The sequence below is a fragment of the Amblyomma americanum genome, chromosome 9 (genome assembly GCF_052857255.1).
Source record: "Amblyomma americanum isolate KBUSLIRL-KWMA chromosome 9, ASM5285725v1, whole genome shotgun sequence".
In the NCBI taxonomy this organism is placed as follows: domain Eukaryota; kingdom Metazoa; phylum Arthropoda; class Arachnida; order Ixodida; family Ixodidae; genus Amblyomma; species Amblyomma americanum.
Window position 1 is genome coordinate 96342400 of NC_135505.1, and position 72089 is coordinate 96414488.

The 72089-nt window shown below is 45.9% G+C and overlaps 1 protein-coding gene across 1 annotated transcript; it reads right to left on the reverse strand.

The window, feature by feature from the left end:
- Nucleotides 1-11090: 11090 nt before the first annotated feature.
- On the reverse strand, nt 11091-33967 carry LOC144105276 (uncharacterized). The gene is made up of 3 exons (XM_077638419.1): nt 33412-33967; nt 17158-17326; nt 11091-11599 (listed from the first exon to the last, which is right to left on the reverse strand). Exons 1-3 carry the CDS (start codon nt 33926-33928, stop codon nt 11356-11358), a joined length of 930 nt encoding a protein of 309 aa, XP_077494545.1. The 5' UTR covers nt 33929-33967; the 3' UTR covers nt 11091-11355.
- Nucleotides 33968-72089: the final 38122 nt, after the last annotated feature.

Consider the following 72089-nt stretch of genomic DNA (forward strand, 5'->3'; position numbering starts at 1 on the left):
CATCGAATCCAGGCAATGCCCTGTAGGCGATGCGCCACCTTGTCGAAAGCTTTCAGCGCCTTGAGAATGCACTTCACTACCTTGCTAGGTTGAATGCTTCGCAGCCGTGGCAGCCACTCCAAATTCTCGTCGTCGAGCAGCTGCAGGTCTTCCGGCTCGAATGTTTGCAGCAGCACGCGCAGTCCCTTAAATTCGTCGGCGGCCATCATTAGGCGTGTACGGCGTCTCTAAAGCCCTACCTGAAGTAAGGAGACAACCGATGTTGCTGCGCAGTTGGCCACGAATCATTGTTATCTGCAAAGTCATCGGCTGAGCCCAAGCCCGCGTCATGATAACACATTTACAGCGAATTAGAGTTGGTCCTTTGCCATCCGAGTTGGTTAGGCTGACCAACGAATGCAAAGCGCGTCCTCAACCTAATCGCGTGTTAAGTGCACGTTCCTTCTTTTTTCTTAATATCTGAGACCACATTCGTTCTGGTATGCGTTAAAAGCGCGCCTCGTGTATCTTTATTTTGTGACTTTGATAACATCGTACATAATTAGGCGATGTAAAGGTTTTTTCAAATTTATTTGCCTGCAAAGCCTAGGACTGATTTGGGTAAGAAAGCTAGAAACTCCAAATAAAAACAAGACGTCTTTCAATGCCGTTTTATATTGCCATTCAAGGCGTATGTAAGAATAAAAAGCACCGCAAGAATTGCGTACAGTACTAGGTGATGGCTACTAAAAAGGTGCGACCAGCGCTCGAGTATTTTACACGCATATGATATCTCTGGCTTTTGAAGCGTAGTGTCAATCGCTGAATTGTATTCAGTGATCTTTCGTGTTATATCTTCACGCGGGGACAATGTTCCTCTCCGCATTTACCATCGCCCCCACCCCATAACATGTGTTCTAACAAAAATATATACTCATTCAAGTCTCACACTCTCGTCTGTATCGAAATTATGTTTCCGCACATCTCCTTAAAAGGCGCACTTCCTGTGATGTCATGCCTGTTACTTTCTGCGATCATACCGTGGCCATTGCATGGAGTGAAGACTGTGGCCCTGAGAACTTTCGGCCGTATTCGGCAAAATGGAAGCATAAATCTTCGTTGCTAAACGAACAATACTTCATGCAGGGAGTCAGCATAGCTCTGGAATCTGGCTTGACTTTGAGAGTCCCATTATTTCAAGCTTCGTGCATTATCTACCGATACCGGCGCCAAAAGTTCTTATTTTAAGCACTGTGACGATTAACAGTTGCTTCAGAGCCTTTATATGTTGCACGAATCTGAATGTGAGACTTCACCTTGTACACTGAGGAAATTTCAGCTGTTAAATGTCATCTTGAAAAGTTTGATGCGGAACTCTTTTGGGTAGCCCGTATACGATCCCACGGGAATCGTTCTTTGCCCTCTGAAGCCGCGTTCAGAGAATGCGTGGTACGCACGGATTATTGGTAGGGTTCGTAAGCGTAAACGCAAAAGACGCCCAAATTTCGCGCGCAAACCGAGGAGTGACTCCATCCGACGCTCCGACACACGCCGGTGCTGCTGCATTGTCTCGGCTCGCCGCTGTTGTGTCTTTGTTTGTCTCCTTGATCTTCCTATTCTTCCAGCATGGTCTGGCCGCAGTTTGATCTTGTTGACTGCGGACGATCCTTCACTATGTACGAATGAGCTGGTCATCGAAGAAAAGCGGCCTGGCATGAAAAATCAAGTCAACTATAAACTGTTTTTCGTTTTTTAATGTGCGGACAAACTCGCAACAGTAAAATGCTTCCCTTCGTCTAGAAACATGCAATTATGACTCCGGGCGAGCGTTGACAATATTGACGGTGATGCCCTGCCCGTTTCGTTCTTGTGCATTCTTGCTGCCAGTCAGCCAATCCTGCGCACCATCAAGTGACGTGTCTACAATGGTGGTTTTATGCGATAGGATAAGGAGCACGTCGAAGCGTTTTCTCGGTGTTGTTTCACTGTCACACTCAGTGAAGCAGCAAGAACTATCGCAACCTCATCAGCCACAATAGATGCGCCCCTGAAAGTGCAGTTCGCTTTTATGCTCTTGTCTGCATTGGCCAGAAGCGCCGTCATAACCTTCCGATGCCACATACACCACACCCGCCCGTCCCTCCGTTCTTTTGTCCAAGGTTTCTGCTCGATCCCTTGTCCTCTTTTCATGGACGGCTGGATTCATGTTCCTGGCATGTGGCGGAATCTTTATCGTGTCCCGTATATAACTGGAAACATCGGGAAATGTGGTGGATCACCCAATTTTTCTGGTCGGCACACCCGCACATCAAGCGCTACAAAGGAATGAACGAGAACACGTCCTTACCTGAGAGGTCTCTCCTCCAGACGAACTGATAGCAACAGAAAAGCATACAATGCTCGACTATCGTGACTTTGTGCAGTACTACAGAATAAGTAGGAAGGTATATCTGCAAGTGGATAACAATGTTAGCCAACAGGAAGAGATAGCTTGGAGGGAACTCCAGGGCTGGATAGTTCCAAACCCTTGGATTTATAGCCAAATAAACCTAGGGCGATTCAAGGCTACGCGTCAACATTGTGACGGATTTACGACCATATTACACATGGTCCTGACATGCCCACGTTACAAAGACAACACATGAAGACCACACTCATGGGAGACTTTGATGCACAATGCAGGCCCAGATGTCCAAAGAAACAACGTATATCAAGCTCTGGACGCCGCATTGTCCCAGGGTTCACGACAGACACCTACTTCGAGGGGAAGAGGACCAAGTCCGGCGACCCTCCAATTGATTGATTCAGAAATGTTATGCATCCATCAGTGAAGCTGCGACTTCTATGCGAATATTATAGACCCGTATTTAGCGCACAAGTGCGTGATTCATTGCGTTGAAATCTGAGTGCGTTCTAGCGCATAATTTGTTAGTTACAACTTGCGCCAGCCCTCCGCTGGGTTTTTGGTGTCCTTTGTTTTTGATGCCACCCTCCCGAACTCGATCTGGTAGAGTGAAATACGTGTTCATAGCTCTTTTCTACGGCAGTGCGCACAAATTTTCATAAACCTAATTTTGGGTTACAAGAATGAGATCAGCATAACTTGGCACCAGTAAACTTTCTTCAGACGAATGCATTTTTCAACATGTGCTATGTAGTGTTTGCAATATGGAAACAAATTCTTTTTTTTTCTTTGCTCAATGCCGTGGTAGAGTTGCAGCATCGGTAGAGCTACACCTCTAAATAAAGTTTATTCGCCTCAGTAAAGTGTACGCAAAGGACTGCAGTTCCGCAGCAGACATTGAGAAGTCATGAACCTTAATACTAAATCTAGCGTTCTTGATCGGCACAATAATACGTTGAATGTTAAACCCAATTACTAGCTTCTTTGCTACTCAGTAGCTGTGGCATTTTGCTGTTAAGTAAGGTTGGTATTTTTGCTACCAGCTGTAGCGGCCGTATTTCGATGAAGAAAAAAAAATCAAGCTCTATTACATTATCGCGGACAATAAGTGGCCCCCTGTTGTGGTTTAGCACTGGTTAAACCTGGAGTGACGCGATAGCTACAAGTGGCCGAGTGGAACTCGCTCTGTCGGTGGGCAAAGATAGCTTTTTCGTTTCATCTCCGTCCCTGGAGGTGGATTCACTATCGGCGCCTAGGCGCACTGCGCCACCGGCCCCCGGACCGCACCACGTGACCAACCACGTGATCAACCACGTAACCAGCCACGGCGCCGGCACGAAGATCGATGGGTGCCACCCTGAAGGCTCGAAATGCTAGCGAGTGTCACTGTCACTAGAAAAAAGTCTGTATCCCACAGTGCGACTTCCGTTCTACTCTAAATTTCCGCATTAGGACTTTAGAGGGGATCTGTTTTAATTTTATCTTTGATATGTATGAAGTAGCTGATATCTTCAATTCCTGAAGCAGGAACAATCAGTGTGACACAACTGACAGCACGCCGCGCATAAAGAGAACTACCACAATACACCTCAATTTTTTTAGGGAATCTGTAATGTATTCGGACAACGATTTTCGCCCCATCATCCCAGTTATAGTATGTTTGAAATATTTTACTCTCCTGTACTCTGCATTCGAACTTTAATTCAAGCAAAAACAGGTGCCCTGTCGTACTTCTTGAGGTGTACTTTCGTACTGTGCAGGCCGAACACAAAGGCCTGCATAATGTGTCAGTTTTTGGCATTGGAGGAGAGTGCATATGTTCAATGGGGCCGATGCATGATTTTCTCGTCAAATGGCTTGTTGGGCGCAACCATGACGTGGCGAAAAAAAGAGGCGCTCCTGCTCGTGCTTGTCAACTAGCCTTCTCTTACTCGTGCGCATCTCGCCAGAAAATGATGATTGCAAGAATAAGCTACCGCACATGGGCGTCATTCACACGTTCAAGTTGTCCTGGCGCTGGCGCTACAAAACAGCGCATGTTGATAGCAACTGATGGCGGTGTTACGCTTAGGATATTCTGAATAGACTCTGTGGAAATGATTAAGGCCGACTACATAGGACTGACCGTAGAGTATGTCGGGACTACTTTTCGTAATGCACTGTTTATGGGCCAAGAAGCCACCGAACGCGCTAATGAGCATCCGCATAATTACACACGTTGATTTTTAACAACGCACTGTTAATGCACAAATGGCCGGACATGGTATCTCTTGAGGTGACTTCAATAGGTGCAGATTATGACGCAGGCCCAAAACAGAGATGCACTGAAGAAGCCAGTGTAAGGAAAGTAAGAACAGACCTCGACTACCATGAATCTGATGATAAGGAAGCTGACGTCCTCTAGTTGCTATAAACGCTTTAACCGCGATTACTTAAATCATGTATTTAATGCAACTTGCTGCTTAGCCTTTGCAACACACATAGGCATGACCCTTCAAGAGTGCTTGGAAGGTGGCGATGAACGGTTTCCTTTGAAAATTCTGACGTGCATAATGTATTTTTCTTAGAAACAAACGCTAATTTTTTCGGACCTCTTATTTCTTGCTGTGAAATAAAAATCCGCTTACTTCAAAATTGGACACCACAAAGCCAGTACACTCGACCATCAGGTGCGTTATAATTGGGCTCAATTGTATGTAGAAGCCCTATTCTCCAGACCACCGTGCTAGCGACTAAGTTCTTGTGAACCAGCGCGACGGCTCGAAGCCAAACACAAAAAGACAAAACACAGCGCTCAACTAAAAACTGAATAGATTTATTCAGGGAACCATGCAGTGGTTAAATACACGCTGGTGTCATAGAATAACGGAAAAACAGAGAAAGACAAGACAAAATAAGAATGTTTTTCCGTTATTCTGTGATACCAGCGTGTATTTAACCACTGCATGGTGCCCTGAATAAATCTATTCTGTTGTTAGTTCAGCGCTGTGTTTTTTCCTTTTCTGTTTGGCTTCGAGCCGTTGCGCTGGTTTACAAGAACTATGTCGGACCAACTCGCCCACCAAGTGTTCTTTCACGCATGGGCAGTCGTCCTAAGGAATACTGCTATTTTTCTACGCTGATAGGTTTGGGGTTGATAACCGCTTTCCACGCATTTCCCTACCTTCTCTAAAGGTTTAGTTGTGCAACATTTTTATTATTCACATTAGGGTTAAGCCGCCGCAGTTGCTCAAGGGTTATGGTGCTCGGCTGTTGACTCTATTGACGCGGATTCGATCCAGGCCGCTGGGGTCGAATTGCGATGGAGGCGAAATTCTAGATGACAATGAGCTGTGTGATGTCAGTGCACGTTAAAGAACCACGAGTGGTGGGAATTTCCTAGCACTTTCACTACGCCGTCCCTCATAGCTTGAGGCGCGTTGGGACGTTTAACACCCAAAAAACATAAACGATCACATTACCGTTAGGCGTCTTTCATTAAATTGTTCCGGGTGTTAACACACCATCAATTCATTTTTTTGTGGAAAAGATCCTCCAGCATGTTTTTTTTTCAGCGTTTGATAGTCCACGAAATATGAAAGAGTTTATGTAATTGCGCTCTTGTGCCACCATATAGTAGTACTACCAAGCGGGTTGTGAACGAATGAATTCTGCACTCTCACCATCTGAAATTGAGTAGTCAGCGCCGCTGTGAACATTGCATTGAAAATACGTCATCGCATGCTTCCGGAGCATAGAATGTGCGCACCATGACCTGCAATAAGTGATAAGCTTGCCCACGAGTGCCATTTCGAAACGAACTTTTAACGAGCCTTCGCATGCAGAAAACAAAAGAAAAAGGAAATCAGAGAGGTGGCATGGTTTTTTGGTAGCCTCTGATTTCTTTATATCTGCAGCTCTTAGAACAGACCGGCGGCCACTCAATTGGGAACGGTCAGAGAGCAGGTCTCTTTGGTTCTAAACACGGTTGGGAGTGCAAAAATACCGTCGCGCATTAGTGTGGTGATGTTTTGCTTTAAAGTTTCATGGGCTTTCTTTAAACGCCGCAAAAGGATCACGCAAGAGGTACGTCCACATAAATAAACTGGATCGGTTGCCTCTGGTTCCCAACTACCATTTAATGAAATGCAATTGGTCATTAAGTCAACATTAAAAGTTCATAATTCATCTAACCCAATTAACTAAGTGATCAGATAATAAAAAACACTCTCAGGAGTATCTCATGACACTAAACTGTACGTCACGGGGTGCACCTATCTGGGGTTCGTGCTTCTTTACTACTTGACTCAATTTACGTGGAATACACTGTATACCACTTCCTAGTAGCTTAACTATCATTATAACCTGTTATCCATTGGTTTTCGAGTTTAAGGTGCTTAACAGAAGTAGTAGTGCTGCCACGCCCGTGCATTGAAGTTGGATGAGTCAAGAGCTAGGATCTATATGTCAGGAATGACAACTTTATGCAGTTGTATCTATGCCAGCAACATCATGATGAAAATGAACACATCCGAAATTTTTAATTTCCAAATGTTTGCGCCGTACATCACACGTACTGAGCAAGGTGCTAACGAAATTTGCTTTCCAGAAGCAGTTTTACTGTAAAACGATTTTTTGCCCTGCGAGCTGATTCTATGGGTGTCGTCACTTAAGTAGACAGAATGGCGGACCCATTTGAAATGTCATGCATGCTTGTAGGCGCACGCTTGATTAGGCTCCGAGTACATGGAGCTAGAAAATAAGACTGACAAGCACTGACACGACACACACAACTGTTCTCGAGGGATGATTTCAAAGCTTCTCGACCTTATGGCAGCGACACAGCAGTGGCGACCAATCAGCAAAGCAGTCTGTCGCTCTGAAAGAGAGGCTATGCCTTTCATTGGGAATGTACGTGTTTGGTTAAAGCCAGGTTTTAGCATCGCTTCCCGCAAAATCGATCATTTTCTATCATTTAGGTGGTCCGTCGAGTAAGGAATTATATACTACATCGGTTTGTATTGAGAAACCGCTCAACACGAAGCGAAGAGGTTCTTTAGTTTCATGATAAATCAGACCAAGTAGTAAACGTTTATCAAGTAGTCAATGCTTCCTAGAGAGGGAATAGTACAACAAACTATATCTTAATACCTTCAAAGTGCACACCTAACGCATCTGAACAACGTGCCAGTTTAAAGGCCGTGTTAGCCTCAGGTTACCTTAGGAAAACTGCCTGCTTAAGAAGGAAAAGAAGATATCGAGTCTCGAGAAGAGAGTATCGAGATATCGAAAATATCGACATCGAGTCTTTTTTGCGCTGCGTGAGGAAAACCCTTACCATAAGTCAGCACTGCCTTGAGTGGCTAAAAGAATGCAAAAATCAGTCACGTGTGCTTGTATCTTCTACAATTCTGCACAAAAGAATAGATTTCCCAACGAGATTTACCTACTTAAATGAGATTCTTCTACGAGCAATCTCAACAAATAGCTGTAGAGGACAATCTGCTACTTTACGCAACCCGTGTGGTTGTCCCACTCACGTGGAGGAAAGAAATTTTTTGCGCCTTTTGCACGAATGGTACTTCAGAATCACGAAGACCCAGGCCTGCGCTATGGGCTCTGTTTGGTGGCCTACAGGGACCAAAGACAACGCAACCACCTCAAAATATTGTCCAGGATGTGTCAAAACGTGCAGGAACTGAAATATTTCCCTTGAAAGCACTGAGTTTCCTTCAAGACTACGGGAGAGTGTTGCAATGGACCTGTTCTTCTTCAATAGTCACTGGCGGTTAACCGTGATTGATTATTGCTCCACATATCCGGAACTGACTCGTCTAGAGAAGCGATCATCTAGTACATTCATCAATCGCTGCAAATAAATTTTCGCCCGGCACAACATTCCAGAGGTGGTAGTCTCCAATAACTGTCCGCAGTTCTCGTCCTCTCACTTCGCTAAGTTTGCTCAAGAATACGGGTTCAAACAGGTCACATGAAGCCCAAAATATCCTCATAGCATACCCTCATAGGCTGCTGTGAAATTCATCAAAACCTCAATAAAGAATCCAAAACCCCCCTATCTTACCCACTTGTCCTACAGGCGAACTCCATTGAAAAATGGCTACAGCCCCTCTGAACAATTTTTAAGGGGGGGGGGGGGGGGGTGCGGTTGCGGACCTTGACTTCTCCGACTCCCGGAAGGCTTGTTCTCCGTTTTTAAGACGCCACTAAACTTGGGAATTTTGAAACGCAATACTGCGAACAGCAGCGATGAAACTACGATAGACGAAATGGCGTACGGCAACCTCCGGCACTTCTGGAAGGAGATGAGGTCTGGATTACAGTCTTAAAACAAAAAGGAAACGGAGTTCGCCCGCAAGCAAGCCTAGATCATATATAGTTGACACTCGGAACGGCACAATAGGGCGCAACCGAACCAATCTTATCCCTTTTCTCACAACCAACAAGTCGTATACGTGGAATCTCTGTGTGGCAATATGCATGAAGACGACAAAGGTCAAACACTTCCTGGGAATTCAATTTCTCTACAAGATTCACATACAACCGGCGCTGATGCCTCCCACCGGCCCACCATGTGTGGACGTTGCGTCATTCCTTCCAAGAGTTTGCTTTGTTGTCACGGGAGATGTTCTAGGCAGTAGCCACGTGCAATGGTTAGGCCGGTTTGCTTTGCAGCGCTGCTGCGCGCTCGCGTGAAGCTCGCGGCGGCTGGCACGTCTCTCGTGCATGCCAACTAGCCCAACTCTCTACGCTTAGAAGTACTCAAAAGCTGATTCGTGTACATTCACAGATAGCTTGAAACAGCAATACCAACGCACATGCATCGCACGCAATAATGGTTGCTAGCATTTCTTTCATTCAATGTTAAAGCGTCATTTTTACTTTTTAATATTCAACATATGCCAAGCTTGAAGCACGGTAAAATATTGCAAGCGGAAGCGGCGTTTTCAGTGAACATGTTCTATTCATTTGGATGCACTTATGGATGGAACATAAAAGAATGTTATGGTGGATACTCCTATGTAACATACTCTTATCAGTGAATTATGCAGTCGTAGGTAGTTGCGCAAAGTTCGGTATTTTTGTAGGGTAATACTATCATAAGTAATTATCGTCCACACATTCAGAAAACATGGCCATCCGCGTCAGCAGACCTTGCTCTTTTTATTAATGGCCCTTCCTTATTACACGATGACACCGTGCTATCAGTCCACCACATTATTCTGTATTATCTTCACATCATGTTCTTGAAGGTATTGAATTGCAGAATGCATTTCCTTTTTATCATTCCCATACTGTTGGCCAACCGCAGCTGCTGGGTTTCAGCTGGAAACCATTCCCCAGTTAATAAATTATACACTGATTATGTAAAAATCACGCCATCTTTCTCAGACAATTCACATTTTAACACTACATTAACATCAAAAGCCTGATTATCTCTGCACGTCTTCAACAATAGAGAAAGAATTTCTGTTGCAGCAACAACGTCTTGCTGGGCAAGTTAGTACCTGTTCATCTTTAGTTACAGGCGCGATAAAAGACAATATACGCCGTCTTGTGGGCAAGGAATACTATCATCTTCAAAGTTGATATGATGGCGAACGGGTAAAGAAATTGTTCTCAGCCTTTTAGAATGGTTTGGCCGTGTAGCGGACGCACACGCTTTCTTTCTTTGCAATAAAAAAAGCTTCTATTAATTCTCTAGCTTATCTATCTTTGCTTTTTCAGAGAAATTGCGCACCGGAAAAACATGGCTCACAATAACGGGACGGGCAGAACCTTATATCTAAGGCATATTTGGGCCTTCTTTACGAGCGAATCAGGGAATAAGAGAGAAACGTTGAGCAAGCTTTCGTCTTTTTCGGGCAGTTAACCAAAGATGTTCTGTAGCAGAACAGATTTTTTTTTTTGCAGCAGTATAATTTGTTTGCCTGCCTGATTACAAAACTTGCGTTTGTTCCTGTTATTGCTAAAAAATCTCGCAATGGATGTAACTGAAACCAAGGCGCTTATTTTGCTGCTTATATTTCTTTATTTTGTAATCATCTGTCAATGCTTCCTGTACAGTCCTAAGTTGGGGAGCCCTGGCTGTATACTTTGCCAACAACAATTCTAGAATTACGATTGCTTTGCGTACAACTGGTTTAATAAGGACGAAAACCCACTGGCCATGACATCAGCTTTTTTATTGCTGCTATCACATAATATCAGCTTAAAAGAGATTATCATAGGGAGAAAATCAAGAGCGCATACGCCGATTGCGAATCCACTTTCGGTCTTATGCTACAGCACTAAATTTTGGTAAGTTTATTGTTGCTCATTAGGAGAGCATTAAACCAAACCACAAACTCAAAACATAATGTTATCTTGCGGCCAGCCGACGAATGACGCGAGATTACTAATGACAATGAGAGGATTGTAATGGCCGGCGGCCTAACGCGAGCGCTCCTTCAATCGCCACTGCCAGCTTCGTCTTAATCGTGAGTGTATATGCATAGTGTAGTAGCCATGAGGTTCAAGCGTTATCCATTCTCAAATGTTCTAAAAGTTTTTCCTCGTTTTCACCGGCATCCAAGAACTTACTCCTTAGCATCCATTGGCAAATATGCAACTGAGGAGATCCGCACTAATCATATGCCGATCATGAAGAAATTCCTCCATCTACTGGGCCACTGCTTTGGCCGAGTGTTGCGTAGATAATAGCCTAGTATAGAAATTGTATTATGTCTCTATTTCTTCGCAATCTCAAACCAGTAGTGGTCTTACAATCAGCGTGAAGCATTTGTATGCAGCGCGCTATTTTCTTTCTAAAAGATGTACGGGCTCGTTTTGCATGCGGCGCATATGTCAGAAGTAAAGAACTATAAAATCCAGTAGCATTGTACGTTAAAACAATCTGTCGGTTGTAAATATTGTCAACATAAAATAAAATCAAGCTATGTAGCGTGCAACAGAACATGAATCTCAAGAGAGGACTAGTCAGGGACGAATAAACCGCAGTATGGACAGGAAAGATGCCGTATAGCAGAACACTGTTCATGGTGCCGACGCAGAAGCGAACCATTGGGGAAACATTCACCACATGACCGGCATGTGTGTAAAGGCCTGAATGCAGATTCTTCCCTCGGAGCTGTCTCTTTCGCAGGCTGAGTGGAGGAGATCTTGCTGGAGGAACTGACTTCTGCTCTGTGAGATTGTAGGTGCGTCTCTAGTTGTGAACTGCAAAAGCACATTGAAAAAGTGAAAAAATTGCGAGTGCCGGTTTTCCAACAGAGGTATTCTTTACGTTCTCATGACTGCTAAATTAGTATGGCGCACACAAGAGAGAACTATTCTTATCGAAAAAAATTCGTTTGTATTGGTTGTTGAAGAAGAAAACTAATGTCCTTCAATGCCCTTTAAGTAGTTGGCACTGACATTCTGTTGCAGGGGGATTACACAGTACTTCCATTATGCTGCATACATGCTCTGGAACACTTACACCTCACTATGATGTTTTAAGAATAAGATTCAATGCACAATGGTAACTAGCGCTAAAGACAAGGACAGAAGAGAGACGGGCACAACTAGCGTTCGTGGTGTCCGTCTCTCTTCTGTCCATGTATTCAGCGCTAGTTACTATGTGCATAGAATCTAAAGATCACAAACAATCCCAGCTGTCCGCTTTAAAGAACAAGAGAGCGAAGCTACGCGCTAAGAGTGTCGGGTTGAAAAGTGGGAAACCAGTGTGAATTCTTTATATAAAAATCACAGCATAACTATGGACATATGATTAGTTGTTACCATACTCCTTCACTGCTTATATATCAGTTTTAATTGCTGTAATCTTTCTTTAATGACCGTTTTTAGAATTAAGGTAGGCGCATTAGTCGGTTGAGTGGAACGAAGCGGAAAACTGTCCCTAAAATTAGGAAGGAAAAGGTATTCAAGAAACAAATGGCCGAGTAAATGCTTCTTTCTGAATGAACACACTGAAGCTGTAAGGAATGGTATTTAACTTAAAGCTCCGGAGATATATGAGGGCAGTTAAAAATAGGTCATCGTACAGTGGACGCAGCGGTTCCTTTCAACCCCCAGGAGATATTTCACTTGGAGTTTTTCAGAGTATAGGCAGGCTTCTTAAAATCTTGTGGTAAACAGTTGATGCGTGCAAAACTTCCGTGAGATCTTTCATGCGGAGTCCCAGTACGCACCACCACGAATTCTTAATGCCAGCTTTTGGCATTATGCTATCCAGTGCTCATAAAATAGTCATAGGCGTCCAGTTGTTTCGCCTAGGTTATCTAATGCTTGCTTGTTGAAGGTAGTGACGGAAAGGTAATGAAGGCAAAATAAAAGATCATCGGAAAGTGCCTTTTGTGGCACACAAAATATTTTCAAAGGACTTCCTTAACAGATTACGAAACCTATTGCGGAGCCAATGTCGAAAGGTCAGTATGGGGAAAGAATCAGTGCCTACAGGAAAGCTAGCCGCCTCAGCAACTTATTGCACCGGCTTGTGAAAGTGATCGGACGAGAACCGGCGTATTCAGCATGGTATGGCCGATGGCTAAAACGCTAAGGCACCCGTGTGCTGTGCGATGTCAGTGCACGTTAAAGATCCCCAGGTGGTCGAAATTATTCCAGAGCCCTTCATTACGGCACCTCCTTTTTCCTTTCTTCTTTCACTCCCTCCATTATTCCTTCCCTTATGGCGCGGTTCAGGTGTCCAACGATATATGAGACAGATACTGCGCCATTTCCTTTCCCCCCCAAAAAACCAACCAATTATTATTGTGAAAGTGAGCGCCACGCCACCTGAGCTGTGCTGCGTCAAGCACCGCTGGACGCAAGTGATAGGCAGTATCATATACTCTGAGGGCAATATATATATACAACAAAAAGAAAACGAAAACCCGTTCCTTCACAGTGCTCGGGTGTGATGCCTTGCGGCCATCCGCTTGCTCTTCTACAGGCCGATTTGCTTGGCAACTGGCGTTGCGCGCTCATCTTTGTGCCGACCGTCAGCAGCAGAGGAACCGAACTCTACGCTAGCAATTTATAATGCCTGGCAGCCACTCGTTACAATAGCAAAGCTCCTCGCCACACAGTGCACTCCGTTACCTTCTGAGCGGCGCGACATAAAAGCGCTGTGACGCGGCCCGCAGGCGCTACCCTGCCCGGCACTGTTGTCGATTTATTTTTGCGGCCGACAGCTCCACGACAGGTTACAAACAGGTCTTCGCGCTGTTGCAAGACAAAATAGAGAAATAAAAAACGAGTTTTGGAATGCCACGTGTTGTATATAGCGGTGACAGCAAAGCAGCGAACACTACGCACTTCAATACAATATAAGAATCTTATTGAAAAACCGGTATATTCTGGACTACGCTTTGAGCCTTTCTGAATGACCTTGAACTTATTGCGATCATCTTCATGTTTCAGTCCAGCGCCCAACTGAGTGTACTATGTCTATCGATATTTATCACTTATGAGCCCCATGGACCCTATTAACTCGCATTCGGAATCACGACCAAATGAATACACAGCAACAGCTAATATTTAAGGAAAATAGAAAAGGGAATAATATTAATAGATCTAGCTGGCAACGTACATGAGATCTATAGTATTCAGTAAAGGGTGGCAGCTACTGTAATTAGGCTCAATTGGAGGGAACAGCAGAAGGTGGTGCAGGCGTCCACGCCTACATCCAGTGATTACTAGGCAGTTCAGAGCTTCTATGAAGACGTGCAATCGCCAATGAGCAAAGTAAAGAGACAGTAAATTGTACTGATGGGCGACTTCAGTGCGAAGATGAGCAAGAAGCAGCCTGGCGACCAGGTGGCAGACGACTACGGGATAGGTTCTAGGAATAGCAGGGCGAGTTATTAGTGGAGTGCGCAGATGGAAATGATTTACGGATTATGAATACCTTATTCTGCAAACGACAGAACAAGAAGTGGACCTAGAGGAGCCGCTATGGTGAGACAAATTCAAACCGAATTCGTACTATACATTGAAATCTGGCATCGTTCAGGATGTGGACGTCCGCGGAAAGGTGCGTTGTAGTGACCACAGAAGGGCAATGTCACGAATTAGCTTAGACTTGCAGATGCAACGGAAGAAGCTAGTGAAGGGGAAGATTGTTATCGAGTTAGAGGTAAAACCGAAATTAGAGGAATTTAGGATATCGCTGAAGAACAGATATTCAACTTTAGCTTGGGAAGACTGTCCAAATGTTCATGCAATAAACGATAATCTGACAGCTATCATTACAGAGTGCGCAGCAGAGGTAGCCAGTGGGACGATTAGACAGCATACCGGCAAGCTCTCTCAGGAGACGAAAGATCTGATTAAGAAACGCCAAAGCATGAAGGCGCCTAAACATACAGACCGAACAGAACTAGCAGAGCATTTGAAAGCAATAAAGAAGCTCAAGGTAGCCGACGTAATTAATTTTAATATGGAGGGAATCCAGCAGCCTCTGTAGACCGGAGGTAGTCTAAAAACGGTGAAGAGGAAACGATGCATACGTAAAAACGAGATCTATGCGTTAAGCGACAAGGAGGGCAATGGCATTAGCAAGATAGATAACATAGTTAGTATTGCCGAGGAATTCTACACAAATATATATAGTAGCCAAAGTAATCCAAATGTTATTGAGAGAGACAGTAGCACAGAGCAATGGGTCATCCCGTCAGTAACGAAAGAAGAAGTATAGAAAGCCTCAGTTGCAATACAAACAGAAAATCTGCTGATGAGGGTCAGATAACAGCAGATCTGTTGAAGGACGGAGGGGAGATTGTGCTAAAAAATTTAGCCACCCTGTGTACTCAATGCCTTATAACCTCGACCGTACAAGAAGCTTGCAATAACACAAACATTCCCTTAATTCATAAGAGAGACGCTAAGGACTTGAAAACTTACAGACCGACCATCATACTGTCCGTTGCCTACAAGATATTTTCTAAGGCAATCGCTAGTAGAGCCGGGGAAACTTTAGACTTTAATCAACAAATATTCAGGCAGGCTTTCGTAAAGAATATAAGACGACAGATCATATTCACTCTATCACTGCTGAGATAGAGAAATGAGGATAATGTAATCAGCCTATATATGTTTCATTCATTCATTAGGTGTATGTATTCGTCTCAGTGGAAACCTTAGCACTCAACGTACGGTGTAGAAGAGCCTTATGTCAAAATACTGGAAGATATACATAGCAATTGAACAACTATCATAGTCCTACATGAAGTCAGCAATAAAACTCCTATATGGAAATGTTCCAGGCAAGGAGACACAATCTTGGCAATGCTATTCACCACCTGAGTACATAATGTTTTCCGTTGCCTGAATTCAAAAGAGTTGCGGATAAGAGTTAATAAAGAAGGCTTAAATATTCTGCAATTCACCGGTGACATTGATTTGCTGAGTCACTCAGGAGGTAAGCTGCAAATCAAGATCAATGAGTTAGGCAGAGCAGAACAGATGGTCTGAAAGTTAACATGCCGCAAACCAAAGTAATGTTAAACTCTCTTGCAAGGGAGCAGCAGTTCACAACTGGCAGCGAGCTGCAGGATGGGGTAACGGAATGCGCCTACTTGTGGCAGGTAGCCACAGCTCATACGAATCCTTCGAGGAAAATAAGTAGAAGTATAAGAATAGGGTACAGCGCAAATGACAGGTTGTCCCAGATTATGAAGGGCCATTTAGCAATATCCCTCAAGAGAAATTGTACAACCGCTGTATCTCACTGGTACTAACCTATGGGGCAAACGTGGGGGCTAACGAAAAGGGTTTAGGTTACGCTACATGACAACGCAGCAAGCCATGGAAAAATAAATGATAAGTGTAATGTTAAGAGACCGGAAGCAGGCAGAGTGGATGACGGAAGAAACATGGGTTAAGGACATCCTAGTCGAAATCAAGAGGGAGAAATCGGCTTGGGCAGGCAAGGTAATATGAAGGCAAGATAACCGCTGCTCCTAAGGGTAACAGTGTGGTTTCCAAAAGACGGCAAGCGTAGCAGGTAGCGGCAGAAGGCTTGATGGGCGTAGGAGATTGGGAAATGGTCAGGCGTAAAGCGGGCGCAGCTGGCAAAGGACAGTGTTAATTGGAGAGACATGGGAGAGGCATTTGGCATCCAGTGGGCATTGTCAGGCTGATGAGGATAATGATGAAGAATAAATATATAGGTCGCCGCGGTGGCTCAGTGGTTATGGCGCTTGGCTGCTGACCAGAATGATGCGGACTAGATCCTGGCCGCGGCGGTCGAATTTCGAGGCGAAACACTAGTGGCTCATGTCCTGTGCGACTCCAGTGCACGGTAAACAACCTCAGGTGGCCTACATTTCCTGAACACTTCCTTACGATGTCCCGCATATCCTGAGTCTCGGACTATAAATCCCCACAAACCATGAAGGGGAACAGCAAGGAACTGGCTGACAAAATTTTGTTATGGCAGTAGGTTACTTCAACGCAAGTGATGTTAGAGAGCCATACTACAACAAATGAAATTCTCAATAATGATCAAAAAAATTGCACTTTGGGCTTCACATTCATAAGAACAAAAAAGTATCGAAAGTAAATCATGATCATTAGAAAGTTTTAGATGTCTACAGGCAGTGCACTCGCGAAGAAAATTCTATTTCGCGTCTTACACAGCGGCTCACTCTGGCATTGATGACGTTCTCTGATAAAGTGGTAAAATATCTGCTTCGTAAAAAAAACGTTTTTTTATATTACTACTCAAGAGAATTATTTATAGTCGAACGTGTAAATGACTAAACACGGCTGACCTGGAGGAGCTCCAGTAAGGGCAATGGAGGCGAAGGTGCTGCTGCTTCATCTCTGCCTGATGCCCGTGCGAGTAGTGCTGTTCTAGCTCCGGTTGTGATTGGAAGTCCTCCCAGCACTCAGGGAAAGGGAAGTTTCCTCGGTCTTCGGAGGCGTTTTGTTCTGCATCAGCTATAACAAGAAGATGAGGACAAAATGTTATTGTCAAGGGCCACGCCAGAAAACAACCACAGTTTGTATGTAAGCGTTGCAGGTACATTTTTTTCGAGTGGCATATTTGTACAGGGGATCACTTCTCAAAATAGAGTGCGTCACGTTTTGAGATCGCAAAAAAACAAAAGCAAACGCTTGACCTTTGACGTCTTCACAGCAAATTCCTCACAGACGATGCGTCAGTAAGAATGTGAATAATAGGATTGCTGGCCGCAGTTTTGCCCCTATAGGGCATATTTTATGTAGGATGTTAGGATGCTCGCAATGTCGCCAAGAGTTCTCTACGCACTGCTGTAAAAGATTATCTGCAAGGATCTGCTGAGTGCCTAAATACATATCTTAAAACACTGATCACTGGTGTTGGAACGGACCCAAGCAATGAATAACTGGGCATCAGAGGGCTGCCCTGTAAGGCCCAGTGATTCCTATTGGAATGACTAAATTTAGAGGCCGCCAGCGTTCAAAACAGCAAGAAAGTCCCACTCTTTTGGCAGTACTTCCGAGAAATTTCATTCGATTATCAAATATTAGCAGCCTTTCACCTGGTCGACATATTCTAGAAGATAGGAAAGGGATATAGAAACTGTGTGAGGTTTGCTGTCGCCGTCGGCTTGCGCAAATTCCTCTCTTGCACTCTTTAGGGAAAAAAACATTCTTGTTTTTCTTTCATTGCATGCAAGGGTGCAAATAATATGGTTGTTGGTGGTGTTTTGTGCTGGGTTTAGTCGCGTATAAGGATGTATGGCTAACCCTCACAATAAGCCTCACGTCTCCGTTGGAAATAAACTCCACCATCGAAAGATTTACCAGCGCTTAAAGATTTCGTAAAAAATAATGATTTTGAATAACGTCTCTGAAGCCTGGAGGCCTATTGAAGGCTATGCAGCGCGGTCTTATTTGAGTCACTTGTCACTGCCTTACTCTTAAAACTATCGATCCTTGCCTTATGAATACACAACAATAAATGTAAAAAAAAACGTCTAAATTCAGCTCAATCATTCTTTATGTGCAAAGGAGGAAGTTTCAAGTTCGTCGCACTACACGAGATAACCATAGATCTTGTCCTTTTCCTCAACACGTGCCGATTCTGCTATCAACTAGGAACGTTAGATCAGTTCTCCCTGACATGTCGCCTTTCCGCCGTAAACCACCAAACGTTTTCGCGAAATTGCATTTAAATATTTAATTGGCACTATAAGAGTTCCAAATTTACTTTAGTTTGGCGCTACTCAACTAGGCTCCAGCAACGGGACAGTTCACCTATGGTAGATTCAGCGATTCCGCTCCCTCCCCGTCCTTTCCTCATCGATTCAAACTAATATTTCAGGTTTTATTCAGTAACGTTCCCTAATATTTATAATATATTCTTTTTATTTTTGCTCAACGTCCCTCTATTTATCGTCTAGTTTTGACGCTCGCAAGCCATTCCTCTCTCGGTAGTCTGAAATTATCTCGGTAGGATGAAATCATGTCGGTAGATTGATTAGTTTTAAAATTAGAGACAAAATGTCTAAAACCTTTGAAATAATGCGGGTGTCAATAGAGTGAGTGGACGAGAAAACAACCGTGGACGCAAAATAGTAGCAAAATAGACAAAGGACTTGAATTAAAGTTTGAAATGAATTGATTGGTGTTTCATGAGAGATATAAGTGAACAAATATATAAATAATTTAGAATGAATACTTAATTCATTAAAGGCAAATTGCGCTCAACGGGTAAATAGGATGGGCGGCAATATTGTAGGCGAATTGGAAAGCAGCACTGGTGCCATGCTTGAAAAAGAATATGCGACCAAGTAATGTTCAACAGTCTAGCAAGGGAACAGCAGTTTACAACTGGCAGCGAGGTGCTTGAAGTGGTAAAGGAATACGCCTCCTTAGGACAGGTAGTGAGAGCTGATCCGGATATTGAGGAGGGAAATAGCGAGAAGTATAAGAATGGGGTTCATGAATGGCAGCTTACCCATATCCCTAAGAGAAAAGTGCACAACTGCTGTATCTTACTGGTACTCACCTACGGGGCAGAAACGTGGAGGCTCACGAAAAGGGTTCAGCATAGGTTAAAGACAACGCATCGAGCCATGGAAATAAAAATGATAGATGTAAATTCAAAAGACCGAAAGTGGACAGAGTTGGTAAGTTAACAACCGTTGGTTAATGACATGCTAGTCGAGAGAGTGAAAATATTTCTCGAGAAAGAAGCCTTGCTATCTCCTCAACAACACAGCTTTAGACCAAACAGATCAACTGGTACGGCCGTCATATCGCTAACAGACACGATCAACACTTTCCTAAATGATAATAAAATAGCCTTAGGAATTTTCTTGGACATCAAGAAAGCATTTGACACTGTTGATCACGAAATTTTACTGAAAAAGCTGGTGCATTGCGGGTTTAGCGGTATCAGTTTAGAATTCTTCAGAAGTTATCTCAATAATCGGCGGCAAATGATCCAACTTAGCGGTGTAAATTCTGACTTTGAAACAGTTACGGCTGGTGTGCCTCAGGGTTCAGTCCTTGGTCCGATTTTTTTTTCCTTGTATATTAATGACCTGCCGCATTTCACACAACACTTCTGTTTTTATGTATGCTGACGACACTGCTCTTCTATGTGCTCATGAATCTACAACAGAACTTATTAGCACCGCAAACCGAGAATTGGAAACTTTGTGCAGCTGGTTTATTTCAAATAAACTTGTTGTAAAAGTTAATAAGACAAAATGCATAATATTTGGGAGCTCCAGAAAAATCATACATGAAAACCTGCCTTCCGTGCAATGGCTGGGAACACCTATTGCACTTGTCAATAGCATCACTTACCTTGGAATAATTCTAGATGAGAACCTACACTGGAAGCCATACATTCAGGCGCTTTGTAAAAAGTTAGCTGCAGCATGCTTTGCACTGTACAAATGCCGAGATTATTTTGGTAATGACATACTCAGAATTATTTATTTCTCAATTTTTCAAAGCCAGTTATCATATTGCATTGAATCATGGGGCCACACCTACCGACCTTATTTGGAACCACTTAGGGTATTGCAAAAAAGGGCAATTCGATTCATTTCACATTCAGGATACAACGCCCACACTGCTCCTCTTTTTATACAGATGGATATACTGCCACTACAATCATTACTTGAATACAGGACTGTCTTGACAATACACACATGCCTTAAAGACAATTACCCGTTACACTCATCGCTATTCTGTATCCCACCACTATGCACTCGCAACGCCACTCAGAAATTTCCTTCTTCCGAAAACGAAAAATGTCTATGGAGAAAGAAGGATGGCCCATGTTGGTATTAAGCTGTGGAACAAGCTTCCAAGTGAACTCAAACGTAGTAAAACTCTTCCTGAGTCATTGAAGAAATATTATAAACAATGAGTGAAGCCAGCGTTTTTTCTTTTCATGTATTTTTGTGTGTTTGTATGCGTATGCAAAAGAGGCTTGGTGCTCTGAATATTGTTGCTCTATGTACCCATTTATGTATTTCTAATTTCATGAGCTTTTATATGTATGTAATTAATTTTAGTTATGCCTGCAATTCTTTTTGAAACTGAATTGCATGGATCCCAACTAGCTTTTAGCTAGGGATCCAGATGTCTTCACAAGCATGCCTTGTATGTATGTTGAGAAATAAAATTGAATCAATCAATCAATCAAATCAATCAAGAGGAAGGAATTTGCTTGGGCAGGGCAGGTAACTTGAAGGCAAGATAACTGTTGGTCCTTAGAGGTAACGGAGTGGATTTCAAGAGAAAGCGTAGCAGGGGGCGGCAGAAGGCTATGTGCGCGGAAGAGATTAATAAGTTTGCAAGCACAACATGGATGCAGCTAGCAAAGGGCAGGGCATATTTTAGAGACCTGGGAGATGCCTTTGCCTTGCAGTGGTCGTAGTCAGGCCGATGAGGATGATCATGATGATGTGACAGAGACAGGAGATGTTGCCAACGCGGCTGCCATGGTAACGCATGGCGTCATGACGCCTGGCTGAAATGCGGTCACCCTGACGTTAGAAATGAGGGCGTCGCCTGGGTGGGGTGAGCGTTTGCGCGGTGGAAAGAACCTTCTACAGCGTGCGAGTGCATCGCCTCCACTTCAGCACTACCGTCTTGCGTCCGTGGCCTCGCCGGCGTCAAGTGCGCGGGTTGCTTTCGTGTGCCTCAAATGGTGCGGTATCTCGTTGTGTTAATGTGTTCACGTTGACGCGTTTGCTTTCGCACTCTGCCAGTGCGGGTCGCAGCAGTGATCTCTAAAATTTTATTCTGCCTACAGCTATAGAGAATACATAACATACGGCAGCAAACATGAATGCACAGTTAGAAACCCACATTGTCTTACCATTTGTTGTAAGCTACCTTGTACAACCACGTTTCCGACATATCCTGGTGTTTTTGAGTCATCAGTGTAAAGCTCTGTAATACCATAGTTTTTCTTTCTAGTGCCCAGTATTACTTTAATATGTGCTGCTGTGATGGTTGTTTTTTTTCGGAAGTGTGCAAACCTGAATTCACACACTCGGAAGGCTGTGCCATGAGGGCAGTGGTTCGTGCCTAGAGGTGACACCATGAAGCGTATCTAACATTCCAAAGGTTTGGAAACTATCCTCGAGACGGAAAAGCAGAGGTCTGATCGACAGGGATTTGTTGGTGAACAGTATTGTGGAGGTCCATTTTGTAAGTGTGGGATAAAACAGGTCTTTCGGCAGGGAACGGGTTTTCAAGAAATATGTTCCTGTGAGCCTGGTTCTGCCTTTAAGTGATGGTTAATTTCTTTCGACCTAGAGGCATTATATGGGGGATGCTCTGTATGAGACAGTTGAGAGACGTAAGGCATTTAAATCGGAAAGCTGGGCTAGTTTGTGATCTTAGTTGCACAAACTACTTAGAATGACTGAAAGCATGTTCTAGTCAAACGAATCTTGGATGCATATAAGTCATGTGCATGTGTTCTTAATTTCACCCACAAACTTTCTAAAGGTGGCAGCTTACAGTTCCTGTACGTTGCAGTTTTTCTGATTGACGCACGCGTTTGCTATATGTACCAGCCCTAAGGACTAAGAAAGAAATTTTAAATTTTAATTCGACTCATTCTAAGTTAGTAAAAGAACAAATCGCCAAGACATGCCTTCGTATGCCATAGACAAGCCCTGCTCACGCAAGTTGATTGAAAGTGAGTGCCTGCAGGCATAGTGCATGACGAAGGCAGGTTTCATTGGGAAGCTCGTGACATCCGTTGCTGAAGGCCTGTTAAACACAGCAAACGCTGAGAAACAGGCAACGATATATGAGCTACAAGATAATGAACGGGCTAGATGAGTGGCACTGCCCTGTATTCGCCAGCTGACAAACCGCTTAAAGAAGGTGGCTCAGAGAGCTGCACGACCGCAGCGGCGAATGCGAGCTCTGACTTGTGTCCATCGCCTAATTGGAGGCGCTGGAGTTCCGCAGGGAGCCCGCGGGAAGAGGTGGTGCGGCCTTCTTCCGGACGAGGGAAGCTTTGCGGGCTGCCAATTTTTTGTCCAGCAGGCCCATTTTCGAGGGTGGCAAAGCAGCTCTCGTTGCATCTGCCAGAGATGCGTGTGGCCCTGTATCGTCCTCACTGGTTGCGAGCTGGGAAGGTGTCGAACCCCGCTGTCAGCGCGCCCATTCACCACATAGAGGAAGTTTGCATGTGGCATGAAAGAAAAAGTGCCCTGTAAACTTGCATAGCGCCTTCTTGCTACTTAAGTGACGTATCTTCTTTGTCTAGATAGCAATAATTTTTTTTCTTGTTCTAAGTGGGACAAGGCCTTGTATAAGCTGCGTGATTACCTTCGAAGTTTGTTCACCATGGCACAGAATCGCAGTCATCCGACTGGTGATGACTTGTGACACATTTGACACATCTATCACGAATGCGGAAGCTTTGGTAGCCATGGCCAGACCTTTGGCGTTTGAAGCAGCGTCTAGAGTTAGGAATATATGGTCGGACGGAGATTTTGGCGTACCCTATTACGACTGTCTTGGACAGGGTGCTGAAAGCTAAGGTCAGGACCAAGTGTTTCCTAGAAATTTACTTCGTTTGCTTATTTTTATTCTGCGTATATTAAAGACAAATTGATGTGATAGCACAGCCACCATCTATTCGTCTGTAAAGTAGAGAAATTCATTGTCCAGGGTTGCACCATGTATTATATTTAACGATCTTTGTGGTGTTGCAGACTGGGATGTCAACATCAATGCTTCGATGATTGCAATCTTTAATATATGAGTGACCTCTAGGAATTCTAGCGAGGAGTCTCCACTAGCTAACTCCGTCACGTTCTATTTCTGGCCCAAGGAATCTGTGAGAACTTTAGATGCTATGAAGGGGGATATTAGCCTTGCTGGCTTTTGTTCACTATGCACGACATGGTAGTTCCGCAACTATTTTTGTTTGAAAAAATTCAAGTCACGTCGATGCGCCGTCTTTTCATTGGACGATCATTTCAAAGAAAGGAGGTAGTCATAAGAATATGGGTTCTTCTCTCATGGTGCCAGCCACCCTCCATGAAGACCAACCAAGGGACGGGACAGGCGCATAAAAACAAGTCCTACCCACGCCAGCAGTGCACCTCTGCTATAACAATATATGGGGCAACACAGGGTAGTTACACCATACGAAGTTAGCCATAGACTCCAGGAAAGAAAGAAAATACAAAGAAGAACAACAGGTGGACGCAGGAAATTTCTCAGCATCGGAATGGGAACTGCTGTACTTAAAAGGCTCCCCTGAGGTTGACTGTTCTCTTCAGTGAAGTTTTTTGAAAAGTTGGCACAAGGGCGTATTTTACCGGTTGGACAAAAGGTTTCTTAAGCATTTCAGCATCATCCAGCGAAGGTGGCGTAGATTCAGAAACCTCCATCTTGTAGAAGAGGAAATTTGCAACGCAAAAAACGCACGGACGACAGAAAAAAAGACAAAGACAAGCGCTGACACTATCAAATGAAAACGGTTTTATTTGCGGATGCAAAAAATACCGTACAAGAAAGTAAAGATAGAACATCGAGTGATTTAGTAGGACGTTAAACAAAAAAGGAAATCAAGCACGGACAGACACTAATCTGGAAAAGCGAACTCAAGATTTCAGATATGACATTTCCTTCTTGAGGCGAGCGATGGATGGTGTGCTGACATAGGTCTCTCCCATTTTGTCGACGACGAATGCCTCAAAGATTTCTCTCGCTTCTTTCTTTTTGTACCTACGCAGAACGAGAGTTCCTTGCAGCTTTGATTTACAGCTTTTTCATTTCTTGCAGTGCAATGGCAAATTGCTACCTGCTACAGTCCCCAATGAATTTGCGTGTTCATGCAGCCGGTCGTTGAGGCAATGGCCTGTGTGACCGACGTACGTGTAGCAAGCAAGCATGCCGGAGCGAGGAATGAATCTTTATTGCGAAGTGCGCCGGTATTTATACCGGTAACTGTTGGGATGTGTAGGGTTCGGCGTGCTGTCGCATTTTTTTGTACATGTGTTGCGAATATTCCGTGAGAGGGCAGTGACCTAGGCTGCGCGTCCGGTTTTGTTTTATTTTCTTTTGCTTTGATGCACGCCGTTAGAAGCGGACTCATGGCTTTTTGGTTAGTCTCCCCATTCGTCCTTGCGGTTTCCTTTGCCGCTCCGGACGGCGGGGCTATCTGCCGGCCTCGACCTTGGACCCCTTTCCCCTTGGTGAAGGATTGCGAGACCACTTAGGGAGGAACTAGGGGGTAAGGGAAAACGCTGACATCAGTTCTGAGCTTTCCTATTTGTCAAAACGTATGACCCGCAATTAGCAGTTTATTTTTACGTGTGGAAAGAGGGGCGGGCATCTTAGGGGTGTACCCGCGAAGGGAGCCGCGCCCGTGTGTGTTTTTTTTGTCTAGCTACTCCTAGATGGCAAGCGCTCGGTCTGATCGAGTGCGGAAGGAGTGACCGTTGAGAGCTGGTGCAAGGCGCGCCAGTTTGGCTGTTGGGACGCGGTGTCCCTCGCCTCTGTGCAGGCGGTCGGCTAGGCCGGCCGCAGATAGTTGTGGCCGTATACTGACGTTTGTTTGTACTCATCTGTAAATAGCCTGTATAAAAGTTCGTTTCTCACTAAATAGTTTCGCCTGCAAGTCATATCATCGAGAAGCCTTCAAGCGGTGCATCCAGTTTCTGGAAATCACCGGACCAACACCACCGGCAAACCTTTACTGGTGCAGTCGACAGTGCTGGTGCTGTGCAGCGGCCCCGAGGAACGGACGAAGACATCCACGGAGAGAACGACGAAGTTCGGTATCCAAGGCGAGATACCGAAAGGACGACAGGCTACGGGGGTACGAAGGTGCGAACCGCATCGGGCGTGAAACGCTGAAGACAAGGCCTTCAACAGACACTGAGTGGTATCATTGAGCAACGGCGGCAGTTGGAAGATTCAAGCGGACACGGCCTTCAGCGGACAGAAAACGGCATCCCCGAGTAACGGCAGCAGCTAGCGGCTTCAGTCGGCACCTGGTCCGAGGTCGCCGCCATTCCTACCCGAAAAGAGGACCCTGAGCGCAGCTCCGAGTGAGTTCCATGGTTCCTGCGTTTTCTTAGCGGTCATTGTTTGACTAAGGCTTGCGTAGTTGATGATAACCCGATTTGGTCATCTTAACCCCGACAAGGCATCTACGATGGACAGCGGTAGTGACAGGCGTGACAGGGGGGACGGTGGAGACAGGGGCAGCAACGAGGCGTCGGGGTCACAACATGGCCAAAACATTGAGAAAGAGTTGGAATTGTATGAAAAAAAGAACCTTAGAGCTCGAGATGCAAGTCATGCGTGCTCGAAGCCAGAATGCGGCGCCTCCCGAGGACGAGCGGTGGAGCCAGTAGGCTAAGCTACTCGCCGGCGCGTTCCCCAAATTGCCGGCAAACGGTGAAGTACCCGTCTGGTTTGAGTCAGTGGAATGCTCGCTCGTGGCTTACAACGTGCCGAAGGAACATTGGGAGCAGCTTGTGTTCCCGGTGATGGCTGGGCCGGTAACCGACTTATCGACACGGTTCACCGTAGAGCAGCACAGGGACTATGATAATTTGAAGGCGGTGGTCATAGACGAGTTGAAACGTTCAGCCGCAGAGTATCAAACGCGGTTTTCTGGGGCCACCAAGCGCCGCGAAGAAACCTAGAAGGCTTTTGTCACACGCGTTCAGAGTTGCTTAAATTTTTATTTAAAGTCACGATGCGTGTCGTCTTTTGACGGATTATTGAAGCTACTGTTTGCAAACCAACTCAAGGCGGGGCTATCAGAAGAAGCACACAAATATGTCAAGCTGCGCGAGGGTGAGAAATGGCTGAATGCGTATGAGATAGCCGCACTGCTACAGACATACGAGGAAGCCGCCGGGAAGGGAAGCGCTCAGAGGAAAGCCGACAGCTTTAAATGATTTGACACGACCCCAAGACCGAGAACTGAAGCCCCACCTACGCAGAAGCATGGAGCATAGCGAGGAGACAGAATAGCCGCAGTCAGGCCAGGAGGAGAAAAGAAAACGGTATCGCGGTCGGGTGGCTGTTTCCGATGCGGAAGCTGGAGACATGTCGCGAACTGCCTATTTGATCGTGAGAACCCAGCTGACAGACGAGAGAATCCACCGCGCGATGATAGGCTAACGGCACGCGTGTCCACCCATTCCTTGCAATCCACGCGTCCAGCGCTCAGGGACATTAAAATCTGCTGTAGGGAAGCGGTTATTGGCACTTTTGTGGACACCGGTGCAGATTTCACCGTAGTGCGCGAAAGCCTTGTACATGAGGAGTTCGTATCCCCACATGGGACGATCGATCTCGTCTCCGCTTTCGGAGAGAAGGCAGGCGCAAAACTGGCAGTAGTTCCGTTGGCGCTGTGTCATGGCGCTCCCCTGATCGAAAATGTCGACGATGCGACACTGGTGTTGTGTGCGCTCACCGACAAGCTCATACAAGCCGACTGTCTAATTTCCGCAGACGCATGGGAACAGCTGCACGACTCGGGCAAAACGGACAGTGAGGGTCTCGTGCAGGCGGTGGGAACTCTGTCGCCGCCGGCTGAAGACAGACCAGATAGATCAGGGCCAGACGTGGGAACCGAGCCCGTCCTGGCGTTCGCAGACGAAACCCTGCCCCAGCAGACAGTTGACAGTAATGAGGTCGAGCCATAACAGGCGAGCGGCACGGCTGAGCTTAGCGGGGCACAGAAGTTTCGCGTGGAGCAGCATGAGAATGAGACTCTGCGTCAGGCCTGGCAAAACGCCAAGCAAGGAACGGCGGGCATGCCTATCGTAGACGGAGTTTTGTATCATAAATACCAGGTGCTAGGCCGAGAGGTACAGCAGTTAGTACTGCCAAGATTACGGCACGAGGCCCACTCAGCCTAGCACACGAGTCATATTGGGGAGACACGTGGGCGTTCGGCAGACTAAAGCTCGCCTAAAGTACAGTTTCTAGTGGCCGGGAATGGAGTCGGATATTCGCAAACACTGTGACAGCTGCCATAGCTGTCAAGTGCGTTCAGACCACCGGCGAACCGATAGGGTACCGATAACGCCTCTCAATCGGCCGAAGTTTCCCTTTGAGAAAGTGAACGTGGATATCATAGGTCCGATTGAGCCATCGTCTGTCCGAGGACATTGGTACGCGCTTTGCACAATAGATCTGTGCACGCGTTGGCCAGAAGTAGTCTGCCTAAGGTCTTCGTACGCCAGGGAAACCTGCGACGCGCTGCTTCCGGTGTTTAGCCGGACTGGGGTTCCCGAGGTGGTGTGCTCAGACTGCGGCACCAATGTCACAGCCGCACTTACGAAGGAGTTCCTCGAGAGACTCGGCTGTACCCCGCGCTTTTCTGCTCCCAATCATCCGGAGAGCAATGGGGCGGTGGAGAGGTGGAACAGAGTTTTTAAGACCATGCTCTCAATCGTAATCGAAAAGAAACCGAAAAACTGGGACAAGTTCATTCCCTTTATTCTTCGGGCCTATCGGGAGGTGCCACACGACACCACGGGCGTGTAACCCTTCCGAATGCTTTACGGCCGAGACCCAGTAGGACCACTCGGTATACCGAAGCAAAGCTGGGCAGGAGACATTGAGGTACCCGGGGAGCTAGCGAGTGCTCCCGCTGAGTATTTGAAAAATCTGAAAGCACAGCTCGAGATCGCGGCCGACATTGCGGAGGTAACGACAAGAAACCAGCAAGAGGCGTACTCGTCGCACTACAACAAGCACGCAATGGTAAAAACCTTTAGCGAAGGTGAGGCGGTCCTCGTCTTTGATGACAAGAGCCCAGAGAAAATGTACCCGAAGTGGTTAGGGCCGGCGGTGGTGACAAAAAGGTACCACAAGCACTCGTACTCTGTGCAGATGAGTGACGGTCGCCGCATGCTAGTACATGCAAATAAGCTACGCCCTTACGTCGGGAAGGTAAGTTCGGTGAGCGTCATATTTGATGACGACTGCGGTTTTGGAGAAATCAAATTTACCCCGCACGCAAGAAACGTCCCGAAGGACCGGGTAATGCCTACGCCGGATAAAACAAGCCACTTAGACAGGGATGCAGCGGGGCTGGTGCACGCCACGTTCGAGCAGAACCAGGCATTATTTGCAAACGAACCGTCGATCGCGCGCGTGGGCGAGCACAGCATAAAGCTCGCGGAGGGGGCAACTCCAAGGCGAGGCCACCCTTATGGGATCCCAGATGCTTTAAAAGACGAAGTAACGAGGCAAATTGATGAGCTCCTTGCACAAGGCCTCATCTACCCCGTAAAAGCCCTTTTGCACACCCGATCGTGTGCGTTCCCAAAAAAGGCGGGCCGGTACACGGTGACCACGGTGAACGCTGAACACGGTGACCGAGACGGACGCATTTCTTATGGTTTGTCCCCAGGAGCTGATTGTGCGAGTCGGAGCCGCGAGGTTCATAACACTTCTGGATCTCAAGCGCGGCTATTGGCATGTGCCACTCGCTCAGGATTCTCAGCTTCCGACAGCGTTCATTTCGCACCTAGGTGAATTTGCCTGGCGGGTGATGCCCTTCTGTCTTAAGAACGCAGCGGCAACCTTCCAAAGGAACATGAACAAGTTGCTAGCCTGGCAGGAAGAATCGGCTTGCGCCTATCTAGACGATATCGCCGTATTCAGCCAATCTCTAGAAGCGCATATCCATCATTTAAAGCGGGTGTTTTGCACTCTGGAGGAGGTGGGCCTGCACGCTAGCTGGGAGAAGTGCCAGGTAGCGATGCCTTCAATCCCCTGCCGGAAGCACGTTGTCGGCTCAGGCCGGCATGGCCCAGCCAAAGAGAAAATTAAAGCCATCGAAGGAATTCAAGCCCTTAAGACAAAGAAAGAATTGAGGAGCACCCTTGGGCTGTGCGGCTACTACCGTAGCTATGTTCCCAATTTTGCAGAAATCGCTCTACCACTAACACGCCCGACAGGCAAAGGCGTGCCGAACAAAATACCGTGGCCAAATGACACGGACAACGCCTTGAAAGCCCTGAAGAAATCTATAAGCGAGGCGGTTTCACTGACCACTCCTGACCCGCGAAAGCCGTATCTTCTTTTTACAGACGCGTCGGCAGTAGCAGCCGGTGCCTGTTTAGCGCAGCTTTCTGACAACGGCACTGAGGCGCTGATAGCCTTCGCCAGTCAGAAGTTCACACCATCGCAGATGCGGTGGGCGGATATCGAGAGGGAGGCATTTGGGGTAATCTGGGCATTAAAAAAGTTTGAGACGTGGGTGGTCGCCGCCCCCCCCCCCCCCCTCCCACCGTGACTGTCATCACTGACCACAATCCGCTCTCCTTTCTTACGAGCAGTGTGCCTGAAAGTGCAAAGCTTACGCACTGGGCTCTTGCGCTCCAACGCTAGAATGTTACTATTGAACATCGCAGAGGAGCCGACCACGCTAACGCAGGTGCCTTGTCTACAATACCCAACGCTTGTTGGGATAGTGCACTGTCGGACGTCCCGCAGTGACAGCTGGGGATAGTGGACCAGGGGACTATGTAAATGGACAACAAACTGTACTCGTTGTACTCAAGTAAGGCACACGTCGATTGAACGAAAGCGGGGGATTTCTGTGCGTGTTTTTTTTTGTCAATATTCTGTGGACCTTAGTAGCATGTATCTGTGTGTGTGACGAAGGGTCGCAGAATGCGGGCTCGCAGGCTTCGGTTGCTTGCTCGTGCAGAGGTACTCAACCGCCACTTGCCGAACCCTTTTTGTTTTTTGCCTCGGCTTATCTTTGAATAGATTAGCCGAGTCTTGGGGGGAAGGTGTAGGGTTTGGCGCGCTCTCGCATCTTTTTGTACATGTGTTGCGAATATTGCGCGAGAAGGCAGTGACCTAGGCTGCGCATTCGGTTTTGTTTTATTTTGTTTTGCTTTGGTGCACGCCGTCAGAAGTGGACTCATGCCTTTTTGGTTAGTCTCTCCATTCGTCCTTGCGGTTTCCTTCGCCGCTCCGGACGGCGGGGCTATCTGCCGGCCTCGACCTTGGACCCCTGTCCCCTTGGTAAAGGATTGCGAGACCACTTAGGGAGGAACTCGGGGGTAAGGGAAAACGCTGACATCAGTTCTGAGCTTTCCTATTCGTCAAAACTGATGAGCCGCAGTTAGCAGTTTAATTTTACGTGTGGAAAGAGGGGCGGCCATCTTCGGGGTGTAACCGCGAAGGGAGCCGCGCCCGTCTGATTTTTTTTTCTCTAGCTACTCCTATCAGGCAGGCGCTCGGTCTGGCCGAGTTCGGAGGGAGTGACCGTTGAGAGCTGGTGGAAGGCGCGCCAGTTTGACTGCTTAGACGCGGTGTCCCTCGTTTCTGTGCAGGCGGTCGGCTAGGCAGGCCGCGGATAGTTATGGCCGTATACTGACGTTTGTTTGTACCCATCTGTAAATAGCCTGTATGAAAGTTCGTTTCTAACTAAATCGCTTCGCCTGCAAGTCATATCACCGAGAAGCCTTCAAGTGGTGCACTCAGTGTCTGGAAATCGCCAGACCAACACCACCGACAAACCTTTACTGGATGAGACATGCGCAGTGATCGTGTTGTGCGCGCGTGTAGCTGACGGTGCAAACGGCTATAGCACGAGCGGCCACAGGTTAGCGGAATCTCATAAAAGACTGATAATGCATTCAGCAAAGCGGGTTTCATGTTTTTTGGCACAAGAAATCTTTTGATTTTCTTTCTCGTTCACTTCTCGCAAAGGCCGCCCAACTTGTTTGGTGCTGAAAACATAACTCGGGTGCCAGCGCGGTTTCTAGCCTTCTTTCCCAGAGTTTTTTGCGCTGCATATTTCCTCTTCTGTGATGGCCCAAGAGGCCCAAATTTTCACGCTTCATCAGTTCGATCTATTTAGTGTAACATACTATCTAAATCAAAACAAACCACATGACAGTCTTGTCTCGACATTAATGCTTCTCGAGCTGCATTAATGCATTAAGACATATGCAAATAATGCCTTCACTCTATCGATTCTACTCTAAGTGCCTTTGCGCAAACACTTGAGTAAAGGCCTAAAGGCGTGCGCCAAGTTGACCGCCTGCCAGGCGTACACTCTTAGCAGTTTGCCCACAACGTGGTGGGCAGACCGCCACAAAGCCGGCTGCAAAGACGTACGTACACATCTGCGCAAAAGTGGAGAGACGCCGCGAGATGAGAGAATTGCATGCCCATCTTTTCTGACGGTGCAGCAGCTGTTGTCAAGACATGCATAAAGTTCCTGGTAAAATACGTTAAACTTTGTCCACACACTGCTGTTACATACGCCTTTATACCGGAAAAAATCGCCACCACCGCCTTTCCCGTGGTCTCTGGCCGTTTACGGAGGACTGTGCGCACATACGTGCGAAGCATGTAGCCCTAATTGAGATAGTGCGCCTAATACTGCAACTGCTCTAAAATATATTTTCTTCGCAAGGTACGCGGAATTCAATTACGCACGTCCAGATTAACAAGTGACCACCAATGCATGAGCGCAAAACCGTGTTACTTCTTGGCAATTAAAGGTTAATCTTGTGCATACGTTTTTCTATCCGCTGTATGCAAATCAGTAGGTGTGTGATGGAGAGCGAATAAATCTTTAATTAACCAGGAACAGAGCTCGCAATAAGATAATACATTCGCATACATAGCGCAGAAGCGGTCTCAAGTGAGTGCCCTCTGTAATTTATTTGGTCGGTAACTAGCACGTACAGTGCGCGTTACCATAGACCCTCATATTCTATAATGAAAACATTCCGCCAAGCGGCTCGATATCTTGTTAGGCTATAGCACTCGATATGCATGACGAGACGCTGCGTGTTCTCGGCATTGGTTGTCAGCGATTACCGTGCGTTGTTGAAAGCACGTGTGCTAGACGAACTGATGGCGCAAGCTGGGAGTAGATCCGTAATTCTGCCTACCGCATGTTCTTCAACCCCGCACGTGATGTCATTCCCGCTTTGAGTCTGTTATGCCTTGACGTCTGAACAGGCAGCACCCCGTTCTGCTAGTAAATTTCTGGATTTCACTTGAGGTGCCAATATACTATGCCGGAGACCAGAAGTAAAGTTTATAGTCACCCAAAATGCCGTTGGTTCGTTAATTGAAGAAGCTGGGCACCGCAGTTCTCTAGCCAAGTGGCTCGAAAGTTTCAAGTTGAAGCTGAGTGCACTGAACGCCTCCCAATGAGCACCTGGCATTCAGAAAAACTGCTGTTCACCTAACACGACTGCAATTTGGTTGCTACAAACCAGAAATGCGAAGCACACTTGCAAACGAAAGATTAGCGCCTTGAAGGTTATTTGCTTGAATCGAATAGTTTACTTGATTAAAAAAAACAAAAGGACGTCCCGCGTAACCCGCAATAATCTTACATTCTGCTATCTTGTGCGAACTATATTACAATGCAGTTTACACAGCTGAATAATATTTCATTCGCATTTCTCACACAACTAGGTGTGTGTCCAGCAGAACACTTCCAGTCATTGGCCGCGATGGTACAAGTATTGTGAAGAAAAATTATTTCAAGCGCAATAAGGTTAAGTTAATATACCACTTACCTGTGGCGCCCGGTACTGAAGTCAGTTGTTCTCCGTGGAAACCCACGGCCAGACTTTCCCGCGGCTGCTGATCAGTGATGGGATACCGCTGTCCTTGAGGTTCGGCTGAAAACTTGCTCTGGGTGCTCAGGGTGCTAAGTCCTCTCTTCAAGGCTACTTCGGGGCTGCCACGAATTTTCCCGAATAAGAAGGTGACGCGGCCGAATGCAAACTGAAAAACCTCCTGAATGAGCAGAGGAATTCTACACGAACATGTGACACCGAATAGGGGCTGCGTGGTCCACATGGAGACGTAAACAGCATATCGCCCCACGGAATAGTGCTCAATCAATTCCACCAGCAGGCAGGCGTAAACAGCACTGCCACGCACAACCCAAGCATGAGGTACTTCGCTGGCGTCGTCGTTGAGCCGGTTCAAGGCAGAAGTCATGCGGGTAAGCGCCTCATTGAAGCCATGAAAGGTCGGTCTTTCCTTCACACGGTAGAACACCCAGTTCCGCTGGTCATCGAAGGGCATCAGCCAGCATCGAATCCATGCAGTGCTTTGAAGGTGATCCGCCTCTGTCTTGGAAGCTCTCACAGCCGAGACAATGGATTCCGCTACCATGCTCTGATGAATGCTTCGCAGCCGTGGCAGCCACGCCACTTTCTCGTCGTCGAGCAGCTCGAGTTCCTCCGTCGTGAATCTGCGCAGCAGGGCGCGCAGTTCAACCAATACGTCGCGGACCATCCCTCAGCCTGTTGTGACGTCTCTGAATTCCTGCCCGAAGTTAAGAGACAACCAATGTAGCTGCGCAGTTAGCCACGAATCACTGTTATCTGCAAAGTCATCGCCAGGGCCCAAGCCCGCGTCCTAACAACACATTTACAGCGAATTAGAGTTGATCCTTTGGCATCCGATTTGGTTAGGCTGACCACTGAATTCAAAGCGCGCTCTGAACCTAATCGCGTGTGAAATGTACTGATGTTCCTTCTTTTTTTTGTAATCTGTGAGCGCATATTCGTTCTGATATGCCCTAAAAGCGTGCCTCGTGTATATTTATTTAGTGACATTGAAAACATCGTACATGGTTTGACATTGTAAAACTTTTTTTAATGTATTTGCATGCAAACCCTAGGACTGATTTGGGTAAGAAAGCTAGAAACTCCAAATAAAATCAAGACTGGTTTATATGCAGGTTATATTGGCTTTGAAGGCGTATGGGGCAATACAACGTACCGCAAGAATTGCGCACAGTACTATGTGATGGCTACTAAAAAAGGTGGTAGCAACACTCGAGTATTTTACACACACATAGTAAAGGTTTGCCGGTGGTGTTGGTTGATTTCCAGAAACTGGATGCACCGCTTGAAGCCTTCTCGAAGATATGACTTGCAGGCGAAGTGATTTAGTGAGAAACGAACTTTTATACAGGCTATTTACAGATGGGTACAAACAAGTCAGTATACGGCCACAACTATCCGCGGCCGGCCTAGCTGACCGCCTGCACAGAGGCGAGGGACGCCGCGTCCCAACAGTCAAACTGGCGCGCCTTGCACCAGCTCTCAACGGACACTTTCTCCGCACTCGGCCAGACCCAGCGCCCACCAGCTAGGAGTAGCTAGAGAGAAAAGCACACGGGCGCCGCTCCTATCGCGGGTACACCCCGAAGATGCCCGCGCCCCTTTCCACACGTAAAAATAATCTACTAACTGCTCGGAAGTGATGTCAGCGTTTTCCCTTACCCCCGAGTTTCTCCCTAGGTGGTCTTGCAATCCTTCACCAAGGGGACAGAGGTCCAAGGTCGAGGCCGGCAGATTGCCCTGCCGTCCGGAGCGGCGAAGGAAACCGCATGGACGAATGGGGAGACTAACCAAAAAGGCATGTGTCCCCTTCTAGCGGCGTGTACCGCAGCCTAGGTCACTGCCCTCTCGCGGAATATTCGCAACACATGTACAAAAAGATGCGACACCGCGCCGAACCCTACACACATAATAACTCTGGCTTCTGAAGCGTAGTGTTCATCGCTGAATTGTATTCAGTGAACTTCCGCTTTTACCACCGCCCCCACCCCCTAACACGTGTTCTAACAAAAATATATACTCATTCAAGTCTCACATTCACGTCTGTATCGAAATTATGTGTCCGCACATCTCCATAAAAGGCGCACTTCCTGTGATGTCATGCCTGTTTCTTTCTCCGATCATGCCATGGCCATTGCACGGAGTGAAGACTGTGGGCCTGAGAAGTTTCGGCCGCATTCGGCAACATGGAATCTTAATTCTTCGTTGCTAAACCACAATACTTCATGCAGGGAGTCAGCATACTTTGGAATCTGGCTTGACTTTGAGAGTCCTATTATTTTCAGCTTAGGAGATTTTTAAGCAATAAGTTCGTGCATTATCTACCGATACCGGCATCATAAGCTCTTATTTTAAGCACTGTGACGAGAAGCAGTTGCTTCAGAGCCTTTGTATGTTACACGAACTTGAATGTGAGGCTTCACCTTGTACACTTAGGAAATTTCAGCTCTTAAATGCCACCTTGAAAAGTTTGATGCGGAAATATTTTGGGTAGCCCGTATACGATCCCACGGGAATCGTTCTTTGCCCTCAGAAGCCGCGTTCTGAGAATGCGTGGTACGCACGGATCATTGGTAAGGATCGTAAGCGTAAACGCAAAAGACGCCCAAATTTCGCGCCCAAACCGAGGAGTGACTCCATCTGACGCTCCGACACACGCCGGCGCTGCTGCATTGTCTCGGCTATCCGCTGTTGTGTCTTTGTTTGTCTCCGTGATCTGCCCATTTTCCAGCATGGTCTGGCCGCAGTTTGATCTTGTTGACTGCGGACGATCCTTCACTATGTATGAATGAGCTGCTCATCGAAGGAAAGCGGCAGAGGCTTCTTTGCGACCAGCGGCTGAAGACATACAAAAAAAAATACAGAAACTAACAACTCCGAAACGACGCCTGGCATGAAAAGTCAAGTGAACTATAAACTGTTTTTCGTTTTTTATTGTGCGGACAAACTCACAACCGTAAAATGCATCCCTTCGTTTAGAAACATGCGATTATGGCTCCTGGCGAGCGTTGACAATATTGACGGTGGTGCCCTGCCCGTTTCGTTCTTGTGCATTCTGCTGCCAGTCAGCCAATCCTGCGCACCATCAATTGACGCGTCTACTATGGTGCTTTTATGCGATAGGATAAGGAGCACGTCGAAGCGTTTTCCCTGTGTTGTTTCGCTGTCACACTCAGTGATGCGGCAAAAACTATCGCAACCTCCGCAGCCACAATAGAGGCGCACCCTGAAGGTGCAGTTCGCTTTTATGCTCTTGTCTTCATTGGCCAGAAGCGCCGTCATAACCTTCCGATGGCACATACAGTACAACCGCCCGTCCCCCATTCTTTTGTTGCAAAGTTTCGGCTTGATCCCTTGTTCTCTTTTCATGGGAGTCCGGATTCATGTTCCTGGCATGTGGCTGAATCTTTATCGTGTTCCGTATATAACTGGAAACGTCGGGAAAAGTGGTGGATCAGCCAATTTTTCTGGTCGGCACACTCGCACATCAAGCTCCACGAAGGAATGAACAAGCACACGAGCTTACCCGAGGTCTCTGCACCAAATGAATTGGTAGCAACAGAAAAGCAGACAATGCTCACCAATCGTAAAATCGTGCAGTACTACAGAAGAAGTAGGAAGGAATATCTGCAAGTGAATAGCAATGTTAGCCAACAGGTAGAGATATCTTGGAGGGAACTCCAGGCCGGGATAGTTCCAAACCCTTGGATTTATAGCCAAATATACCCAGGGCAATTCAAGGCTAGACGTCAACATTGTGACGGATTTACGACCATGGTGCACACGGTCCTGACATGCCACGTTACAAAGACAACACAGGCACACCACACTCAGAGGAGACTCTGATGCAGAACTCGGACCCAGAAGTCCAAATAAACAACGTATATCAAGCTTTGGACGCCGCTTAGTCCCAGGGGTTCATGGCTGACGCCTTACGCGTGGGGCAGAAAACAAAGTCCTGCGACCCTCCGATTGATTGATTCTGAAATAGTTTTCGATTCATCGGTGAAGCTGCGAAGTATATGCGAATATTATGGGCCCTGTAATTAGCGCACAAGTACGTAATTCATTGTGTTGAAATCTGCGTGTGTTATAGCACGTTGTTAGTTAGTTACAGCTTGCGCCAGCCCTCCGCTGGGTTTTTGGTGTCCTTTGTTTTTGATGCCACCCTCCCGAACTCGATCTGGTAGATTAAAATAAATGTTCACAGCTCTTTTCTACGGCAGTGCGCACAAATTTTCATAAACCTAAATTTGGGCTATCAAAATGAGATCAGCATAACTTGGCACCAGTAAATTTTCTTCACACAAATGCATTTTTCAACATATGCTCTGTATGTTTGTAATATGTAAACATGTTCTTCTTTGTTCAATGCCGTGCTACAGTTGCAGCATCGGTGGAGCTACCTCTAAAGAGAGTTCTTCACCTCCGTAAAGTGTACACACAGTACTGCAGTGGCGCAGCAGACGTTGAGAAGTCATGAACCTTAATACTAAATCTATTTTTCCTGATCGGCACAATAAAATGTCGAAGGTGCAAGCCAATTGTTAGCTTCTTTGCTAGTCAGTAGTTGTGGCATTTTGTTGCTATGCATGGGCTGGTATTTTTGGTAAAAGCTGCAACGGCCGTATATCGGTAAAGACAAAAAAAAAATCGCGCTCTGGAACAAATATTTTCGCGTGCACTAAGTGGCCCCCTGGTGAATGAATTGTGTGCTGTTTGGCTCATGTGACATCTGGAGTGACGCGATAGGTAGAGGTGGACGAATGAAACTGAGTCGAAATGCAATGTCAATCTTTCGCCTCTCCGTTTCGCTGGGCGTTCGTTCTTCATCTTGATCTTCATCTCTGCACGTGGATTCACTATCGGCGGCTAGCCGCACTCCGCCACTGGCACCTGCTTCGCACCACGTGACCAACCACGTCACCATCCACGTCACCAGCCACAGAGCCGCCACGGAACTCAAGGGATGCCAACCTGAAGGCTCGAAATTCGAGCGTAATGTAGCAATCGCTACAAAAAAAAATCTATCTCACAGTGCGATTTTCCTTCTACTGTACATTTCGGCACCGGGAGGTTAGAGCCGATCTGTTTTAATTGTATGTTTGATATGTGTGAAGTAGTTGACATCTTCAATTCCTGAAGTAGGAACAATCAGTGTGACACAACTGACAGCACGCCGCGTATAATGTGAACTACAACAATACACCACAATTTTATAGGGAATCGGTAATATATTTAGACAACAATTATGGCCCCATCATCTCGGTTACAGTATGTTTGAAATATTTTATTTTCCTGTATTCTGCTTCGAATTTTATTTCAAGCAAAAAAAGGTGCCCTGTCGTACATCTTGACGTGTGCTTTCGTACTTTACAGGCCGAACACAAAGGCTTGCATTATGTGTCAGTTTTCGTTATTGGACGACAGTGTATAAGTTTTATGAGGGAAATGCAAGCTTTTCTCTTCAAATGGCCTGTTGGGCCCAACCATGACGTGGTGAAAAAAGACGTGCTCCTGCGCATGCTTTACAACTTGCCTTCTCTGACTTGCGCTCTTCCCACCACAGAATGGAGATTGCAAGATTAAGCTACCGCACATGGTCGTTTTTCACACGTTCAAGGTGTCCTAGCGTAGGCGCTACAATACAGTGCATCTTTATAGCAACTTATGGCGGTGTTACGCTTAGGATATCCTGATTTACTCTGTGGAAATGATTAAGGCCGACTCCATAGGACTGGCCGTAGAGTATGTCGGAAGTACTTCCGTAATGCACTGCTTATGGTCCAAGAAGCCACCGAAGGCGTTAATGAGCATCCGCATAACTATACACGTAGATTTGTAACAACGCATTGTTAATGCACAGATGGCCGGACATGGTATCTCTTGAAGTGACTTCAATAGGTGCAGATTATGACGCCGGCCCAAAACAAAGATGCACTGAAGTAGCCAGTGTAAGGAAAGTAAGGACAGACCTGGACTACCATGAATCTGATGATAAGGAAGCTGACGTGCCTCTGGTTGCTATAAACGCTTTAACCACGATTAGTTAAATCATGTATTTAAAGCAACTTGCTGCTTGGCCTTTGCGACGCACTTAGGCATGACCCCTCTAGAGGGGTTGGAATGTGGCGATGAACGGTTTCCTTTGAAAATGCTGACGTGCATAATGATTTTTTTAGAAACAAACGCTAATTTTTTCGGACCTCATATTTCTTGCTGTCAAATAAAAGTCCGCTTACTTCGAACATTGGACACAACAAAGAAAATGCGCTCGACCATCAGGTTCGTTATAATTGCGCTCGATTGTACGTAGAAACCCTATTCTCCAGACCGCTGTGCTAGCGACTAAGCGTTCTTTCACGCATGGGCAGTCGTCTTAAAGACTACTGCTACTTTTCTCTTCTGATAGGCTTGGGGTTGTTCAGCGCTTTCCACGTATTTCCCTGCCTCCTCTTTAGGTTTAGTTATGTAACATTTTTAATATTCACATTAGGGCCAAGAAGCCAGCGAAGGACCATGAGCTGTATGCACGAAAAGAAGCACTTTAAAGAAGACTGCACGCTAAAGAACCACGAGTGGTGGACTTTCCGGAGACCTTCACTACGGCGTCGCTCACAGCCTGAGGCGCGTTGGGACGTTGAACACCAATAAACCAGAAACGATCAGATTAGTGTTAGATTCCTTTCATTAAATTGCTCCGGGTGTTAAGACACCATCAACTCATTTTTTGTGGCAAAGATCCCCCAACATGCCTTATTTTTTTCAGCATTTGATAGCCCACGAAATATGAAAAAATTTATGTAATTGCGCTCTTTTGCCACCATATAGTAGTATTACCAAGCGTGCTGTGAACGAATGAAACCTGCACTCCCACCATCTAAAATTGAGTAGTCAGCGCCGCTGTGAACATTGCATTGAAAATTCGTCAGCGCAGGCACACAAAGTGCGCACCATGACCTGCAATAAGTGATAAGCTTGCCCACGAGTGCCAATTCGAAAAGAACTCTTAATCAGCCTTCGCACACAGAAAACAATAAAGATATGGAAATCAGTGAAGTTGCATATTTTCATGGTAGCCTCAGTTTTATTTATTTCAGCAGCTCTTAGGAATGACCGGCGGCCACTCACTTGGGAACGGTCAGAGAGCACGTTTCGTTGGTTCAAAACACGGTTGGGGTTTGTAAAATACCGCAGCGCATGAGTGTGATGATGTTTCTTTTAATGTTTCATGGGCTTTTTTTAAACGCCGCAAAAGGATCACGAAAGAGCTAAGTCCACACAAATAAGCTGAATCGCTTGCCTCTGGATCCCAACTGCAATTTAATGAAATGCTATTGGTCCCTAAGTCAGCATGAAAAGTTGCATAATTTATCTAACCGAATTAACTAAGTGATCAGGTAATCAAAAAATACTCTCAGGGGCATCTCATGACAGTTGACTGTACGTCACTGGTTGCACCCATCTGGGGTTCGTGCCTCATTACTACTTGACTAAATTTACGTGGAATACCCTGTATACCACTTGCTAGTAGCTTAACTATCATTATAACCTGTTATCGAATGGTTTTCGACTTTAAGATGCTTAACAGAAGTAGTAGTGCTCCCGCGCCCGTCCATTGAAGCCGGATGAGTTGAGGATCTATATTTCAGGAATGGCAACTTTATGCAGTTGTAGCTTTATGCCAACAACATCATGATGAAAATGAACACATTCGGCATTTTTAATTTTAAACTGTTTGTGCCGTACATCACACGTACTGAGCAAGGGGCTAACGAAATTTGCTTTCCAGAGGCAGGTTTACTTAAAAGGATATTTTTTCCCTCCGAGCTGATTCGATGGGTGTCGTCACCTAAGTAGACACAATGGCGGACTGATTTGAAATGTCATGGATGCTTGTAGGCGCAAGCTTGATTAGGCTCCGAGTATATGGCGTTAGAAAATAAGACTGACAGGCACTGAAACGACACACACAACTGTTCTCGAAGCATGATTTCAAAGCTTCTCGGCCGTATGACAACGGTACAGCAGTTACGACCAGTCAGCAAAGCAGCCTGTCGTGCCGAAAAACAGGCTATAGGCATTCATATTGGAATGTACGTGTTTGGTTAAAGCAGGAGTTAGCATCGCTTCCCGCAATATAGATTATTCTCTATCATTTAGGAGGAACGTCGAGTAAAGAATTATATACTGCATTATTTAGTAGTGAGAAACCGCTCAACACGAAACGAAGAGGTTCATTAGTTCAATGATAAATCAGACTAAGTAGTAAACGTTTATCAAGTAGGCAGTGCTTCCTCGAGAGGGAATAGTACAACAAATTACATCTTAATACGTTTAGAGTGCACACCTTACGCATCTGAACAACGCACCAGTTTAAAGGCCGTTTTAGCCTCTGGTTACCTTTGGAAAACTGCCTGCTTAAGAAGAAAAAGAAGATAAACTTGTGGGGCGTAATACAATGTTTATTCTCATACTACCTTCGATATACTCCATATAAGCATGCCAAATTTGAGTAAGATTGAAATCTTGAATTTCCGTACGCTCCGCGCATACTTTGCTACCAGCGTAGTGTCAGAGCAGAATATAGTGGTTGCCGCTGGACTACACAATGGAGGCGTGGAACGATATGTGAGGGACTTCCACAGGCCTCTTCATCATTTGCATTCCTGTCGAGAACCGTTGCTTATATAAATAACGGAACTGTTGAAATGAGTTATGACGAAACATCTAGAAACACATGTTCAATTCAATTCTATTTATTTTACGTAAAGTTTAGAAGGATATCTGGTGGGCTAATTGAGATGGCCCGGAAAGTCTCTACAAAGCAGCACCGACTTAGTAACAATAGTGAACAGAAAAGATATATAGTAGGAGACGCTGTACAACAACAACTTTGCGTAGTTTTGCAAAATACAAAGAAACTTACTTTTCAGAATTATGAAGAATAATACATGAATACATCCTTCATACATATTTGAATAAAATTACAGTTTTGCGCAATCATAAGTGGACCCAAGATGACGTAAAGGTACGATAAATAATAGATTGCAGATGGAAACTTGTCAAAACCAATACTATATATAGTTTGGAAATGATTCCTGGTGTTGCTTAAATGAAATTATCTCGATGTATTGATGTTCATTGAATATTTGAGAGAGGTTATGCTGTAATGACTGAAATTTGTAGATTGTGCGGAAATGCTGAATTTGCCATAAGTCAGTACTACGAGTAGGTATAATGGTTTTTCTGGATGTAAAATTTGCGGCTTGTACGATAAAATTCTCCTGCTGAGTAGTCGAGAAGAAAGAACACAGAATACAAAAATCACACATGTCATTAGCTCTGACGATTTTGTATGAAGGAAATGGCATTTGGGTCCAGTGTAGGAAAAAATATTCTCAATATAGCGAGTGGCATATTTTTGTTCTACAAGTATTTTTTAATGTTTATTTTTGTTTTTCAAGCCAAATAAGACTACAGTAATTTAAATTAGATAAGAATAGAGGGTAATATATTTGGAGCTTTAATTTTATAGTGAGAACTGTTTGGCAACGAGAGAGTGATCCAGTTGTTGCAGAGAGTTTTTTACTGGGGCTTTCGACTCGAGAATCCCAGCTATGATGAGATGAAAAAATAACTCTAAGGATCTTGTGTTCATGCACTAAATAATTTTTTTCTACTGCGTATTTATGAACATAATTATATTTGAGTGGCTTGTTTCTTGCACTCTAAAGAACTGCTTTATTTTTTGCGTTAATTTCAGTTTATTCGACTCTGACCAAGTAAGGAGTTGTTAAAATATTTCTTTGGTATTTTTAATCTACTCATCTTCGATGTAATCGGAGAGTAGAATGCTGCAGTTATCCGCATAAATGACAAATTTCACAGTATGAATAATTGGAACAATAATATTTATGTAGGCATTTAAAAGAACATGTCCCATAACACGGCCTTGAGGGACACCGCAGCTAAGAGGCAGAAAAGATACCGCACAGTGCTTATGCATATACATTGGCTTCTTCCAGTTTAATATATTTCTATCAGTTCTAATGGTTTCCCGCGTATACCATAATACACCTCCATACCTTCTGGATACAAACCCGTTTTGAGCACAAGATTATAGATGTGGAGAAGTAACGAGACAAAAAATTTCAAAACGTACTTTACTGGCCCCACTTGCATATTGTTAAGATCTAACGTAGTGCTATTAAGTTCATAATGGTCATATATGTTTCTATTTGGTTTGTTAGCTCCAAAAAGAGACTTTACACTGTGCTATTGATTTACGAGCACAGAATCAGAGTGGTAGTGATACTTTGTTAACAAACTGTTCATTAAAGCGTTCTGCTAAGGCTTTTTGGTTATATTACTACCTCTATGGCTTATTTTTTAGGGCGAACGGCAGGTATTTCCGCGTCTGAGGACAGTATTCTCAGTCGCGCCATTCGTTTACCTAACAAGCACATTCCGAGTAGGTCAACAAAGAAAACTTTTATGCGTCGTGTTTAGAGAATTGTTTTGGCCTACAATATGACGGCAGTGTTCTGCTACGTACGTTGGTGAGCAGCCAAAGAAATATAAATTGGGCTATATCAGAAGAAATGAACGCTCATCACGAGAATACCATCTTTTCCCAATGTTCTAAATCGGAATTTTGTTATAGCTAACCATGTCATGCGAGCTTTGGTGCCGAAAGAAAACACTTCACGACCCTAACCTACATAACACATATTGTGTCCTTGGGAATCAAATACGTTTAATACGAGATCACAAGGTGTCAAATGATTCGTTTTTACTTGCCTTGGTGAGCTACGACGAGCACCTTAACAGCGCACAGATGTGATTGCGCCTTATTCGACGCTGCATACCGCACACTTCGCGGTTCCTCATTAATGACTCTATTCTGACATCACCTCTTGCAAGTAATTAAAGAGGACCTACAAACTTAGTTCCAGCAGAGATCGAAAGTTGAAACCCAATATCTTACTTGGTGCGCATCTTTGATCCGAAAAGAAGACCAGCTGAGGCACGAAACCTGCTCCGCATTTAAAAAGTTCAGAATTTTTGTTCTGTAATTGTTTGCAGAACCCTAGTTCCTGTACAGGGACACTTGTTAAAGGCCCTTTTGCTTGATTCAGTGTCGTCGTCGTAGTAGTAGTAGTAGTAGTAGTAGTAGTAGTAGTAGCAGTAGTAGTAGATGACGAAACCTGGAATGTTCCATACATGCAGATTTGCATGCGGAAATCTACTATGGAAGAATGAGGGTATGACGATAACAGAGTAACGCTCAACCACTAGGTGGCAGACCGAGAGGACTAAAGGAGGATGGTTAATAATCAACAAGGAGGCCGAGTAAGTGTTCGGTCGTGCTGGTGCGTTTCGGACGTTGAAAAACATAGGGCTAAAAGAGAAAGGTAAAAACTTGGGAAGATGTTTAAGATTTACCTGTAAGAGTACAACGACGCGATAGCGTTATCGCTCCACCCTTGTTATCACCAGCGGTGCGTAAGAATGGGGGGCGCAGGAGATAAGTGGTGGTTCATCAATTATCTGTAACCCCTATCGGCTGCCGCACACGGGGAGGAAGGTGTCTGTTGTGCGCGTTGAAGGGGCAACAATGAGCAGCAGCTCAAGGCCGGCAGCACGAAAAGCGATGCGATGGGCCCGCGGCAGCTGTGGCGACGCCAATGGCCTAACGAGGGACCTAACGCTCTCTCGTTAAAGAAAGACAGCTACACAGACACATGGCTAGGGAGAATGCGGCGCAATCGCCAGAACGTCGCATGCTCCCATGAAACACGGGTTATAGGCTCATTATTGAAAATGTATTTGGAAAGGCTGGTCCTACAAAGGTCGGCGTGAAACCATGGCGGAAAAACTTCAGGCACCGACCAATCGCATAAAAAATGATGTTCAGCCCCGGCTTACGGGGCCCTTCTTCACGGGGGTGAACAAGGCCCCTGTAAGCCGGGGCTGAAACGTCATTTTTTTAAACGATTGGTCGGCGCTTTAAGAATTTCTGCCATGAACATACCCGACCAGACGGGTTTCGGCCGAACCCTGGATTTCATCGCACTTAGTGAGGCAGATGGCCAACCGATCATCGCTGAGATTCACCGCTTAATTTAATTAGAAACCCGTGCGTCAGCAGGTGAACGCGGCTCCCGTAAGCCGGGGCCGAAACGTGATTTTTTAAACGATTGATCGGCGCTTGAGCTTGAAGAATTTCCGCCATGAACGTACCCGACCAGACTTGTTTCCGTCGAACCCCCGATTTCAGTGTGGAACTATCTGTTTCCAATATGGGGCCAATTATTTCTGCTTTTTGGGCTATGTAGGCGGCGGCTGCTGCGCTACCCACCGCAGGAAGAGGGCCTCATCAGCGGTTTAACCGCGTAGCTTATGCGGCAGATTCAAGAAGAGCCCCAGTCTGAGTAACCTACTGTTGAACACTGAACACTCTAAATCTAAGTGTGGCCTTGCGCTGGGGCATGACGTACAGGGATTACGACCCCGAAACTCGCTTCGCTAGTGAACCTATTATAGAACGGCACTCCGCATTGATGGCAGCCATGGCTTTCGCCCACTAGGGTTTTGCGCCGCAACACAGTTGGTGACTGAATCATAACTGTGACACAAGCTACAACTCAGGCACGCAGTATGCCTAGCCAGAATATATTTGCATTGGACATCGTCTTGTTCAGATTTGGGACACCAAGAGATAACGGTAAAGTCACCACAAGGCTCAGAACACCGGATATACATCCGTAAAGGTCTAGTATCGCTAAATCTTTTTGGTGGAAAACATTGCGATTCATTTGCCGCGAACCTTTATCTCAGTGGCTCATGCAGTGAATAGTAGGTTATGCGCGTGCTCACCTGAAAATTGTTAATTGATAGTATCGGTCGGTGGCAGCTATCCATGCCGCCTCAAATGTAGTATGTTATTGAGGGGTTTTATTGTGTTCTTAATAGGTCAAAAGCGCTTCACCTTGGCATCGCGCGGTCACCAAGTATGCAACGCTGATATTTGTGCAATTTTATTTCTTCATGCTAACTGCGTTTTAGCGAATGCCTACCACAGACAAGCAGCTGTAAACTACATGTCGTGATTGCAGGGGGCACTTTTGCTTGCATTCATCAAGTGTTAGGAAATTGTTGCACTTGGGGCAGCATCCTCCCCATTTGAATGGTTCGCACTTCTTGGTCACAGGGTTGAGAAAGTATTTCAGTGGATATAGTTGACGCACGGTCTAACTTGTTGCGGTTCCTTGCAACCTGCGCGAAACAGCCATGATAATAGATGCGGCACGTGGAGCGAAAACAAAGCTTAGTATTTAAGTTATACATCTGACTTCGGGGCTAAATGCAGACTTCTAACAATGCCTCTCAAAAGTTTACAGCGATCATGAACTTAAAAGCAGCATTTAACAATCATGCACTTGCTGAGCGCACAATGCGCGTTCAGAAACTGCACTATACCACGCGCTAATGCAATGGCTCTCGTCGCAAGCGTTTGCATGTCTTTGTTGTTTATAATGGCGAATGATTTTGACCAAAAATATTTTTACACCATTACGTTGCTGGTTAGATTTCAATCAAAAGGTGTTAAAAGTAATATCAAATTTTTAGTGCTCTTATTTTAGGCCTGTAATTCATCGTGCGAATTTCTCAACATATTGTAACGTGAAGATGTGCACACCAAAAGGGAAAAATATATTTACAGGGAAACAGCTTACAGCCACGCAGCCGAACAACCGGGCACGCGAAGCCCAGCAGCAGAAACGCACTTCGTCCTCTTCGCGTTCCAAGCGCGAGCGCACCAAGCACGAGCGTTCCAAGCACAAGCACAACCGTAGCATAACGTAGAAGTTTCTCAGAGAGACCGACATGGCGAGAAGGAGACCAAAGGAGGACGAGTGAGCCCGGCGGATAGTGTACTGGGCGATGCCGGCGGTCGTAAACTGACTTCTGGTAGGTCTGAGATGCGGTGAGCCGGTCTCGGGCGATTTCACGGGCCATAGTTGCTCGGGAGATGGCGTCACGTGCATACTCTGTGGTCGAGGCAGTAGAACTCGGTAGTAATGTATCCAATGGCCGCGCAGGATGCCGACCAAACAGAAGGTAGAAAGGAGAATAGCCGGTGGTATCATGCCGCGACGAATTATAAGCAAATGTTACATAAGGCAAGGCAACGTCCCAATCGCGGTGGTCGGGCGAGACATACATGGATAGCATATCGGTCAGAGTCCTGTTGAGGCGCTCGGTAAGCCCGTTCGTCTGGGGATGGTAAGCTGTAGTGAGCTTATGCTGCGTGCCACAGGACCGGAGGATATCGTCAACTACTCGGGACAAAAAGTAGCGGCCGCGGTCCGTCAGCAATTGGTGTGGAGCGCCGTGGTGAAGGATTACGTTCTGCTATAGGAAGTCGGCGACATCGGTTGCGCAACTTGTTGGTAACGCACGCGTGATAGCGTACCGGGTCGCATAGTCGGTCGCGACAGCAATCCAACGGTTGCCGGAGCAGGACTTCGGGAAAGGTCCGAGAAGGTCGAGTCCAACACGGTAGAATGGTTCGAGAGGTACGTCAATAGGCTGTAGAAGGCCAGCAGGCAACGTTGATGGTCTCTTCCGGCGTTGACAGAGGTCGCAGGAGGCAACGTAACGCCGAACAGAGCGGTACAGACCAGGCCAAAAGAAGCGGCGTCGGACCCGATCGTATGTGCGGGAGACGCCGAGGTGGCCTGCGGTCGGTAGGTCGTGTAGTTCCGCTAGGACAGATGAACGGAGACGCTGGGGAACGACTAGCAGGAGCGGAGGTCCGTCAGGACGAAGGTTGCGGCGGTATAGGACGCCATCCTGAATGACGAACAGTTGCAATGAAGGATCTCGGCTGGCACAGTTGAGGCGATCAATGAGAATACGCAAGGAAGAGTCTTGTCGCTGCTCGTCCGCGATGTTAACCAGATCGGAGATAGCGAAGAGGCACGGGCCGAGGTCGTTGTCTCCAGGATCAGGCGGCTCTACAGGGTGCCGAGACAGGCAGTCGGCGTCTTGATGGAGACGCCCTGACTTGTAATGAACAGTGTAAGAATACTCTTGGAGGCGCAACGTCCAACGTCCGAGCCGGCCTGTGGGGTCTTTCAGTGAAGACAGCCAACAAAGGGCGTGGTGATCGGTCACTACGGAGAATGGACGGCCAAACAGGTAAGGTCGGAACTTAGCTACGGCCCAAACAAGAGCTAGACACTCGCGCTCTGTAATTAAGTAATTTCGCTCAGCTGTAGAAAGGAGGCGGCTGGCATATGCAATAACGCGTTCTTGCCCTTGGTGACGTTGGGCTAGCACGGCGCCAATCCCATAACCGCAGGCGTCTGTGCGAACTTCAGTCGGAGCCGACGGATCAAAATGGGCCAGAATAGGTGGGGAGGTGAGTAAGTCGACTAGCGAAGAAAAGGCCTCCTCTTGGGCAGGGCCCCAGGTAAAAGGGGTGTCTTTCTTTAGAAGGTCGGTCAGGGGGCGAGCGGTGCCGGCAAAATTTTTGATGAAACGGCGGAAGTACGAGCAGAGGCCGACGAAGCTGCGCACATCCGTAGACGACTGGGGAATAGGGAAGTCCTTGACGGCTTTAACTTTAACAGGATCCGGGCGGACACCAGAAGCGTCGACTAGATGTCCGAGAATGGTGAGTTGGCGGCGACTGAATTGACATTTCGACGAATTGAGCTGTAGCCCGGCTCGACGGAAGACAGAAAGAATGCTCGCCAGTCTTTCGAGGTGCGTGGTAAACGTGGGCGAAAAAACCACAACATCGTCGAGGTAACATAGACATGTGGACCATTTAAAGCCGCGAAGCAAGGAGTCCATCATTCTTTCGAAGGTAGCTGGCGCATTACAGAGACCGAATGGCATAACTTTGAACTGATATAAGCCGTCCGGTGTGACGAATGCCGTCTTTTCGCGGTCATTGTCATCAACAGAGATTTGCCAATACCCGGACCGAAGGTCAATTGAAGAGAAAAATTTGGCTCCGTGAAGGCAGTCCAAAGCATCGTCTATTCTTGGGAGTGGATAGACGTCTTTTTTTGTTATGTTGTTTAGGTGCCGGTAATCAACGCAAAAGCGCCAGCTGCCGTCCTTCTTTTTAACCAGCACAACTGGTGAGGCCCAAGGGCTCGACGAGGGCTCTATGATGTCTTTACTGAGCATCTTGTCCACCTCTTGCTGTATGATGGTGCGTTCTGTACTGGACACTCTGTAGGGTCGTCTGTGAATAGGAGCTGCGTCACCGGTGTTGATGCGATGCGTGACCACAGATGTTCGAGCCAAAGGGCGGTCATCGAAGTCAAAGATGTCGCGAAAAGACGACAGAAGATACCGAAGGTCGTGAGCTTGCCCTGGTAAGAGGTCAGCAGCAATCATTTTTGCATATTCATCAGGTGGTGGGACGTCAGAGTCGCGGCAGTTCGACGAGGGTGGGACGCTTCTCACCGCCGATACGACGCATTCGGCAGCAGGGCACAGCGTGGCGAGCGACATACCTTGTGGGAGCGGCTGAACGTAAGAGGCAAAGTTGAGAACCGGAAGGGACGCTTGATTTGCCGACATGGTGACAACTGTATGCGCAAGGGCAACACTGCGTGTAAAGGGCACATCAGGAACCGGAGTAATGATGTAGTCACCATCGGGAACTGGCGGGACCGAGGAGAAACGGACATAAGTGGCGGCATCGGGGTCCAGGCGGACAAAGTCGGCGGTGCACAGTCGGTGAACAATTGGATCCGGTGGCTCTGAAGGAACAGGTAGAGCGAGTTGAACGATGCTTGTGGCGCAATCTATAAGGGCGGAATGGTCGGTGAGAAAGTCAAGGCCGAGAATGATGTCATGAGGGCAGTGTTCGAGGACAGTGAAGAGCACAGAAGTATGGCGGCCGGCTATTGAAACACGAGCAGTACACATTCCGACGACAATAGACATACCGCCATCTTTAACACGGACCACAGTTGAGGGGGCAGGAGTGAGCACTTTCCTTAGGCGACGGCGAAGACGAGCATTCATGACTGAGACGTGCGCTCCAGTGTCGATCAGAGCGGTAACAGGGACCCCGTCCACGTCGACGTTAAGGATGTTCCGATGAGCATGAAGAGTTAAAGGAGGGTTTTCTGGTCGGGTCGTCAGAGCAGCATCACCCCCAGACGCTGCAGCCATCAGTTTTCCGACCGGGAGCGGGCATATGGGGCCGGCGACGAAGGGCGGCGAGGTCGGGGCGATGGAGATCGACGGCGCTGAGGTGACGACGAACGGTTGGTAAGCGGGGTCTGAGCGTTGTGGCCAGAAGAGGTCGTTTCCGAGGGCGAGGGAGAGCGGCGGGAATATGCAGAACCCGGCGGGTAGCGGCTGTAGGTCAAGGACGGACGGCTTCGGCAGTGTCGAGATATGTGGCCAACTCGGGAGCAGTTAAAGCAGATGGGCCTGTCATCAGGTGTTCTCCATTCATCTGGATTGCGGCTGCGTCGAGGGTAGTATGCACGTTCAGAACCGAGCTCCGGGGACATGCGGCGAGCATATGGGGCACTAACTGAGCAAACAGGTTGAATCCCAAGATTGGCAAATACTTTGCGAACGACAGCCTGTATAAGGGATACTGCTGGAGTACTGTCTGTTGCGGGTGGATGAAACGCAACGGGGGACATTGCCTCTACTTCTTGGCGCACAAGTCGTGTCAGGCTCTCAGATGTCGGCAGACGGCTCGGTGGAGTCGAGTCTACACAGGACGACGTCGCAGTCGTATTCGTCAACCGCGTGAACTGCGGAGAAATTCGGCGGCTCTTCGCTTGTTCGAACCGGCGGCATTCCTTGATGATTGCGTCAACCGTTCCGCAGTCCTTGTATACAAGAAGGTTAAAGGCGTCATCTGCGATGCCTTTGAGCACGTGACCTACTTTGTCGCACTCTGACATAGTGGCGTCGACTTTCATGCAGAGTGCTAATATGTCCTAAATGTATGATACATAGGACTCTGTGGACGTTTGTGCACGGCATGCGAGCTCCTTCTTCGCAGCGAGCTGACGCCCGAATGGCTTACCAAACAGGTCACAAAGCTTGCGCTTGCAGAGATCCCAGCTGGTGAGTTCATCCTCGTGGGTCTCGAACCATACCCTGGCAGTGCCCGTCAGGTAGAAGATGACGTTGGCCAACTTTAGGGTCGGGTCCCACCTGTTGTGTGTGCTCACGCGCTCGTACATTGCGAGCCAGTCCTCCACGTCGACGCCGTCCGTTCCGTTGAAGGTCCCAGGATCTCTCGGATGGGCAATGATGAACGCCGGGTTGGCGGACGCCGACGGAGCGGCCCCTTCGCTGGTCATGGTTGAAGAGCCGGCGAGCTGACGACCGCTGCGAAGTTCCGTGCTTGCTGTGGCTGTACCCAGCACCTCCACCAATAATGTAACGTGAAGATGTGCACACCAAAAGGGAAAAATATATTTACAGGGAAACAGCTTACAGCCACGCAGCCGAACAACCGGGCACGCGAAGCCCAGCAGCAGAAACGCACTTCGTCCTCTTCGCGTTCCAAGCGCGAGCGCACCAAGCACGAGCGTTCCAAGCACAAGCACAACCGTAGCAATATGCTGAGTCTTGCGAGCATCTTGCCCTGGTTATAAGCTTTTCTTCGACTGATACTTAAAGAACAAAAATTACGTTTTCTGTTATGGGTTACCAGCCCTTTTTGTAGATGTGCTGTGTGGTTCTCTTCCTTAGTAAGTTGCGAATCAGTTTTGACTTCTCCTTTTTCACTTTCCCTACACAGTTGCACTGATGCAGAACGGCTGGAATGGGTTAGAGAAATAAACAGTGCGCATATACCTCTTCGTAAGTGAAGTTCAAAATCAGTGCTGTGTGTTTTTTCATTTCAGATGAGAAAGATGCCATGTGTCTTGAAAACATTGTTTCCTGTTTAATGATCAACCACCGCTAACAGTCCCTGTTATAGGGGCAAAAAACGCACTTGAGTGCTCATGTATTTTAATTTCTTTAGTTTGTGTTTGTTTGCAATGCGTCGTAATTTTAAAACCACAGAAAAAGAAAAACGCATTTTAAGAACATTTTTTGTTTAGAGCTTTCGTTTCTAAATAAATGTGGCGTTTTCAACCTGTGGAACGTGTTCAGAAACCGCAATGGTATGCATATCATGGGTGTGAAAAATGTTTTGCTTCTTTGTGTTGGTTATCGAAGCCTCTGAACAATTTTCGTGGCAGGTATTGTTTGTTTGCAAGCAAGGGTGATTTTACATATGGACTGTAGGCTAGGATTGCATATGAAGTTTTATTCCGCTGCACCTGTAACAACTTCATCCTTCCCAATTATTCAAGGCAAAAGGTAAATTTCCTTCACAGCTCTTCCATACACAAAATATTCAAAAGTGCCAGTAAATGTCTTGTGCACCAGGCACACACGATGGTCGTCTGGGAACCCACCAAGCCACTGGACATAATTCACTGACTTTGCGGAAGAAAACAATTTATTCTGAAATCTATAGTGCACAAAATGGTAAAAACTCAACACGTACCATCCGGATACAGGCATTTTGGATCCACTGGAAAAATAAGTGCATCAGAAAAGTGAGTGCTCAAAAATTTCTTTATAAAAAAGCTATGCCTTCCCTTTTAGAGTTGAATTACGGGCTGGTTGACCTTTTGCACATAAAATGCGTTTCTTTTGTGCGCGAAATACACAATACAAAGAGAAGAGATATATGCAGGACGAATGCTGTCCTATGTGTCTCTCCTTCATCCCGCGTGTATATCTCTCTCTTTGTCCTCCGTTTTTCGCACAGAAAAAGTTCAGCCTTTATGCCTTCCGCTGCTCCGTGTAGTAATATCGAAAGTTTGGATAGTTCAAACGTCATAATTGTGGAAACAGCGCGAAAGACACAGGCAATAAAGAAGCCGGGGTGAGGTCTGTACACCTTTTCTGTAGAAAGAAAAACTTTCAAAGTTAAGAAGGAAAAATAGCACTTCTTGATGCAGTGCAAAATTCCACAAAACCTGATAATATGTACACACAGTATAGGCTTAGCGGAACAAATAGTGAAATAAGTATTCTAGAGTCAATGATGTGTATGGGAGAAAGATGTGTTTCGGGCGCTTGGAACTCTGTGAAGAATGGTTGTGTGGGGAAATTTTCAACACTGGACATAACACCTATGCACTTGCCCAATCCGCGGTTTCTTTAGTTTAAATTTCTTCGTCAATTTTAAATGAAGCCTAAGTTAGCTGGTGTTATTTTGTTCTTAAAACCTTGTAAACAAACGTTTATTGAGGTAATTTAAATACTTGAACCACTGAAGTCACCAAAAACATTGTCTTATAATTAACAATGGCCGTAGCGATACGTCAATAATTTCTCTGCACTGATCTGTGTTACTCCCGCTACTCCAGAAGCATGTGTGAATGCATAGCTTAGGTAGGAGTCAACATATTTTGTTTAGTATTGATTTCGTATAAGGCAGTCTTTCGTCTGCGTGCAAAGACACACCAAAAAGAGCAGAATATTTGAAATGTCAAATATAAAAATCGGAATTCCTAACTCAGCTCTGTTAAAATTTTTAAGCTTAGTAAAATTGACTTGTTAAAAACATGTTAGTTGGCCTAATTACCCTCAATTATAGGTCGTAATACTAGTTTTTTTCTGTTGATAAAGAGCCTAAGTGAAAAAATTTCGCAGAATAATCGAACAGCAGGAGTAATGACTGCAAAACTTTACAAAAAGAAAAATAATTAATTAAAGGAGAGTTTTGGTGACAATATGCGCTGCTTTCCTTGCTCGTGAGTTTGGAACTTTTGTTAGTTTCATTCCGTTAAGTTACCCGGCGGTAATGGGATTGAAACCGCTGGCGCATCAATTACATAGAAAATTTATTTCTTTCTGTGTTACTCCTAGAAACGACTTTTGTTGTTTTCATTCCTGGTATTGTTTACCGCTCCATATGTGCCCTAAAATGAATTTCCAAGTCGTCTGCTTAGCGGGGATTACTAAAGCTGCTGTTGATGCCTTTGGTGGCGCAGATCCATAAGTGTATACGTGCACATAATTTTGGTATTCTCCCAAGAGGTAGGCCAAGGCAAGTTGCTTCAGTCCGCTAACCGGCATGACAGATTTCTTTAGTATACCAAGGACATCGAAGCGCACTGCAGGCTGAGCCATCAGCAATGATGGCTGCAAGGGATGAAGTGGCAGGGCAGAGTCTAATAGCAATTTGGATTCATGGAAGCGCTGTGCACGTGCAAAACTGCTGTCCGGTCACTCATCAAAAATCTTCGTCATAGTGTGACAACGGTGCCGGGTAAGCGCGCGTCAATATAGACGAAGCGATTCTGCTTCAAGCGCTGCATAGATTGGGGCCCTTCGGGAAGCGATTCGCCACATCTGTGAAGAACCGCCTCAGCAGTGATGCATTTTTACAGACTCTCAATCTGGACTACAAGTTTCGGGATGCTTCCTACGCCACATCGCCTACCAGGTTCTGGCTCTGAACGTCAATGGACTCCTTTCATTTGGTGAGAAAAAACGTCCCCGTATAGTGTTAAAATGAATCCCTGGACACTGTGGAGTCGATGTAAATGAGACCGCCGACGCTGAAGCAAGGAGCGCCTTCAGCAGTGGCCTGCGCACAGCTGTGTCGTTCTCTAGACCGGACACCACTTGTCTCCTTTCGGGATCTGAGGAGTGCGACGGCTAGATACTGGGCCCTGCCAGACACTCGACACATCCACTTTGAACGCATAGATCCGGCGATGGCCTTTTCTGTTCCTTGCGGAATAAAACGGCCTATTGCATGCTTAATACATTGGTTACGTTTAAACATCGCCTTCACGCGCGCGCGCAAGAACTTGCTCTTAACTGAACAAGCGTACTGCCTGGACTGTTCCACATGTGGCGTGCTCGAGGCTGCAGAGCATGTTTCCGGGCCGTGCCCTGCATAGGCACAAGAAAAACTAATGTAAGCATCCACTTTGAATTGACAGCAGGCCTCTCTCGGAGGATTTGATCCTAGGCGCTTGGCCAGAGGGTTCGGATACTCTACAGGCAACGCAGGCACTCTCACGCTTTTTAAGCGACACGGGCCTTGAGTCGCGCTTATAAGGTTCAAAAATGTGCCTTGTCTTTTTTCATCCACCTTCACCCTTCAATGTCATCCCCTTTCGTGACCCTCTTTTTTACTCCTCTTATCTTGCCCAGTGCAGAGTAGCAGGCCAGAAATTCATTTTTTCTGCCTACCTGTCTACCTTTCCTATTAATTGGAGGAGGAGAAAGGCTTTCCCATTAATAAAATTTCGGTGTCTCTATGGGTACCTTTATGCGCATCGCAGCTCTCCACGGATGCATCCCATGGCATCTTTGAACAAGATTATGCTATTTAGTTATTTCAAAACAAATAATGCACATTAGTTATTAGCTTCCAGATAGACTTCCGCAACGCAGACAATTTCTAATATTTTCTCATCCAAACGCAGTTCATTTTAAACACTGAGAAAGTGGTGCCAACGGTAATAGAATCTTACCACAGCCTTCTTCGCTTGCAACACTGGCGAAGAAAGTCGCCACGATGACTAAAAAAAATGCTGCATTCATTTCTTCGATTAAAATTACTCAACAGCGCAACTAAAGGTCTCCTCTTTTATACGCTTAGCGAGTACCTTCACAAAACAAGAAACGCTTTATTTTAGGAAAAAATTAGAAAGTTTCCTCAAGTGTAAAATACATATCAAAGCTTTTGCTTTCGCAGGTGCGGATACCATTTTGTTTTTTGTTGCGTTTCTTAGCTTTCTAGCACGGTGCAGATAGGCACGTGTGGCCAGTAGGTTTTTAGCCCCCAGCTAAATTTGTAAAGTACAAAAGCTAACTCACCCGTGGCTGCGGACAATTTGAGGAAAGTCAGCAGGGTGTGTTTATACGAAAAACTGCAGCTCTAGAACTGTTAGAATAGCAGTAATATTTGAATAGACATATTGTGCTCTATAGTTCTCAGTCATTTTAGCTTCACTGCGGCCTCGGCGCGGATACATGAAACTGCTTGCAGAAGGAATATATTGTTTGAGAGCAAAACAATAAAATGACAGTCCAATGAATGTTGGGCTACTTTCCCCGATCCAATCTGACCGCTGCACAATGCCGCTGTAAACCCGCGGCCGCTCGTTTTTCCGAAAAACGCCTGCACCGCCTACTGAAGCTACCCTACCGGTGGGACTGCACGGACACTCCCACTGCCTGGTTTTTATAAGAAAGGCCATGCGATCCAGAAATCTTAAGCGCATAGCTAATGCCAGAGTTACATTTTCTTAACCCGTAAACGCTGCTGCCACTTTTTACGCGATCATTTCATGGTGACTATAGCTCCCTGCCTTCAAACTGTCACAAATGAATTACTATTTATTCTAAATAAGGTGACAACCTTGCCAGCTAACATGATTTAGATCTTTTAGTATTTTCCCAGCATACCTTGCTGCAGAGATCAAGTCAGTTGTTTCTAAATGGTATGTCCAAAAATACTACTTTCACTTCGTCCCTGAAGCTAAGAGTTACGCAATTAGTCATATACTTCTATTGTTTTAAATGGAATAACTAAAAAACACAATGAATGCCAGTAAAATAGATCCCCAGAACACCCCAATAAGGCCACATTTAGCTGGCGCACCAAGTATACTATGGGCTAGCCTTTGTTTGTACCACTACTTGTTCTTGTTACAGGCTGTTCAATAACGCATTGCTGAAATATCTTCATTCCTGGAGACCGCAGCATTCCAGGAGACTGGAAGCACAATGACAATGGTCATGCGGCATGCGCTTGTAAAAAACCGGAGGAAGAAAAGAACGATGGACCTGATGGAACGGACAATCCGTTCTGCTGAGTTTGTTTCTGTTGAAAACTTTTGGGTGTGCATCGAGCTGTCTTGTGACCTTGAGCTGTATTGTGACATTGAGCTGTCTTGTGACATTGAGCTGTCTTTTGCGTTAGCATAGTCGGTTTTTCAGTACATACTTGCGACTCGTACTTGTTGCTTTATTGAGACCACTATATATGGCTATTGAAGCCACTTAAGAATATCGTGAACAGACGAGCATTAGTTTGCACTTATTTTTTTTTTTCGCAGATGTTTTTTCATATTTTCTATCAGTGGGACAGAAAGAGGAGATTAGCAAGTAACAAGTTTTTAAGCACAGTAATATCGATTTTAAAGCGGCAAGGAAAATATGTGCATCTAAGTTAAGGCTGGCAGTGTAACAGGGCTTGGCACTGTTTTGTCCACAAATAATGAAGATAACCTGACGCCAAACTTTGGGCATGTTTTTTTCATTGCTTCTGAAGTAATGTCAGCCTACTTAGCATATATGAAAACGTTGATGTTTCTAATTTATATTTGTTTGGCTGGGATTTAATATTAGCCGTTGGGAAATTTTGCTTTGTGTCTAAGCCAATGCATAATTAGTTCTTGGTCCACGCCTAGGTAACTAATCGTATTTTTGTTATGTTTAAATGCAAGAGTAAGTGCGTCACATGCAGCGTAATCATGTACGTTAGTCGATTAGGCAAAAAATATCTCTCTCCACTAAGCTATACTCTAGTGCTGCTGAACCTCCAGTACTTAAAATACAATTGTTGCTTCATCACCTTAATTTTCCCTTTGTGTAGCTCCCTCTGCTTGTTTATTTAACCTTAGCATTTGTTTTGGAGGCTTGAAATATCTTTACAAAAAATGATATTTTTTTCCTGTCTGAATAATGTTAAAAGGCTTGACACATATGACAAGGACTTTTCAGGACAGTTTGGTTATTTTACTGTTTCACCCGTTTACGTGACTAAATTGACAAAATTTCTGCATTCGCACTGTATTGCACAGATGTGCTGATCTGATGATAAAAGGCAACGAAACCAGAACTGTTGTCCTGGGGATTTAATTCTTCCTTTGCAAAACCGCAGTGTTAGCTTGTCCATCTTCAAATAAGCAACATAATCTTGCTTTTAGGATACATTCTTTGTGAAGCGATAACAGTTGATGGAGTGTCTCGGAGAAAATACTCAGAAGTCACACAGGAAGCGGGTTCTCCATTTGGCTGAGGAGTGCTTGCACGGTCTTTACAAGCCAGCTACGTGAGTGCGCTTTTATTTACGCATAAGAAATTGCCATAATTGATATAATAACGAACAAGCTCGCTGGATTGCCATCCTGTAAACATATTGCAGAATGAAGAAACAGATTGAAACATTTTTACTAAGAGGTCTTTCTAGGAACCTATCACTTGGTCTGTTATGTTTGCTCGTTTACCGCTAAAATCACAGCGTCAGTGCAAAGAAGGCATCCGACACAGGTCTTATTGTATGGATAATTTGCTAGATTCCGAATATTGCATGACCATTAGCAGAGAGAATCACTTCTTTTTTTTTAATACTGCCGTCCCACTCTAGGGGCCAGAGTAGGAGTGGGTACACGTAATGTGGTACAATTGCACGCATAAAACGGTACATGACAACGATTAAAATATAAATGCTGCACACGACATCATACAACGCTACGACTCAATTGCCGACACAAAGTCAGAAAATGATAATGCACGAATGTTGCCATGCAAACAGTTCGAACTCTCCACAGTACGCGGAAAAAAGCTGTATTTGAAAACGTTGAATGGTGAATAAAGGCATGAACTCAAGGCAGACCATACACTCAAGGTATTGCATGCTTATTGCTGCAGTGCTGTAGTAAACATCTCTGCCCTGAATGTGTCGCGTTTTGGGGCTCTTGGTAAAAAAATAAATCTGCCGTTCAGCACTACTTGGTCGAAATTACTTTTCGCAGAGTTGTCGAGTTTAGCGTTGATTTTGAACTAATTAATCTTGGCAAGGTGATGGTTCGGGCTAGTGTGTATGCGTTATGATCCATAGCGCAGCAACAAAACAGGGGACTAAGACAAGCGCTAATCTTCCACTACCGCTTTATTTGGTGCACACAGAAGTACGCAGTGTAACCTAATAAGAGTGCGCCAGAGCTCCTGTCATTCGTGACACATGTGTCCAGCCGTGCACCCTCATCTGAGCAAGAATGGTGTAATGTCGAGGGTTTGGAAGTGCTCAGCAAGTGGAGGCCCACAAGTACCCCCGTTCCTGTGAGAAGGGTAATCTCGTTTCTAAAGAACAATGGCCTTTGCGCCCTTCCTAATGACAAAGAAGGTGACTTTGCAGTTTTTCCATGGGATTTGTCCCGTAAGAAGGCGCGTGAGGCAGTTGATTCAGTTTTTAATTAGCAGCAAAGGGTGTCTTTGGGAAAGGTAAAAGCCCAAGCAAAAACGTTATGTTTACAGCTTGAATTGTCTAGGCTTGCGCTTGCAGTCCAAAAGGCGGAAAAACTCGGTCTCGAGATGTTTTTTTTTTTTTTCAGTGAGGACGCACAAGCCTGAAGCACCGTTCCGTGTCATCATATCTGAACGAGGCACGTGGCAGAAGGAGGTAGGGCTATTTCTTCAACGACATCTCAAACTTTTGAGCGTTGATGATCCTTTGCTGATTAAAAGCTCAGAACAAGTGGTTTTGTTTCTAAAAGAACTCGAAGAGCAAGATGTGGAATTTTTTCAATAGATGTGAAGGATCTATATTACTCCGTGCCACATCAGAAGCTTTTAGAATGTATCGAAGACTGCATTCATCGCTTTGGTGCTGTTCCTTTTCAGAATGAATCAGGTGTGTCTCTTGATGGGTTCTTGAGTTTGTTGTCGCTGTATCTGAAGTCGACCTTTGTTAGCTGGAATCAGGAGGTATTTCTGTAAAAGGATGGAGTATGCATCGGCTCGTGCATTGCTCTATCGCTCAGTGACCTTTACCTTGCTAGTCCAGACAGGTGACTGCAAAATAAACTGGATGTTGCCACTGTCATTCGGACGTTTAGGTTTGTTGATGTCTGCCTAGTGGTCCTTCGTAAGAGTCATAGAGATGTTTCTGTAACAGCCGCAACCTCTATTTCTACCTTCACTGAGTGTCTGCACCCTCTGAAGATCACCCATGAGCTTCCGGTTGAGGGCACTATTCGGTTTCTTGACATAAAGCTGGTTACTGGACAGCAGGTTAGTTGGATGTTTGAGCCCAGATCTGAGAAGCCCCTATTACCTTTTTCGTCTGCTCATACCAGGCTGATCACGCGAGGGGTCGTGAAGACGTGCTTTTCAAATGCATTTAGCAAGTCCTGCGTATGCTTGATATGCTTGATGAAAAGTAGTTTTTAAAAGCAGGTGGACCGCCTACGAGCAGCAGGATTCCCGAGACACTTATTAGTTTCGGTCGCTGAGAGCTTGTATCAGCAGGAAAAGGCTAAGAAGACTGGAACTGATGGCGAAGGGGGCAGCAAGTTAATGGTAGTGCCATATATCCACAAGCTGTCACACTCCCTCAAGAAGGTAGCACAAAACGTGGGAGTGAAGGTGTATATGTCTGCACCTGAAAAATTTTCCCGCATTTGCAACGCCACCTGTCCGAACAGCAAACTTCAGAATAGTTGCACGATTTGGCATAGAAACCCTTTCCTCCAGTGTACTGAGGAAATAGTCTACAGTATCCCTATTTCAAGCGGCAAAGCGTTCATTGGGCAGTCAGGCAGATGCCTTAATGAGCGGTTAAGTGAGCACCATACGGAAGGTAAAGATGGCGGTTCCAGCAATTTGGCACGGCACTGCCGTGCTCATAAATGCAAGCCTGGTTTTGAAGAATGCGAGGTGATTGACAGAAATGCGGATAGATTAACAAGAAAAATTATCGAGGCTGCCGCAATCGAAAGAGCTGGATCTGAAAGCTGCGTCAGCAATGCGTCTTTGTCGCTGACAAAGAAAGATATGGCATTTTTTACTCGGAGCAGTATGCCAACAGGTGAAATGTGTTGCATGCTGTTTTTAAGCTTTTGTTCACAAAGTATCTTGTCTAATCTGACAGGTATCGTTCTTTTCTTCATGTATAAATTCTGTGTGCACCAAATAAAGCCGTAGTGGCAGTTTACGCGCTTGTGTTTGTCCCCTGTTTTGTTGCTGCGCTGTGGATCATAATCCTGGCAAGTCCGGAAAATGAACGTTTCACAAGAATTTTTGAGGCTGACAATCATGTGGCTATCACCACACCTTCATTCTACCACTCAGGAAATGCAGCTTAAACAAGCATTCCTATTCACACTAAATGCTGTACTTTTGTTTTTGACGTTTTAGGTGAATGATTGTTTTATGGTGGTTAAAGCAGTCTTCAAATTGAGGCATGGCCTTCAATCTGCCCTATAAAACAAGATGCCCAAACACATGCAAATTTAAGTTTTGCTAATAAACCCTGTCAGTTAAGCACCCTCCCGTCTGTCGTACTGAGGTCTTGTTGCGTGCCAGTGGATTTTTACTACAGCTATTTCTGCACGATGTGTAAAGCTATTCTTTCACATACCAAGGCCAAGTACAGCTGGTCCAACTAAGGTGGAAGTTTTAGCAGCTGCTGAGCGGATGATAACACTACGTTTATGTTAACCACGCTTCGTTTTTTCAGACTGCACAGCGCATCATGAGTGGAGCGCACAGCCATCTCTTGTTTTTATTTCGGTACTGTAGAATCAGGCATGCCGATTCGCAAATAGTCGGCAAGCTTCATGAATAACATTACAAGATGTGCTCCTGAGCACCCTTGGCCTTCTGGAGCCTCTATACGATTCACAAATGCACTAGCTTACAAGAAAAATTTTTGTTCATACAGTGGCATGCTAAACTAGAACAGATTTTGTTTTCTGACGCTGATTCGAAAGCACTGCAAAAGAAATTGCATATCCAGCGCAGTGGAGATGCAGGAACTGGCGTTTCACATAGATAGAAACCGGTTAGTCCTCTGTACGGCTTCTAAATGCGAGTGCACCCTAATGCAGTGGCTATCATTGCAAGTATCAGTGCAAATACCGGTGACTGTCAGTGCAACGACCTCAGCAAATGCGTTATTCATCAGGTGCACTGCGTAGCTTTCAAACGGTTAGGAGATATTGGTAAAAGCGATTGTAAGTATACTGCACATTGTATTAGTCATGATGACTGACAGTGATGCACGCCAGTTCGTGTCGAAGGAACAAATGTCAGTAGTCGTTTATTGCAGCGTATATAGCCACGTTGGGCGAGAGGGTAGTGTTATCAGGAAAGGGAATGTCGGCACATGTGTGCTCGGAAGCAAAGATAAGTGCGCGCACAAGCAGATATGATACATCCCCTCCTCAATGAATAATTCACCTGCAAAACTCTTTCGCCGTCACTTACTGACTTGTTCAACGTTTCTCGTGTAGCCCTACCGTTCCGGTGGTCTAACTTGCCTCTTCAATCTTCTGAGGATTGGCGGCGGCGGCCTCGATGCTATCGCAGGCATTGGCACGTTTGTAGCCGACAGATGAGGATCAGCCGATGTACTTGCATCATCACCAGAGTTGTCACTCGATTCATCCTACGATGCATTACAGTGGGAGTTCTCTTTCGTTCTCAGCAAGAGTTGGCGGTTTCGTCGTAGCAGCTTAATGTCTGCCATCTGTACATAATAGGACCTCAGTACTGCTGGTGCTAGCACTCTGGCTTTGCGTGACCGTGAGCCCTTCGTTACGCGTACCACGTCATCCTTGTTCAGGCACTGGAGGTTGAGCGATTGATGCTTGTCTGTGATTCCTCACCTCCACGATTGGCCCTTCGCGAAGGTCAGGCTGTGGGGTCCGACGGCGGCGTCGCTGAAGCTCTCCCGGAGACCGACCATCCTCCAGGGGGCTTGCCCTGTAAGCCAGTACACCAAGCCAGAAGTCCTCGTTAGATTCAGAAGTTTATTTTAAAATTCGTTTGACCATTTGACCTTGGAAACTGCAGCCTCGACGTGACGTGACGACAGTCGTAGGCTTTCGCTAACTGTGCGAATTCGTGGCTAGAATGCTGAGGCCCGTTATCCGTGCATACCTCGACGGGAATACCGTATCTTCCAAAAATTGCACCTCTTTTCTCGATTGCCGGAGCAGCCGTGGCCCCGTGCAGCAACTAGACTTCTGGAAAGTTTTACATTGCGTCGTTCGCACACAAGTAGTATCACCCTGCGTACTGGAATATATCGACTCCAATGCGGAACCATGGGAAATTTGCGCCGAAGTTTGCGGTGCCGATTGCAGCGCCATAACACACTGCCTAGCGAATGGTATTCCCTTCGTCAGGGCAGGCTTACAATGAAACAGTTTTGTCAATATAAGGGCACAGGGCGAGCAAGGAGGTATTATCTCCGCCCTCAAAGCAAACTTGAGAGTGAGGGCAAGGGGCCGTATAATGGACCGCGCAGCAGCTCTCACAGGGGCAGCGGCTGAATATAACACAGAAAAACGCAGAGAAAAACGGGGAGGTGGAAACAGTACTGAATAAAACACAAAAAAACGCAGAGAAAAACGAGGAGGTGGAAATAGTACTTTCCACCAGGTTGCGGGCACCGGGTTGTAGGCAACCTGCTCAGGTTTTTTTCTAAATATTTACACCTGGACAGGCTACCAAAAACCCGGTGGCCACAACCTGGTGGGCAGTGGCAAGTGGGGACCCCTCCAGCTGTGTACATTTCTACATACACACAACTGTGCAGGTTGCCCACAACCTGACGGGCAGTGGCAAGTGGACACTCTGCGAGGCGCATATATTTCTACATACACACACCTCGGCAGATTGCTTACAACCCGGTGCCCAAAACCTGATGGACAGTGGCAAATGAACGCTCTGCCAGGTGTAAATATTTCTATAAAAATCACGGCAGGTTGCCTACTACCCGGTTCCCACAACGTGGTGGAAAGCGGCAAGTGGGCGCCCTGCCAGGTGTGTATATGTATTCATACACACACCTGGACAGGCTACCTAAAACCCGGTGCCCGGAACCTGGTGGGCAGTGGCAAGTGGGCACCCCTCTAGGTGTGTATATTTCTACATACACACAATTGGGCAAGTTGCCCAGAACCTGACGGGCAGTGGCAAGCGGACACTCTGCGAGGCGCATATATTTCTACATACACACACCTCCGCAGATTGCCTTCTACCCGGTGCCCGAAATCAGAAGGACCATGAAAAATGAACGCCCTGCCAGATGTAAATATATATATAAACACATGGGCAGGTTGCCCACAACCCACTGCCCACAACCTGGTGGAAAATGGAATGTGGGTGCCCTGCCAGATGTATTTATTTCTACATAAAAACTGTGCCCACAGCCTGGTGGGCAGTGGCAAGCAGGTACTCTGCCAGGTGTATATATTTATACATACACACCTGGGCAGGTTGCGCACAATACAGTGCCCACAACCTGGTAGGCAGTGACAAGTGGGCAACCTGCCAGCTGTGCACATTATACACACACAACTGGGCAGGTTGCCCACTGCCCGGTGTGCAGGTGGGCAGCCTGCCACAAAGCATGGTTCAAACAAACGCAGAGACATAGACACACAACAGATTATTGTGGGGGTGCCCACTCTAAGTGGTAGCGCACTGAAGCAGCCGCAGCCTGCCGATAAGATCCAATCCCACGACCACCAAATAACGCGTCCAGGTTTGTACCAACTGGCCTAGAGGGACGGGTGTCTAATGTTCTGCTATAGGGGTATTTATATTACGTGTACGCTAAACATGAGAGTATTCACCAGTGCCACCCTCGTCCATAGCAGCGGTAGTAGTCCGTTCTATATTACCGCGACCGTGACGTGAAACAGTCAAACACAACGTCAGAAGCCATGCGAGAACCTTTTGGAGTAACACGGAGAGTTGACCGAGTTGGTACATAAATTAAAACTTTCGAAAGCGCTGCTACGGGCGACACCAAGAGAAAGAAGACGAAGGACAAGCGCTACTATCGACTGAAGTTTATTGGAAAAAACACATAAGGTTAAGTAGCTCACACAAGGCAGCCAGCAGCGCATGCGCCTGCCCTCAGAATGACAAAACAAATCACTGTGTTGAATTAAGATACCGAATTTCACAGTCGTGGATGGCAACAGATGCATGTGTACCTCTGTTCAATAGTACAAAAATTCTGTATAGGCATTCCAATCAGCTAACAAGAGAATTACCTGAAGCATTTCATATTCACAAAAACTCCGACATGTGCGTCAGCACACCATCTGTAGCCATCCGCGATTGTGAAATTCGGTATCTTAATTCAACACAGTGATTTGTTTTGTCATTCTGAGGGTAGGCGCATGCGCTTCTGGCTGCGTTGCGTGAGCTACGTAACCTTAAGTGTTTTTCCAATAAACTTCAGTTGATAGTAGCGCTTGTCCTTCGTCTTCTTTCTCTTGGTGTCCCCCGTAGCAGCGCTTTCGAAAGTTTTAAAGAGAACCTTTTTATGCTGCCTATGAACACAAGAGTGGCAGCACCGTGGACCTCTCCAAGCTATTGAGCAGACCAGCGAAGGGAAATGATGGGTTTGTTATGATATGCATACAAACGAAACCAAAAGCCCCAGAAATTAAAGAGCATAAGGAAATGAACCACGTGCGTGGGTGTTCTGTGCTTTTCAACAACACGATTATAATGAGGAAGGAAATGTCGTCGTCAATATATTTCTGATCGAATTGAATAAATACAGTTATAGATTGAAAACTAGTGCTAAAAATAGAATAATTGCGGGCCTCGTTTCGTCCACAGCCGAATAATTAGGATCGTTTGTGAAACAGCTTTCACTTTCATCTATTGGCGCATCAAAATTCCATATGTAGGCCAGTTTGGTGAACACCGAGTTTGACTCAATGGTGTCTCATTTGTAGCCAACGTGTCCCTGACTATAAGTAGGCATTTTGTCTTTCAAGCTGCCGCGGTGGCTTTCACCAAAGTGGATGCGCGCTATCCTGTCCGAAAGGAAATTGTACAGAAGGCCATAAATGAGGTCGAAAACTATGTCAGCCGTAGGTGCTTGCAATGCTCGCCGCAGAAGTCTGAACTTCTTTTTTATAGATTTCTGCATCAAAGACAAACTAGAACCATCGCTAACATCAAATTACAAACTCAAGGGGCGGAGATTCCTCATGTTGAAAAAATCAAAATTTTAGGAATGATTATACAAAGCAACGGGTATAACGGTGACGCAATGACTAAGATGGAAAACTGCGCGCAACAAACTATGCGGCTCATACAGCGGATTGCCAACAGAAGACACGGCATGAAAGAGCAGAATCTCCTACGGCTGGTACAGGCGTTCGTAGTAAGCCGTATCTCGTATGCTGCCCCCTTCCTTGATCTTAAAGTTTCAGAAAAGAAAAAGATAAATGGAATTATTATCAGGCGATGCACGAAACAAGCTCTAGGATTGCCCATCCGTACATCCACTCACCGCCTCCTAGAGCTGGGAATGCATAATACCCTGGAAGAAATTACGGAAGCAGTGAGAACGTCCCAAATCGAACGCTTAGCCGGGACCACAACTGGCAGGGCCATTCTAGAAAAACTCAATCTTAGCCGAGATATCAAAACAACCGCCAAAGTTGACATGCTCGGAAAAATTCGAGACAATATAGTTGTACCCCCATTACCCAGGAATATGCATCCTATTCATCACTCAGTGCGCCGGGCCAAGCGGGCAGAGGCGCTAGAGAAACGCTTCCGCTCCTACAAAGACGAGGACGTGGTCTACGTGGATGCCGCTGAGTATGGTAAGAACACGATGACCGTCGCGGTCGTCAATAATAAACAACTCCTCAAAATAAGTGCCTCCATACTCTCGGGTAACCCAGAGACTGCAGAGGAAGCTGCCATAGCACTGGCTTGTGTAGGCACAAAAGCAAGATACATCATCAGTGACTCCAAAGTTGCCATACTAAATTTCAGCAGGGGCCGGGTCTCCCCTGTAACGAATACAATTCTAAGCCGTCATGTAATAGACCGGAAAATTACGCTAGTCTGGACACCAGCACATGCATCCCTGCTTGGTAATGAGACAGCCCACGAGTTCGCCCGAGGCTTTTCTTTCCGGGCGGACACGAGCGAGGTGGTCTTTACAGACAGGGATCGCATGGTGACCTACAGAGAAATTACACAACACTATCGTTTGCAACGAGCTAGACTTCCTCCAGTGGATAGATCCATGCCCAGATACCAAGCCATCAACTGGCGCCGGTTACAAACTTACACATTTCCAAACCCGGCCCTCTGGAGTCTTATGTACCCAGGGCAATTTTCAGAAAAAATGCGCGAACTGCGAACTTAGGGCCACCTTGGACCACATACTATGGGAATGTCCTCATGCTCCCCGGGAGGGACGAGGTATTAACACAAAAGATCAATGGGAGACCTTACTACTGAGCTCCGACCCGGCGACTCAGTTACAACTCGTCCGACTGGCCGAAGCCGCCGCCGAGAGTCAAGACCTTTCGGCCGTCGTCTAGGCGGGTAGCCCTCTGGCTACCCTCTTTCTGGTGGATATTAAAAGTTTTCCTATCCTATCCTATCCTGCCGCGGTGGCTCAGTGGTTAGGGCGCTCGGCTGATGATCCGGAGTACCAAGTTCAAACCCGACCGCGGCGGCAGACGCTGTGCGATGTCAGTGCGCGTTAAAGATCCACAGGTGGCCGAATGTATTCCGGAGACTTCCACTACAGCACCTCTTTCTTCCTTTCTTCTTTAACTCCCTCCTTGATTACTTCCATTACGGCGCGGTTCAGGTGTCCGCCGAGATGTGAGACATACTGTGCCATTTCCTTTCCTTAGAAACCAATTTTTCTATTTCCATTTTGTCTGCCCCCATAAAGAGGCCAAAGTTTGGCTGTGTTATGCCGCGCGATATGGAATCTTTCACGAACAGAAACATCATGAACCTCACGAGCGAAAACATAAACAACTCTTCGCTGAGGTAGCCTTTAATACGGTTTCAAAAGCGAAAAGAGTGCAAGCCAGGGCAGGGAGCCAGCGGCTCAGATGAAATTAACGAATAACCGTGCAGGCATAAAATATGCGCGGTAAAAACATGAACGATACCCGCAGGCGGTTCCACCGGCAGCTTGGTATCCCACAATGTGTTCTGCAGTACAACCTTCTTGGTCGTCACAATAAATTATGTGGCATCTGAGGAATATTGTTGATGGGCGGTGAACATACTAATGGCAGTCGCTCAACGTTTGATTATGCAACAATATCTTGGTTTTATAGTTCGCTTGCGCTCTCACCGAGAAGGCAATTTTGCGATAGAAGATGAATAGGATGCGTTGTTAAAAATAAAAATTTGACAAATGCAATATTAATAGTAATAATATGAATTGGTTTTGGGGAAAGGAAAGCGCAGTATATGTCTCATATAACGTTGGACATCTCAACCGCGCCGTAAGGGAAGAGATAAAGGAGGGAGTGATAGAAGAAAAGAAGAGAGAGGTACCGTAGTGGAGGGCTCCGGAATAATGTCGACCACCTGGGGATCTTTAACGTGCACTGACATCGCATAGCACACGGGCGCCTTAGCGTTTTTCCTCCAAAAAACGCTGCCGCCGTGGTCGAGTTCGAACCCGTGAACTCCAGATCAGTAGCCGAGCGCCCTTACCTCTGAGCCACCGCGGCGGGTCAAATGGCACCGTCCCGATGATAGATTTCGGCATACATCGAATGCTATTTCGCAATCCTGCATTATGCAATAAATTGCGTTATATTCAGCATCGCTTTCTAAAATGCGCTTTTCCAGGTTTTTTTGAATATGCGTGAACTCCGCTGAAGCCTTAGTTTTAAGCAAAAACACTTTAGCTCTCATTTTCAGGCAATACATAAGACTGTGGCCCAGAACGGCTGCTGCGCCAACGGCGAATAAAAGGCCCATCCACACCTGATAATTAGATATATTCTAAATCAAATTTCAATCAAGCAAAAAGAAATTTTTCAATTCATATGTACGAAAGCGTTAGCACAGTCACCGGTGAAATTAGATAAGGGTTTAATTTTTGAAAAACTGGAGCTCTCGGGTGATGTAGTAATTTATTTGCAATATTCTAATTTCTTCCCAGTATGTTTTTCCTTGCACTAATATGATTATTCTAAGAAGAATTTATTAAAAGAAAATAATATTGCAAAATCATAATAAATCACACGACAAGCATCGCCGAAAAGCATCACCATGAACTGCTGAGCAGAAAAACGCTGTGGGTGGCAGTGCATAGTCTTTCAAGTTTCGCTTTATAAGTTCCTTGGACAGATATCATGTAGCGAAAGCGATTAAGAGAAAATATTAGGCTTGTGATATATGAGTTTTCCAATGGCTTTCGACGCTCGTTCACGAGAGCGTCTGCACAATTTTTTCAGCCAAGTGTAACGTAGTAAGTTAACCTGATACAAGCTAAAGGAATTCAAAATATTGCAATTCTTTTTAGTGCTCTTTGCAATCTTCAAGATGAGCATGACATCTTTCAAAATTTGAAAGCAGTGCTCAGGTGCTTAAAATTTTTAGAGACAACAATAATGTAAAAGCACTAAAAAAAACATCTTTCTAAAGCGAACTCTCTATGAAGATAGGCAGCCTTAGGGCTGCTTCGGTTACCATCTGGGGGGTGTTTACCAAGGAATATGATAACGAGGGTTATTGTGGAAGGAAGAAGGCCATGCATCAGCTGAAGAATGGACGACAGAGAAATTTTTACCGTGAACAGATGCAGGGTAGAGTTGCCGTGGAAGCTGGAGGATATGGAGAGAGTTGTTTAATGCACATCCGCATGGTATTGGCCATGGGTGCCACCCGGAGTGTGGTAACACTCGCAGAAAAAGAAAGGTCCCCGAGACAAGCGAGCTTACCGAGAGCGGACGAGTGCGTGACCTGAAGGAGGTTAGAATCGGACCTATGGTCATGAGGGCACTCTCTTGCTCTGACCGACGGACAGTGCTGAAAGGGACAACTTGTCTTTAGCCATTGAGGCTTACGCTGCAGGCCAGCCCCAGGCTAGCTTTGAAAATTTTGACGAAGGGGATATTTCTTAGAAATATAAAAGCGGATTCAATCCAGCACTTATAGGTACTACAGCTTTCATCATCATCATCTTAAGAATCGCCATTACCGCAGCTTCGTCCACTGGAGGGCAAATGCTAGCAGCTGTCAACGCAACTCCACAGGCTTCGTGATCTCATTCAACCGCCACCTAAATGTTTATCCCCTCTTCCTACGTATGTCCTACGACCTTTGAAAACTGACTTGCTCTACTTAATATTAGCAAGGTTCGCGCTTCAAGATCTAGGAACGACGAAGTGCTCTTTAAATCGCCATGCCGACGCTCTTGGTGGCGAGCGCAAGCCTCAAAGAGGATATTTCGCACTGTTTGGCACATATGGCCAAACAGTTTTAGAGCACCCCATTCGCATTTGGCGTAACTACACAAATTGACCATCACTTGTTTTTCGGCGCTTACTAGTGTTTTTGTGGCGCAAGTACTCGAAACGTCCAGGCAGTATTTTTTCATCCCTCTCATATAATAATAAAATAAAGCAGCTTACTAACACGAGGCCGTCAATTTTTGCGTGAAGGGAGAGCAAAGATTTTTATGCAAATCCAACACGTCCTCAATAAGAACAACACTACAAAAACACCAGAAAGGTTTTGCTCCGTTCAAAAATTTATTTAATTCTCTATGAGCGCCACGTGGCATTTGGCGGGCTGGAAAAAGAACGAATATAGACTTTTCCCGGGAAAACAATCCTCTAACAGGCACGTTCGGGTTATCTCACGTAACTGACACACCCACACTGCAGTTATCCGCTCCAGCCATCTAGCGTAGTTGATGGCAAAGTACGCTGTCAAGTGGTGATTCCTGGTTACAGTGGCTACGCACTCTGTCTACGTCCGAAGCAACGATTTGGACAAACAGGAGAACTAAAATCCTTGTGCTTTTCTATTGGTAAGCTCTGGTAGAGCTGTTAGTCATCCGCTAGTCATCTACTAAGGTCATCAGGCGTCCATATGTAATAGTTAAAAAAAAATATTTGCTTGTGAACTTCAAAAGCTAGAAACTTCATTTTCGGTACTACATTCGCCATCACTGGCGTCAGTATGAACAGTTCTCTCTGTGTAGAAGCACCGATTTCTATATTTTTACGCAAGAACGTATCCGAACCACTGGAATTATTTGACCAGTTTACAAGGAAGAATATGCAAACTTGTACCACTGTCGAACCTCGCTGAGCACGACTCGAAGTATTTCATGCTGTCAGTTGCCAATTGTGCACTAGCAAAATGCCAGCAGTCTATTTATGTAACCTGAAGCCCAACACGCGCAGCTTATAGACATTACTACAAGCAGTTAGCTATCTGCTGAGTCCTAGGCCCGTTTTATTATGCAGCTTGTTCCCGATGAGCAATATAAGAAATGTTTTGCAGCATCGGTTACCTCCACAGTATGCTGTGCCCAAAAACCTGAGTTTGCATAACAATGAAGAGATCTGCTAGAAAAAGTTGGTTACAATTTTTAATTTCGAAATTAAGACAGACGTTGCATGTGGAGGGTTGGTAGCGAAAGGCAAGTAGATTCCTATGATTAAAATTTAAAAGTGGTTTCTTTGTTTCATTGAATACTTTTTGTCACTACTTATTGGACTGCTGTTTATTATGCTCTGACT

Bases quoted from the DNA above. Each gene is read 5' to 3' on its own strand.
- LOC144105276 (XM_077638419.1), bottom strand. From the start codon at position 33,928: ATGCCCTTCGATGACCAGCGGAACTGGGTGTTCTACCGTGTGAAGGAA. The intron at 17,327-33,411 runs GTAAGTGGTATA...TTCTTGTTATAG, and splicing joins TTCAGTACCGGGCGCCACAG to CTGATGCAGAACAAAACGCC. The intron at 11,600-17,157 runs GTCAGCCGTGTT...GTGCTTTTGCAG, and splicing joins CCTTACTGGAGCTCCTCCAG to TTCACAACTAGAGACGCACC.